The 72,089-nt window shown below is 41.1% G+C and overlaps 1 protein-coding gene across 1 annotated transcript; it reads left to right on the top strand.

The window, feature by feature from the left end:
• The first annotated feature begins 21,733 nt into the window (after window positions 1-21,733).
• On the top strand, window positions 21,734-68,845 carry LOC133052800 (enoyl-CoA delta isomerase 2-like). Its single transcript, XM_061137642.1, is given in 5 exon segments — window positions 21,734-21,898; window positions 49,714-49,840; window positions 51,466-51,674; window positions 67,346-67,592; window positions 67,595-68,845. Coding segments are annotated over 5 exon segments (1,566 nt in total). The 3' UTR covers window positions 68,413-68,845.
• The last annotated feature ends 3,244 nt before the right edge of the window (window positions 68,846-72,089 follow it).

Here is a 72,089-nt window from a genome sequence, read left to right as displayed (position 1 = left end):
TCTCCTCAGATTCTACCAAGTTGACTCAGACTATACCTTCATGAATTCATTTATTCAGTCACCTAACCGGCATTTACTTAGTATATGGGCTTCCCTGGTGGCTCAGGTGGTAAAGAATCCTCTTGCAATGTAGGAGACCTGGGTTCAATCCCTGGGTCAGGAAGATCCCTTGGAGAAGGGAATGGCAATCCACTCCAGTATTCTTGCCTGGAGAATCCCATGGATAGAGGAGCCTTGTGGGCTACAGTCCATGGGGTTGCAAAGAGTCAGACACAACTGAACGACGACACTTTCACTTTTCCTTTACCGTGTACAGCACACCATACTGAGCACCATAAAATTCAACTTGGATACTGTGAATTCAATGTCAGTAAAACATTTCACAGGTCACACAACTGCAGAATATGGAAAGATCCAACATAAGCTCCTTTCCTAAGGTTCTAGGGGAAGGGAAGTAGCATACAAAGGCCACTCCTTGTACAGCTCCCTATGACAGGCATACATTACTGGAAGGCTAGATTTGTTAGAGTCTCAGCCACACCTAGGAAAACTTGTCAGCCAAAAGCAAAACCCAAATTAGTTCGAGTGCAGCTTTTTAAAAGTATATTAAAAGTACCACCCCCATGGATGCTTCAAAATGTACATTTATGAATCCTATGAATTCACATCTATGAGTTGACATTCTGCCTAAAATAAGGCAGCTAACAAGTGGTGCCTCCTGAAAAATTAGATATCACAAGTGTAAAGAGCTATCAGGGCAGGACACCACTGTTTCAGAAACCAATCAATTAAAAATGTATTAGTTTCCTCAGCAACTCTTGGGTCACTCCCCTCAACATCCTCCTCGTTAACAGAAATAGAGGAATGCAGAGTTTATTCAATCAACAAAAATTCCTTCATGTCTATTCTGTATCATTATTAACTGTCCTGGTGCTGGAACACAGAGATGAACAAGACAGACACATACATTGAATATTTCAGAAAATTACTCACAGGGGTGAGGAATGCTGGAAGGAAGAGATAGTCCAAAAATATGCAACTCTACAGTTAAGAAAAAAATTTTATGACCAGGACCATGCTCCTATTTTAGCAGACAGGGAAGCAGTATCACATACTCATCTTGGATAATAAGTTCTAGAGTCTACTTGAGTTCAAATTCCAAGTATACCATTTAGAAATTGTAAGACCTTGGGTTGTGTAAATTCTCTAAGCCCCAGTTTCCTCGTTTAGAAATATAGACCGCTTTAGGGTGCCCTTGAGATAATTAGGTGAGATATATAAAGCATATACCGCCTGGGAATTCCCTGGTGGTTCAGTGGTTAGGACTCCATGCTCTCACTGCCAAGGGCCTGGGTTCAGTTCCTGGTCAGGGAACTAAGATCCCACAAGCCACATGGTGCAGCCAAAAACAAAACAAAACAAGAACAAATTGGTGAAAAAACAAACAACAAAGCCTACTGCCTCCCATACAATGAATGCATAGTAAATGTTATCTGTAATTTTACTAACTATGAATCATTCCAAGTAATAATAAAATGCTTCCATTCCTTGAGGATACACTAACATTATGAAAAAAAAATACCTCAGTTTATATTTTTCCATGTATTTATTCAGCCACTTATTTACATCTTTGACATCTTTTTTTGCCAACAGCAAGGAGAATATAGAACGCCAATGCTTTCTTTATATGTCTTACTTGCTATACTTAGATTTTGCTCACTCCAGATATGTGAAAGCATAAGCTTTTTCATTCCAAATCCCATTTCTGTTTTCCTTCCCCCTTTTTCTCAAGGGCATCACGGATCAACATATGGCCTCAACCCTCAAAATAAAGTCAACTCTTCTCATAGGTATAACAGCAGTCAGAGAGACATACCAGAGCTTTCAACACAAGAATGAGATCTCAATGTGAGCACTTGGTCTCTGTTTTTGGAATGGTTTGGGTAACCATTTTATAAAGGGAATATTTAGCCCTTAAAAAATTCACTATACCCCAGGCAGAAAAGTGATCCTCCAATATATGGACCCAGATTTCATCCACCTGTTTAAAAAAAAAAAGTCATTACAAAGCCCATAGCAATTATTCACCTTAGGAGAAAAGGCAGAGGTGTGTCATTCTTTCATTTCTTTTTTTTTCCATGTCAGTGAATAATAATGGTAATTACTCCCTCCATCCTCAGTTCTTTATCCTTTGGTTTTAAATACTGCTGGAGTTGTTCCTAAAACACAAAATCTCTTGCATAACTTAAGGATCTCACATAACTCAATAAATGCTTATGGTTTCAGCTTCTCAAGATTATTTTTAACTTGAAATTCATTTCCAGGTTCAAACTCTATATATATGTGCACAAGCACACATGCAGATATGTTTATGTTACCAGGTAGCATAAGGAGGTAGTGTGAAAAAAAAAGCATGGGTTCCCATTCAAACCAGTTAGGGCTCACATACCAGGTCTGCCATCTACTAACTATGTTAAGCAGGCATTTATCTTCAATGATCCTCAAATTCCTCACCTATGCATTGGGTTCATAACAATGAATAAATGAGATAAAATCTACAGAATGCTTGGCACCATAACAGGGGGGTCCATAAATACCAGCAACCATTCAATATCATGGTAATCCAAGTCTATGCCCTGACCAGTAACATTGAAGAAGCTGAAGTTGAACAGTTCTATGAAGACCTACAAGGCCTTCTAGAACTAACACCCCAACAAGATGTCCTTTTCATTATAGGAGACTGGAATGCAAAAGAAGGAAGTCAAGAAACACTTGGAGTAACAGGCAAATTTGGCCTTAGAGTATGGAATGAAGCAGGGCAAAAGCTAATAGAGTTTTGCCAAGAGAACGTGCTGGTCATAGCAAACACCTTCTTCCAACAACACAAGAGAAGACTCTACAGGTGGACATCATCAGACGGCCAACACTAAAATCAGACTGATTATATTTTTTGCAGCCAAACATGGAGAAGCTCTATACAATCAGCAAAACAAGACCAGGAGCTGCCTGTGGCTCAGATCATGAACTCCTTACTGCCAAATTCAGAATTAAATTGAAGAAAGTAGGGAAAACCAACAGACCATTCAGGTATGACCTAAATCAAACCCCTTAAGATTATATAGTGGAAGTGAGAAATAAATTCAAGGTATTAGATCTGACAGAGTGTTGGATAAACTATGGACAGAGGTTCTTAACATTGTACAGGAGGCAGTGGTCAAAACCATTCCCAAGATAAAGAAATGCAAAAAGGCAAAATGGTTATCTGAGGAGGCCTTACAAATATCTGAGAAAAGAAAAGCAAAAGGCAAAGGAGAAAAGGAAAGATATATCCATCTGAATTCAGAGCTCCAAAGAATAGCAAGGAGAGATAAGAAAGGCTTCATAATTGATCATTGCAAAGAAATAGAGGAAAACAACAAAATGGGGAAGACTATAGAGATCTCTTCAAGAAAATGAGAGATATCAAGGGAACATTTCATGCAAAGATGGGCACAATAAAGGACAGAAATGGTATGGACCTAACAGAAGCAGAAGATATTAAAAAGAGGTGGCAAGAAAACACAGAACTATACAAAAGAGATCTTAATGACCCAGAAAATCATGATGGTGTGATCATTCACCTAGAGACAGATATCCTGGAGTGTGAAGTCAAGTGGGCCTTAGGAAGGATGACTATGAACAAAGCTAGTGGAGGTGATGGAATTCCAGTTGAGCTATTTCAAATCCTGAAAGATGATGCTGTGAAAGTGCTGTACTCAATATGCCAGCAAATTTGGAAAACTCAGCAGTGGCCACAGTACTGGAAAAGGTCAGTTTTCATTCCAGGCCCAAAGAAAGGCAATGCCAAAAAATGCTCAAGCTACCGCACAATTGCACTCATCTCACATGCTAGTAAAGTAATGCTCAAAATTCTCCATGCCAGGCTTCAGCAATACGTGAACCATGAACTTCCAGATGTTCATGCGGGTTTTAGGAAAGGCAGAGGAACCAGAGGTCAAATTGCCAACATCCACTGGATCATCGAAAAAGCAAGAGAATTCCAGAAAAACAAGTATTTCTGCTTTATTGACTATGCCAAAGCCTTTGACTGTGGCAATCACAATAAACTGTGGAAAATTCTGAAAGAGATGGGAATACCAGACCATGTGACCTGTCTCTTGAGAAACCTGTATGCAGGTCAGGAAGCAACAGTTAGAACTAGATATGGGACACCAGACTGGTTCGAAGTCGGGAAAGGAGTATGTCAAGGCTGTATACTGTCATCCTGCTTATTTAACTTATATGCAGAGTACATCATGAGAAACGCTGGGCTGGAGGAAGCACAAGCTGGAATCAAGATTGCCGGGAGAAGTATCAATAACCTCAGACATGCAGATGACAACACCCTTATGGCAGAAAGTGAAGAAGAAATAAAGAGCTTCTTGATGAAAGTGAAAGAGGAGAGTGAAAAAGTTGGCTTAAAGCTCAACATTCAGAAAACTAAGATCATGGAATCCGGTCCCATCACTTCATGGCAGATAGATGGGGAAACAGTGGAAACAGTGGCTGACTTTATTTTTCTGGGCTCCAAAATCACTGCAGATGGTGACTACAACCATGAAATTAAAAGACACTTACTCCTTGGAAGGATAGTCATGACCAACCTAGACAGCATATTAAAAAGCAGAGACATTACTTTGCCAACAAAGATCTGTCTAGTTAAGGCTATGGTTTATCCAGTAGTCATTAATGGATGTGAGAGTTGGACTCTAAAGAAAGCTGAGCACCAAAGAATTCATGTTTTTGAACTGTGGTGTTGGAGAAGACTCTTGGGAGTCCCTTGGACTGCAAGGAGATCCAACCAGTCCATCCTAAAGGAGATCAGTCTTGAGTGTTCATTGGAAGGACTGATGCTGAAGCTGAAACTCCAATATTTTGGCCACCTCATGTGAAGAACTGACTCATTTGAAAAGACTCTGATGCTGGGAAAGATTGAGGGCAGGAGGAGAAGGGGACGACAGAGAATGAGATGGTTGGATGGCATCACCGACTTAATGGACATGATTTTGTGTAAACTCCAGGAGTTGGTGATGGACAGGGAGGCCTGGCGTGCTGTGGTCCATGGGGTCGCAAAGAGTTGGACACGACTGAATGACTGAACTGAATTGAACTGAATAAATACCAGTGGTCTCTTTTGGATGTGTATAGGAAAGGAGTCACATGAAAGTTAAATTTCCAGGGGCTGCACAATTCTTTGTGTAGAAACAGTTGTTGTTGTTCAGTTGCTCAGTTGTGTCCAACTCTTTGTGACCCCATGAACTGCAGAATGCCAGGTTTCCCTGTCCTGGAGTTTGCTCAAACTCATGTCCATTGAGTCAGTGATGCCATCCAACCATCCTTTCCTCTGTCATCCCCTTCCCCTCCCGCCTTCAATCTTTCCTAGCATCAGGGTCTTTTCTAATGAGTCTGCTCTTCATGTCAGGTGGCCAAAGTATCGGTGCTTCAGCTTCAGCATCAGTCCTGCCAATGAATATCCAAGGTTGATTTTCTTTAGGATTGACTAGTTGGATCTCCTTGCGGTAGAAACTCATCCCACTGGTTCAGTCCCCTCACCTGCATCAGGACACCTTGCTCTCAGAAGTCTCTCCACTTATTTCTGAGAATTCATGGAAATCTTTTATATGTGTTCACAAAATTTTCTCCCACCTCAGCATTGGTTTCGCAGTCCCCAAGTCTTGTGAAGCCAAAAACAGGCCTCTCTTCACCATTTCTCTCACCATTTCCCCCAGATTCAGTGCTCTCCATGAGAGCATCATTTTCCATGCCAGAGAAGCAGCTTTTGCTTCCCCTCAAAGCTGTGGAACATGAGGTATTTGAGTAGAACTGGTTCACTTTGAGTCCTTACTCTGATGCACCACACTGCTCTCTGGGCATTCATGAGGGGAAAACCTCCCAGCTCCAGGCTGCATTTTGTCACCTGGCCCCTTAGAAGCACCATTTGCTTCCTGAGTATTACAGGAAGCCTTATGAGGAAACCTTTCTTAGTTCCTGCCAGAAGCCCCTTTGCTCATGGGCCTCACACCTCCTAGCTGACCATAAGCTGGGGTGCATGCCATGTTTTTCTCCTGAGTTGCATGCCCTGTGTATTCTGCCTGTATCTTCTTAGGCTTTACTGATGGCCAAACAGCTGCATCACTTTGCCTGAGGCCTTCTTCAGTAGCCTGCCTGCCCTGTTTGTAGGCAGGCTTCTTGGGTACAGTCCCTGGGCATTGATTGACAAGAATAGGTGTGGTTAACTTCAGAGCCTGTGTTCTACTTAGGCTTCGAGAGTTCCCTGATACAAGGAAACTCCAGTTAACCACAGTGGTAACTGCCTTGATAAGACATTATTCATTCAGTGGGTCTTTTCTTACTGTCTCACTTCCTCAGTCCTTTATTAGAGCTTGTTAGGGTTATCTCCCCCATAAAACTACTTGCACTCAAATCCTTGTCTTCAAGTCTACCTCTGGAGGTTCCTAAATTAAGATGCTTCCTCATGTCCTGGTCTTTCCGGACATAAAGAGCACACATCTCCTCACAGACCTGCATTCCCCAGGCAAAATCAACACATACCAGTAAATACTTGAATAACCACTTATGTACCAGTTTCTTAGACATGGCCAAGGTCTGAATCCAGATCAGCTCCAACTGGGTCTTCCGCTACAAATATAAGAGGAGGAGGTAATGTGATCATGGAGGTGGAGACTATAGTGTGATGTAGCCATAAGTTAAGGAATGCCAGAGCCACCAGAAGCTGGAAGAGCTACAGCACAGATTCTTACCTAGAGCCTTCTGAGAGAGTGCAGCCTGCTGACACCTTAATTTCAGACTTCTGGCCTCCAGAATTGTGAGAGAGCAACATTATGCTATTTTAAGCCACCACATGTGTGGTAATTTGTTATGGCATACCTAGAAGACTAATACAGGCCCAACATTCATTTGTCCACTCATTTTGCCAACATTTGATAAGCACCTGTTATGTGCCAGGCACTGCTACACAAGAAGATAAGAGTCTCTCTCTGCCTTCTAGAAGTTTATAATTAAGTTCAGGGCCTTGTGTATGCCTGGATCATATGGGCATCCTACATTGAACCTAGCTAGACCTACTGGCCATTTTGCTGCCCCGTCCACTGAGTAATTATGTGCAAGTTAAGACTGCTAGGCTACCACTAACCTCTGAATACCTACATGTCTCTAGTACAGGGGATCATAAGGTCATGAAACTTGAGAGGTGATAGAACTCTTGAAGATCATTTGATTCAAACTCTCCCCACCACCCAGTATAGAAATCCACTCTTCAGAGTTACTGGTAAGGGGTCATTCAGCCTCTTTTTGAGCATATCCCCAGTGATAAAAAGCATTTCCCTATTATACTAAATCCCTCTTCATGTATGGGCAACTTTCACTGCAGGGTTCTCAATGTCACTGAGCCATAATTTGCCCATTATGGCTTCCATCCAATTATTAAACTTCTATCCTTAAGGCCCATAAAAATAGGTCTAATTCTTCTTTCATATAACAAGCCTTCAAATTATTGAAAACACCTGACATTTTCCCTCAGCTATCTTCTGTTACCTGGCAACTAGCCCAGTTTAACTTACCATTCCTCAGGTGAAGCGGTTTCTAAACTTTTCACCATATTGTATTCCTTCTCTAAATACAGTATCATTTATCCATACAATTTAAAATACAGCACAGAATATACTGTTTATATGTAACTCAATCAGAGGAGAATGGGACCATTACCTCCTTTGTTCTGGGCTTAATCCACACACCCTAAGACTGCATTCATATTATAAAAAATTATGTTATGTGATTGATTCATTCTGACCTTGGCAGCTGAAACCTAAGTGTTTCACTGAATTTCCATTAAACCTGGTTTCTCTTATGTGCCTCTATCCTTGATTTTGGAATCTATGTGAAATATTTTATATTTACTTCTGGAAATTGGCCTTTTTTCAGCTAATTTTTTCAAGCTGTTTAAATATCTTTCAATTCTGATTTCTCATCCAGAATATCAACTTGCTTAGGCTGACTCGCATTCTCATGCTCGCCCACCCTATTCCTGGAACTTAACACTATGTCTTCAGGCTCCTCTGGTTTAAACCTTTTCTTTTTGAACTCTTAGAACTTGTTCACATACTCCTATAAGGCATTACTCTTAGCCCTTGACTCTTGTCAAGTCATGACAACTAATTTCTGGGTCAGAGCTCAAATCTCTAAAACTTCTTCCAGCTATAATCTTTTATTCATGTTAGAAACTGACAGATACTCAAAATTATTGCAGTTGATAGGGTGCATGTAGGTGTAGGGGGTAGCTAGCACCTTATGAAACCCAGGAAGACAATCAATGTTTTATAAATGGCATCAAGGCAACATATTAGGGAAGACCCTGGGGAACTACAGCATCTTTAAGAAGGTTCACAGCAAGGTTTTGGCAGCCCTTTTGGATTCTATTCTCTGGGCTGCAGATATGAACCTGAAGAATCCAGAAGTGGCTCTCATAGGCCTGTGGATCATTTCCAAAGTGCTGGGGGCATCATCACCTGACATTATCAAAACTAACTCAGTAAGAGGGGCCCAGAGTCCACTAAGGTTGTTGAAAGTGAAAGTGTTATTTGCCCAGTTGTGCCTCTGCAACTCCAGGGACTGTAGCCTTCTAGGCTTCTCTGTCCATGGGAATCTCCAGGGAAAAATATCAGAGTGGGTCACCATTTCCTTCTCCAGGGGATCTTCCCGACCCAGGCTCGAACCCAGGTCTCCTGCATTGGCAGGCAGGTTTCCTACCATCTGAGCCACCAGGGAAGGTTGGTGGGGCATAACAAATATTATCTTATCAATACCTTGCAGTTGTTCTTTTTTATTTCTCTCCCTTTCTGCTTTTTGTTATTTTTTTAATTGAAGTATAGTTACTTTACAATCTTGTGTTAGTTGCTGCTGTAGTTGTTCTTTTTTGAACTCAAAGGAATGTCAGTAAGAGAGGTAAAAGGATGAGGTAGGAAGATGTGATGTGCTTGGGGGAAAAATCTGATTTCAATATCACCTTTCTGATTATTTTTCTTCATTTTTCTGACAAAATTCAGTGGGGTAATTGGTGGTGGTGAAGATGTGGTGTAAGAAAAATAAAAGGAAAAGTACTATTTCATTCAGTTCAGTTACTCAGTCATATCTGACTCTTTGTGACTCCACGGACTGCAACACGCCAGGCTTTTCTGCCCATCACCAACTCCTGGAGCTTACTCAAACTCATGTCCATCGAGTCAGTGATGCCATCCAACCATCTCATTCTCTGTTGTCCCCTTCTCCTCCTGTCTTCAATCTTTCCCAGAATCAGGGTCTTTTCCAGTGAGTCAGTTCTTTGCATCAGGTGGCCAAAGTATTGGAGTTTCAGCTTCAGCATCAGTCCTTCCAATGAACACCCAGGACTGATTTCCTTTACAATTGACTGGTTTGATTTCCTTGCAGTCCAAGAGACTCTCAAGAGTCTTCTCCAACATCACAGTTCAAAAGCATCAATTCCTCGGTGCTCAGCTTTCTTTATAGTCCAACTCTAACATCCATACATGACTACTGGAAAAACCATAGCTTTGACTAGATGGACCTTTGTTGGCAAAGTAATGTCTCTGCTTTTTAATATGTTGTCTAGGTTGGTCATAGCTTTTCTTCCAAGGAGCAAGCGTCTTTTAGTTTCATGGTTTCAGTCAGCATCTGCAGTGATTTTGGAGCCCAAGAAAATAAAATCTGTCAGTTTCTATTGTTTCCCCATCTATTTGCCATCAAATGATGGGACTGGATGCCATGATCTTAGTTTTTTGAGTGTTGAGCCTGCTCTTTCACTTTCCTCTTTCACTTTCATCAAGAAGCTCTTTAGTTCTTCTTCACTTTCTGCCATAAGGGTGATATCATCTACATATCTGAGGTTATTGATTTTTAGTACTATTTATAGTATATAAATATATGTAAAGTACTATTTAGAAGTTGTTATTATTTTACAAGTGTTCATAGTCCCTATGATATTGAGATGCCAGCCATATTTAAAAGTATTTATGACAAATGATGGGTTAGAAGGGATAAAATTAATAAAAATTAAGTAAGTACCATCAATCCAAAGTCTCCAATGATACTTTATACCTACACTGTACATTACATCTCTCAAAGCATTTTTCATGCATTAACACCTCATGACAACTGTGTAGAACTGCCATTATTATCTCTGCTGCGAGATGAGACTGGTGAGGTCAAGAGACTTGCCTAAGTTCATAAAAGTAGTGAGCAAAGGTAGAACTGAGAATTGAACTGTTATATTTCAAGGAGTATTCTTTACACTATAGTACAGCCCCTGAAAGAAGAACAAACAAATCACTTCTAGCATAGTAATCCTAAAAAACTGTAAGTATTTTTAGATTTCATACAGGAGTGGAGATACCCTTCTTTTATGTACAGATGGAAATAATGTAATCACTCTGCAACTCCCCTATCTCAGTCTATCTTAATTAGTTCACAAAGATCTTTCTAACTACTCCAATTTAATGATTTAACAAATGTTTATACTTGTAAGACATAAGGTGCTATGCTGACAAAGTGGAAATTACAGAGTTATCTTGGCTCTCAAAAATATGATCATCTAGTAGAGAAGACAGGTGTCTTAGTTATCTATTGCTGCATAACAAACCAACCCAAAACATAACAGTTTAAGAAAACAACAGCCATTTCCTATTGCTCATGATTCTATCAGTTGGCTAGGATCAGCGAGGCAGCCACTTCTCCTCCACTCAAACTAAAACGAAAATGTATAAAAATTTGTTGTGCTGCAATATGGATGAACCTTGAAAACATTCTGCCTAGTGAAAAAAGTCAGACACAAAGGGACAAATATTTAATAATCCCATGTATCTGAGTTACCTGAAAAAGGCAAATTCATAGAAATAGAAAATAGAGTAGAGGTGAGGAGGGACTGGAGGAAGATGATGAAAAAGTTCTGGAAAAGGATAGTGGTGGTTATATAACATTGTGAATGTACTTAACGCCACTAAATTTCACACTTAAAAATCATTAAAATTGTTACTTTTATGTTATGTATGGGTGCATGTGTGCATGCTCAGTCACTTAAGTCGTGTCCAAAACTTTGTGACCCCCATGGACTATAGCCTACCAGGCTCCTCTGTCCATGGGGTTCTGCAGGCAAGAATACTGGAGTGGGTTGCCATGCCCTCCTCCAGGGGGGTCTTTCCAACCCAGGGATTGAACCCGTGTCTCCTGCATTGCAGGCAGATTATTTATCACTGAGCCAACAGGGAAGACTTATGTATATTGTACTACAAATTTAAAATGTGTAAAAAATATGCAGGATGCTGATAAAACAGTGCTTAAATGGAAATTTACAGTACAGCATTAAATGAAAATGCTAGAAAAGAAGAAATATCTAAAATCACTAATGTAAGCTTAGACTTTGGGAAACTAGAGAAGGAAAAGCAAATTAAACCTAAAGCAAGCAGAAGAAAGAAAGTAATAAAAATTAGAGCAGTCAAAGAAATTGAAAAGAGAACTCAATAAAAGCAAAACTCATATCTTTGAAAAGAGCAATAAAATTGATAAACCTTTAGCCAAGGGCTTCCCTGCCTGCAATGCAGGAGACCTGGGTTCAATCCCTGGATAAGGAAGATCTCCTGGAGAAGGGAATGGCCATCCACTTCATTAACTCTTGCCTGGAGAATTGCATGGATAGAGGAGCCTGGTGGGCTACTGTCCATGGAATCTCAAATAATTGGACATAACTAAGTGCTTAACACTTACTTAGCCAGCATAACTAAGAAAATAAAAAAGAAGACACAAATGACCAATATCAGGAATAAAAGAGGGAGATCACAGCCAATCATATGAAAAAGTTACTATGAGAATAGATGGGCATACCAGACCACCTGACCTGCCTCTTGAGAAACCTGTATGCAGGTCAGGAAGTGACAGTTAGAACTGGACATGGATAAATTCATGGCTGATTCATGCCAATGTATGGCAAAAACCACTGCAATATTGTAAAGTAATTAGCCTCCAACTAATAAAAATGATTGGAAATAAAAAAGAACTGGACATGGAACAACAGACTGGTTCCAAATAGGAAAAGGAGTACGTCAAGGCTGTGTTTTGTCACCCTGCTTATTTAACTTATATGCAGAGTACATCACGAGAAATGCTGGGCTGGAGGAAGCACAAGCTGGAATCAAGATTGCCGGGAGAAATATCAATAACCTCACATATGCAGATGACACCACCCTTACGGCAGAAAGTGAAGAAGAACTAAAGAGCTTCTTGATGAAAGTGAAAGAGGAGAGTGAAAAAGTTGGCTTAAAGCTCAACATTCAGAAAACTAAGATCATGGAATCCGGTCCCATCACTTCATGGCAGATAGATGGGGAAACAGTGGAAACAGTGGCTGACTTTATTTTTCTGGGCTCCAAAATCACTGCAGATGGTGATTGCAGCCCTGAAATTAAAAGATGCTTACTCCTTGGAAGGAAAGTTATGACCAACCTAGACAGCATATTAAAAAGCAGAGACATTACTTTGCCAACAAAGGTCTGTCTAGTCAAGGCTATGGTTTTTCCAGTGGTCATGCATGGATGTGAGAGTTGGACTGTGAAGAAAGCTGAGCGCTGAAGAAGTGATGCTTTTGAACTGTGGTGTTGGAGAAGACTCTTGAGACTTCCTTGGACTGCAAGGAGATCCAATCAGTCCAACCTAAAGGAGATCAGTCCTGAGTGTTCATTGGAAGGACTGATGCTGAAGCTGAGACGCCAATACTTTGGCCACCTGATGTGAAGAGCTGACTCATTGGAAAAGACCCTGATTCTGGAAAAGATTGAGGGCAGGAGGAGAAGGGGACGACAGAGGATGAGATGGTTGGATGGCATCATCGACTCAATGGACATGGGTTTGGGTGGATTCTGGGAGTTGGTGATGGACAGGGAGGCCTGGCATGCTGCAGTTCGTGGGGTCTCAAAGAGTCGGACACGACTGAGCGACTGAACTGAACTGAACTGATAAACATCTCTATGACCATAAATTGAACAGCTTAGATGAAAGACAGAAACTACCAAATATATTCAAGGACAGAGAGATAAACTGAATAGCCAAGTATTGAAGAAATTGAGGTGATAGTTTAAAACCTTCCCCCACAGAAGAACTCCTGGCCCAGATGATTTCATTGGTGAATTGTACCAAACACTTAGGAAGAAAAAAAAAGCAATATCAATACTGCACAATCTCTTATAGAAAATGCAAGAGGAAGGAACATTTCCCAACTCATTTTATGAGGTTAGCATTATCCCAATCAAAACCAAACTATAAAGACCAATATCTCTCACAAACATAGATGCAAAAATCCTTTAAAAGTTAGCAAATAGAGTTCAGTCGTGTATATAAAAAGGATATCAAGTTCAAGTGGGGTTCATACCAGCAATACAAGGTCAGTTGAATATTCAAAAATCAAAATTTAAAATGTTTAGACATATGAAAAGACTAAGGAAACCCATATGATCATATTGATCAGTTTAGTTCAGTTCAGTCGCTCAGTCATGTCCGACTGTGTGACCCCATGAATCGCAGCACGCCAGGCCGCCCTGTTCATCACCAACTCCCGGAGTTTACTCAAACTCATGCCCATCGAGTCAGTGATGCCATCCAGCCATCTCATCCTCTGTCATCCCCTTCTCCTCCTGCCCCCAATCCCTCCCAGCATCAGGGTCTTTTTCAATGGTTCAACTCTTCGCATGAGGTGGCCAAAGTATTGGCATTTCAGCTTCAGCATCAGTCCTTCCAATGAACACCCAGGACTGATCTCCTTTAGGTTGGACTAGTTGGATCTCCTTGCAGTCCAAGGGACTCTCAAGAGTCTTCTTCAACACCACAGTTCAAAAGTATCAATTCTTCAGCGCTCAGCTTTCCTCACAGTCCAACTCTCACATCCATACATGACCACTGGAAAAACATAGCCTTGAACAGACGGACCTTTGTTGGCAAAGTAATGTCTCTGCTTTTTAATATGCTATCTAGGTTGGTCATAACTTTCCTTCCAAGGAGTAAGCGTCTTAATTTCATGGCTGCAATCACCATCTGCAGTGATAAATGCAGAAAAACTTTCAACAAAATTCAATATCCATTTATGATAAAACCTTTCAGTAAACCAAGAATAGAAGGGACCATCCTTAACCAAATAAAAGCTCTCTACAAAAAAACCTGAAGCTAACATTGCAATTAATGGTGACAGATTGAATGCTTTCTCCTTGAAAACAGTAACAAGGCAAGGATACATTTTCTCACACCTCTTAATGAAAACTGTATTGAAATTACTAGTTTGTGCATTGAGGCAAGGAAAAACAATAGAAAGCATACAGATTAGAAAGGAAGAAATAAAACGGTCTTTATTCCCAGATGACATGATTGTAAGTATATGCAGAAAACTCTAACCTACAAAAACAGCTATCATAAAAACGGTTAATAAGCAATTATGGGGGCTTCCCTGGCAGTCCAGCGGTTAAGAATCTGCCTTGCAATGCAGGGGACACAGGTTCAATTCCTGGTTTAGGAAGATCTCACATGCTGCAGAGCAACTGAGTCAGTGTGCTGCAACTACTGAAGCCCTCATGTCTGTGCTCTACAATAAAAGAAGCCACCACAATAAGTCCTCACACTGCAACTAGAGAGTAACACCTGCTCACTGCAACTAGAGAAAGCCCACGGACAGCAATGAAGACCCAGCACAGCCAATAAATAAATAAAGTATTTTTTTAAAAATAAGCACTTATGAACATTCTTGAAACAAATGGAAAACAAACAGTTTCAGCAAAGAAATAGAAAATGTAAAGAAGAAACTAGTGGAAATTTCACAACTGAAAAATATATTGACCAAAATTTAAAACTCTTCATAAGGGTTCAACAGCAAAATGGAGATGACAGAGGAAATAATCACCGAAAATTAAGATATATCAAAAGAAATTACCCAATCTGAATGACAGAGAGAAAAACAGATTGGAAAAATGTGAAAATAACAAGAAATCTAAGATTCATGTCATCTGAGTCTCAGAAGAATAAAAAAAGAGAATATGGGGCTGCAAACGAATCAAAGAAATAATGGCTGAAAGTTTCCCAAATCTGGTGAAAAAGAAACCTACAGATTTAAGAAGGTGAGAAAAACCCAAGTATATAACTCATATCCATACCCAGATATATTAAAATAGAATTTCTGAAAACTAAAGATAATGAACATATCTGCTAAAAATCTTTTTTAGATTGGAAATTCAGAGAAATTTACTTAACTTTCTTTCTTTTGGAAAGTAAAGGACAATAAACAGAACCAGGATGCAAGGTATAGACCCATGTTCATTCTTATTTGGTACAAATTAAGGTATTTATTTTTGTTTATTTTCAATACTAAAACAGCATTTGGTTTGGTTATTTATATCTTGCCTTACTCAAAGGAACCTGAGTCAGTTCACAAAAACAAATAAATTCAAATATTTAACCCAGCTATTTGGTTTGATTAAATCTGGAAAGATCTCCAACACTGGTATGGCAGGTAGCACAATGGCCCCCCCAAAGATGTCTACAACCTAATTACCTGGAAGCTGTGAGTACTTTTTGTTACAAGGTAAAAGGAATTTAAGCTTGTAGATGGGCTTAGGGTTGCTAATCACTCAACCTTAAGATAGGGAGATTATCCTGGGTTATCTGGGTGTGCCCAATGTAATCACAAGGGTCCTTACAGGCAAAAAAGGGGGCAGAAGAGATTAGAGTGATGGAAACAGAGGACTCAACCTGCTGTAGCTGGCTTTGAAAATGGAGGAAAGAGAGCATGAGGCAAGGAATGTGGATGGCCCATGAAGCTGGGAAAAGCAAGGAAATGGATTCTTTCCTAGAGCCTCCAGAAGGAATGCAGCCCTATGGATACCTTGATTTTAGCCCAATGAGACCCATATTAGACATCAGACTTCCACATTCATAAGATAATAAATGTGTGGGTCACCATGCCCTTCTGCGTTGGGAAGGTCCCCTGGAGGGCATGGCAACCCACTCCAGTATTCTTGCCTGGCAAATCCCCATGGACAGAGGAGCCTGGCAGGCTACAGTCCATGGGGTCATCAAGAGATGGGCATAACTGAGCAAGTAAGCACTAGTGAAAGTGTTAGTTGCTCATTTGTGTCTGACTCTTGGTGACCCTGTGGACTGTAGCCCACCAGGTTCCTCTGTCCATGGGGATTCTCCAGGCAAGATTAACAGACTGGGTAGCCATTCCTTTTTCCAGAGGATCTTCCCATCCCAGGGATGGAACCCAGGTCTCATGCATTACAGGCAAATTCTTTACCGTCTGAGCCACCAGGGAAGCCCTGTAAGGCACTATGTCTATAGTAACTTGTTACAGTTACAGCAGCCATAGAAAACTACTACAGGTGGGAAAATGTTTTTTCTAAGCACACATGTGAGGTGAATAGAAATTTAAATCAGTTTTACAGATAGCTGTTTGCCCTTTATGAACAAATGTTACTAGTATCTTATTTCCTTTTCTTGTGACCTGACAATATGGACACACATTCATTTGCAAGCATAATTTGGACCATCTTTTCTTTTAGGTTAAACTTTTAGGAAGATAAAGACTTTCAGGAGCATTCTTCTACAATTAGTTAATAGATTTGGGTGGCATTCTCAAAGATCATCCAGTTTTAGATATGGAAATCGATGTTGTAGAAAACATTAAGAAAATAAAATTATTGTTAATAGATGACTATCTTATTGCTGATGGGAATACCTTTAGACATTCTAAACTAGAACCCCAGTGAAAATTACATGACTGTTTATTTGTTTGACTTAGATTTTACCTCTGGAAAACTTTTCTAGAGACATTTGCAAAAAGAAAGAAAAGGACTTAATTGTTTACCGAAAGGGACTTTGGTCTGATTTAGAGCTTAATACCCTCCCATTTTATACAGACAGAGACATAGACTTCTACAGAAAAAAAAAAAAAGTTTACAAATTTCTGAAGAATTGAAATTGACTTAAAATATACAAGGAGATACTATAGATTCTCAAGAATCTGCTGGGATGGTGAGTCATGTAATTCAAAATAGCTGATAAGCCTATAATTTTTAATATGTGAAATATGCTATATGCATATATGAAGCATTCTTGCAAAAAAATCAAGTTTGAATATGATCAAGTCTAGTTCAAATAACATTTTACAGCAAATTCAGAAGACAGGAGAGCATGTCATGTTAAATGACAAATCAATTGCAAGAAGAGACAGACTTGTAGATTTAAATGTACCTAGAAGCCAAATAAACAATATGTGGACCTTGTTTGGATCATGATTTAAAAAATAATTTATCTGTGGCTGATACATGTTGATATTTGGCAGAAAACAACAAAATTTTGTAAAGCAATTATCCTTCAATTAAAAATAAATTTAAAAAATGAATAATTTATGCTATTTATGAGAAAATTGGAAATTTGAACACAATGGATACTTGATGACATTAAGAAATTTTTGTTACTTTTCTTTAAAAATAAAAGTCTGGTAATGGTCTCATAGCTATATTTTTGTAAAGTCCTTACCATTCAGAGGTACATGCTGAAATAGTGATGGATAACATGACATTTGAGATTTCCTTCAAAAAATATGAGGAGAGAAGTGGATGGGGGCACAGATGAAGCGAGATTGGCCATGAATAGACAGTTGTTGAAGCTGGGTGATAGGTAGGGAGGTTTCATTATATTATTATGTCTGCTTATTTTTATGTTTGAAATTCTCACAATAAAATACATACTAAATATATATATATATATATATGATGTTTTACACACCCAATTTTCTTTACTTTATTAAAGTATAGTTGATTTACAGTGTTGTGTTAGTTTCAGGTATACAGCAAAGTGCTTCTTTTCTGTGTTTTCCCATATAGGTTATTACAAAATATTAGATATAGTTCCCTGTGCTATACAGTAGGACCTTGTTGTTTATTTTATATACAGTAGTGCATATCTGTTAATCCCAAACTCCTGATTTATCCCTTCCCTCCCTTTCCCCTTTAGTAACCATAAGAACACATCCAATTTTTATTTCTTATCACCATTCACTAGACTAATATTTAAATGGGATCAAGTCTCAGGAAAGTAGATTGTTGCTATGACTTTTGAGAGGTGTTATGAGGAAAGGCCAGAGAAGGCACCCAGAACACAGGAGCCAAGGGGACCCGCTCAAGCTGCAACTCACGGTCCCCAGAGGAGAGGGAAAACATTTGGGAATTGAGAGGCTGAATGAAAGGTGTTTCCTAATATCTTCTGCTGGCAATAAAAGGGATTTTCTTGCTCCCTTTTTAAAATCTCGCGATAAGGACAGAGAATGGACACCCAGAGAAAAGAAGCCAAGCCTTCCTCCCTGCCCTTACCTCTCCGCCATGGCTCACACTTTACAGCAGTGAGTTCTCACACTTAGTGCATCAGAATCACCTGCAGAGCTTGTTGAAACCCACTGGGTCCCAACCCCAGGGTTTCTGACTCAATAGTTCTGGATGGGACCCAAGAATTTTCATTTCTGACAAGTTCCTAGGTGCTGCTGCTCCTGCTGGTCCCACATCCCGCTTATAAGAACTGCTGCTCTTCAAGAGAACTGATGGAAGTCACCAGGAGGTCCCAAGCTCAGGTAATGTGAGGCTGTGAGGCTTGAGCTTGGGGCCCATGAGGGCTGATATGGGATCCAAGTCTCAGGATGGTTAGTGAACCATCAGCAAAGTGAAGTGAAATAGAAACCGCTGGATGTCACTTTTCATATGTTATCACAAAGTAATGCTTGAAATTGGTGAGTTGTGCTTTTTTTTAAGTTGAGGATAATAAACATTTCTTGAGCATCTGTTATGTCAGTCTCTGTTTTAGGTTCTTTAAATAATCTAATCTTTGTTTTTTTAGTCTTTTTAAAATTTTTTATTGAATTATAGTTGATTTACAACATTGCGTTAATTTCTGCTGTACAGCAAAGTGACTCTGTTATACACATATATACATTCTTTTTCATATTCTTTTCCATTCTGGTTTATCACAGGATATTGAATATAGTTCCCTGTGATATACAGTAGGACCTTGTTGTTTATCCATCCTATATATAATAGTTGGCATCTGCTAATCCCAAACTCCCAATCCTTCCTTCCTCAACTAATCTAATTGTAATGTTCACAGCAACACCTTTGGGCATGTGTGCGTGCTACGTCACTTCAGTCATGTTTCACTCTTTGCAACCCTATGGACTATATACCCTTCCAGGCTCCTCTATCCATGGGGTTCTCCAGGCAAGAATACTGGAGTGGGTTGCCATTTCCTTCTCCAGAGGATCTTCCTGACCCAGGGATCAAACCCGTGTTTCTTACATCTCCTGAACTGGCAGGCAGGTTCTTTACCACTAGTGCCACCTGGGAAGCCCAACACCTTTGTAAGGTAGTGTTATTACACCAGATTGCAGAAGAAGAAACTTGTTAGTTAATAAATTGTGAGATTAGCTGAACTACAACAAATGACAACAACCAATACTACACTACTCAGGTGGTAAGAATCCTTACAGGAGATGAGAGCATTGGGTTACACAAGTCTAGTATACTGTTAATATTTCCAGGAGACTCTGGGTGGGGGTGTGGTGCTATGGTCAAGGGACCTGAGGTTTTCTAAAACAGAGCCAAAATCAGGATCAAGATCACTAACATGGCACTGGATGATTTGTGATTTGCATAAAAAATAGCCAAAATCGGAGATACTGCAGTGAGGCCTTGGGCCCAGTGGTTAAAGGGAACACTGTCCAGGAACTGAATGCTTTCTCAGGTTTCTCTGACTATTTGCTGCAAATTTCACAAGGATGCAAGGAGAAGTGAGTCTCTTTTTAGCATGTTGGTTGCTGAAGAAATCTGATGAATTCTGTCAGTGGCCTCTAGCTAGGTAAATCCCAATAAAACCCTGTGTCAGGGAACTAAGATCCTGCATACCACATGGCTTGACCAAAAATTATTAAAAAGCCTGTGTATTTTATGTTGCAACCAACAGGAGCACAAATCACACTTTTATTGTGATACTAAGGAAGAAAAGCAAAGGTCCACCATTTCAAACTGCAGTCTTCATTTTCCTAGTTATTCATTGGCATGAATCAATTTAGAACTCATTCCTTAGCAGATTAAAAGGTTACATTGGTTCTCCAAGCAACTAGTTTCTACATGTTCTAACAGAGCTTTTGGGATTTGGTTTGGTTTGGTTATTACTTTGATTCAAATAATGTAATAGCCATGCTTGGCCTGAGAGAAAGATGCAAGAATATGCAAACCTTTCTAATCTGGGAAAGCAACTGCCATAAAGAACATGAGAGAAAAATATCAATAAAAAAAAAATCAAAGCTCAGCATTGCCCAAGCAAGGGAAATACAGGAGGTTGAAAATGCTCCTTTGCATGTGAATATGGGCAATGTTTTCTAACTCTGCAAAAGACACAGTCGTTGACATTTTTCAACCACAACAACCTGCTTTGACTTTGAAGGGTTTCATGACTCTTCAGTGAAGCTGATGTTCCTTGGGGTTTGTCCTCCCCACTCCAACAAGCATCTTCTCTCCAGGCTGAGGTTGAAGTCAAGGCATGGGTGCACCAGCTGCAGTGCCCGCACCTGGGGATGGTGCTTGGAGGCCATCCCTCATCCCGGTCCACCCCTTGCCTCTGGCTCCAGGCCTCTCTAAGGATTTGCTCTGTCTCCAATTCTCAGTGCTTATTAACTGTGATGTCTCTCTCTCTCCTGCTCAAAAGAAAACTTCTAACTTGATTAGGTTGAACCATTTTGTAGGTAAAAGGTGATTAAATATCAGCCACTGCATATGGTTCAGCCTCATAGAATGGAACAGTCCAACTTCAGTTATATATGAGAAAGAGCTTTTAAGAGGAGAAAGTTAGAAATATCAAGCAGCTACCCCCACCCCAAGAAGAGGGCTTTGGGAGATTTTAGGGTAGAAGGGAAGGTTCCAGGTCACCAATGACACGAACCCATAGCATTTTTATCTTAAATACAGAAAATTCCCTGACTCAGCCATTCCACAGTTGTGACTGCCCCTTTTCAAAAAGTAATCGTGACCCCAAAGGATAAAAGTCCCTGCCAGTTTTTCTTTCTATGGGTGGAGTGAGCAGCACCAACTGCCGCTAGGAAAATTCTCAAGTTGTCACATGCATTTTGGTCTCTGGCCTCTAGGAAGAAAGGTAGCCTGAAGGGTCTGATGCTGTGTGCCCTCTGAGCCTGGAAATTAGTCAATAAATTGTTCACAACCAGAAGCAAAGAGCAATGCTTTTCCTGCAGGTTCTGCCACTTTATCGCTTGAGTGTAGGCAAAGCTGTGGGGTTACCATGGCAAAGGTAATGGACAGTCATGTTGAAAGTCAATTATAAAAATTTGGTGTAATGTGAGGACTCTGACCACAATGACTAGCGTGAGGCTCTGCCCCTGCATCCTTCCAAGCATCTAATTCAGGCCTGTGTGAGTGAGGAAGTGGACTCTTCTTACTCACATTTTTTGTCGTTGTTGAAAAGCTAGAAATTAGAAATGGCTCCAGGATAGTCACAGATTTCTAGCTTTCACTTAAAAGAGAGAGAGAGAGAAAAGAAAGAAATTGCAGTCTCAAAAATACATTGCTGCTGCACTGCCAAGAAGGGAGCTGAAATGACAAAAGATTTCAGGCCTGAGAGCACATGTGCCCCCTGCAGGGAGCTCGTTCTTGACCTGAGCAGCCCACCCTCTGGAAGTTGCCCTGGCAATGCTGAGAGAAGGCAGCAGGGGAAAGCCTCAAATCCCGGGTCCATTAACACCCCAAAGCCTCTGGATGAAGTAACCGAGCCATAGACTGACACACGTGAGAGATGCTGCTGCTTTGAGGCCTTAGAAACAGAAAATCATTGTTGCCCCAACATCAGAGAAAGATCAACAAACACCATTGTCTCCCTGCATCCCTGGACTTCGTTATATCCAAGACTTGACATGGTTTGGCTGCCTTTTCTGCAGCTGACATTTTTTTCAAATTATTATTCTAATAGAAAAGAATATGTGTGAGCGCTTAGTTGCTTCAGTTGTGTCTGACTCTTTGCAACCCTACGGACTGTAGCCCACCAGACTCCTCTGTCCATGGGATTCTCTAGGCAAGAAAATTGGAGTAAATAGCCATGCCCTCCTCCAGGGGATCCTCCTGATGCAGGGATTGAACTAGGGTCTCCTGCATTGCCAGCAGATTCTTTACCACTGAGCCACCAGGGAAGCCCAAAAAATAGTGTGTGTGTATATATATATATATATATATATATATATATGTATATATATAGATATATATATATATATATAATGGAATTATATATATATATATATAATGGAATCACTTTGCTGTATACCAGAAACTAACACAACATTGTGAATAAACTATACTTCAGTAAAATATATAAATAAATTCAAAGTGTTATTCTCTTAGCAGATATAGTTTACTAAGAGATTACGTAAATGGTCTGTGCCTCAGTTTTCTCATCTGCAAAATGGAGATCCCTCATAGGATGGTTTTGAAGCTTCAGTGAGTTAATAAATGCAAAGTGTTTAGAACAGTTTCTGGGCCATAGTTAGCATTTAATTTTAGGTATTATTGTCATAGTATTATTTAGTTATTACTATTATAAATGCTACCACTTCAATAACATATCAGGTATAATTGAAAGTCAATTATAAAAACTCAGTGTAATTTGAGGACTCTGACCCAGGATACACCACAGTGACTGGTGTGAGGCTGTCTAGTGACTGGTCCTGGATAAGATGAGATTCTCTGACCCAGAGGGGCTGCAAGTCTGGCAAGAGAGAGGCAGAGGCAAAAACAATGAATAGCAATATCTATTGTGTGATGTCTGCTGAACCAAAGGTATCCAGAGTAATCTAGGCAAGTAGGAGGAGAGGAAGATGCAGGGATTGGGGCCACAGATGACCTGGGTATGTGCTCACTGAACCTGATAAGAAGAGTATGCAAAGGTCAGGAGAGCCTAACAGGGCCCCATGAAAGGGTATGAACAGTCTTTTGTTATCAGGTTGTCAATCTTCCCTGAGCTAGAGATGCACAAATTTAATCCACTCTGCCAAACACTTGTAAACAAAGGGCAAAGGATCAGTAGGGGACCCATGGGGTCTGACCAAAACCATCCACCTCAGTAAAGGGTACAGTGTGCCTCACTAGGGAATACAATCAGAAGGAACTAACCTGTGAGTCTTCAAATGAACTTTGATGATTTACCCCTCACCCCAAATTTCCATGAATCTGACGGTTTCGCAGACAGGAAGTATTCAGCTGTTGCTGTCAAAACATCATGGGATTGGAGGTGGGACTTGCACAGTGGCTGTATAAAGAGTCCAGCAATGCTCTCCCCAGAAAGACAGTGATAAAACTGGGGTAACTGTTAAAAACAACAGTAAATTGAGAGGCACAGTAAAATCTACTGAATCTCAGTGAGAACAATGGGAACATTTGAGCCAGGGGCTGCTCCCACCCCAACCTGTTCTGTATTAGGGAAAATCTATGCTGTATGGGTGGAGAAGGCAATGGCACCCCACTCCAGTACTCTTGCCTGGAAAATCCCATGGACGGAGGAGCCTGGTAGGCTGCAGTCCATGGGGTTGCGAAGAGTCAGACATGACTGAGTGACTTCACTTTCACTTTTCACTTTTATGCATGGGAGAAGGAAATGGCAACCCATTCCAGTGTTTTTGCCTAGAGAATCCCAGGGATGGGGTCGCAAAGAGTCGGACACGACTGAAGTGACTTAGCAGCATGCTGTATGGGCATTCCCTGGTGGCTCAGACCATAGAGTCTGCCTGCAATGCAGGACACCTGGGTTCGATCCCTGGGTCAGGAAGATCCCCTGGAGAAGGAAATGAAAACCCACTCCAGTATTCTTGCCTGGAAAATCCCACAGATGGAGGAGCCTGGCAGGCTACATACCATGGGGTTGCAAAGAGTTGGACACAACTGAGTGACTTCACTTTCACTTCACTTTCATGCAGCCCATGAAGACCACCAGCTCCCATCCTCCTTTAGCTCTGGTTCCACAGTATGGAGGTTCCATTTTAGGTGGGGTGGTTTGTGGCCAGTGGCTCTCCTCTCCACATCCCCACTATGGCTCCAGATCTGTAGCACAAAGGGTTGACTCTGGGAGGGAAAAGCAACTCAGGAAAAACAGTAGCTTATATATGTCCCTATGGCTCCAACTCTCCTTGGGGTAAGGGGGAGAGCTGAGGGCATGGAAAACTGTGAAGACCGGTAGATCTGAGGCTGTGCCTAAGAGGGATGACTTAATTTTGACACAGAGGAACTCAGAGAACACAGAGGAACTTTATGCCCAGGAGTATTATTAAAAACATTAGAGATTATACTGTCTAAAAATTAGAGAAGACCAACAGCTACATGATACTAGTACAGACAAACAAAATGACAGACCAGACAGAAATTCAGTAGGGTGATCCAGGAAAAAGATAGGCAAAGAGTGACCTGCTAAAATCATATTCATGCCTGGTGCTCCTGAAAACCGCATGCATACGCAGGACTGGCCCTCTTAGGAGCATCCAGAAAGGGTACTTGTGAACTTCCAGTCCCTGAATGAATGTGAAAAGTAACGGTGTTAGTAGCTCAGTCGTGTCTGACCCTTTGCCACCCCATTGACTATAACCGGTGAGGCTCCACTGTCCATGGGATTCTCCAGGCAAGAATACAGGAGAGGGTTGCCATTTCCTTCTCCAGGGGATCTTCCAAACCCAGGGATCAAATCCAGGTCTCCTGCACTGCAGGCAGATTCTTAACCATCTGAGCCACTAGGGACTGAATGTGGAACATAATTCTAAAGTCTCCAAACTTTGAAAACAGTCCTCAAGCCATACACACATTGAACAGCAAATGGTGGAAGGTTTATTGGCTCAGGGGGCATAAGCTCAATCTCTGGTCAATCACTGACCAAGAAGCTCTGCTGACCATGGATGACCTCCAGGATGCCAGGCTTAAAATAAGAATAAGGAAAAAAATGAGCAGTTACATCACAAGCTGCACACTGCAAGAGAAATAGATTTTACAGAAGTTGTCCAGGCAAGTCACTAAACAAATAAGCAAACAAACAACATAAAATGAGCAACAAGAACAAGAAGAGGGAGGGCAGGAGGGAAGTGGACCAGCATAATCACAATCCAGAGTTAATATAACATACTCTATAAAATGTCCAATTTTCACCAGAATGGTAGAATAGTCCCACAAAAAAGCTGGAAACTGTAACCCATGCACAAGGCAAACCAGGCAATAGAATTTGCCACTGAGGGGGAAAAGATGTTAGACTTAGTAGAAAAATACTTCAAAGTAGCTATTATAAATATGTCCAAAGACCAAAGGAAAACATGTTTAAAAAATAAAGATATGGTGACAGGGTTCCTGAAATAAAGAATAGCAATAAAAAGATACACATTTTTTAAAAGAACCAAAGAGAAAGTATACCATTGAAAAGTACAATAACTGAAACGAACAAGTTACTAAAGGAGCTCAACAGTTGATGTGAGCCGGAAGAAGAGAGAATCAGAGAGATTAAAGATACATCAAAAGAGATTATGTAATCTGAAGAAGAAAAAGAAGAAATAATGAAGAAAATGTACAATCTCAGAGACAGCAGAGACTCCGTTAAGCACACAAACATACGAATAATGGGCTGGGAAGAAAGGAGAGGGACAAAAGGGCAGATATAATATTTAGAGGAATAATGGCTGAAAGCTTTCCAAATTTTATGAAAAACTCCTAATTTTCAATGCTGAAATTCAATCAAGAAAATCAATATATACCAAAGAATTGAAAGCAGGCTCTCAAAGAGATAATGGTAAACCCATGTTCATAGCAGCATTATTCAAAATAGCTAACACATGGAAGCAACCCAGTGTCCACTGATAAATAAGTGGGTAAGCAAAATGTGGTATATCTATACAATAGAGTATTATTCAGCTTTAAAAAGGAGTGAAATTCTAACATATGCTGTAACAGAGATGAACGTCGAAGACAGTATGCTAAGTGAAATGTCAGTCACAAAAAGACAAATACCGTTGATTCTACTTACATGAGATACTTGAAGTGTCTCACATTTTAAGTGCTTTGAGTAATCAAAATCATAGAGACAAAAAGGAGAATAGTGGGGCTTCACTGGTGGCTCGGTGGTAAAGAATCTGCCTGCCAGTGCAGGAGGCATGAGTTCGATCCCTGGTCCCAGAGGATTCCACATGCAGTGGAGCAACTAAGGCCATGTGCCACAACTGCTGGGCCTGTGTTCTAGAGCCCAGGAGCCTCAACTACTGAAGCCCGTACTCCACAATAAGAGAAACCACTGCAGTGAGAAGCCCAAGTATCACAACTACAGAATAGCCCCTGCTCACTGCAACTAGAGGAAAGCCCATGCAGCAACAAAGACCCAGCACAGGCAAAAATAAATAAAGTTGGTTTTTTTTTTGTAAGTAGACTAGTGGTTTCAAGGGCCTGGGGGCAGGGGAACTGGGCAGTTATTTTAAAAAATACAGACTTTCCGTTTTACAAGATGAGAAAAGTTCTGGAAATTGATGGTGGTGATGGTTGCACAACATTAATACCACTGAAATGTACACTTTAAAATGTTTTAAGATGAGAAATTTTATGTCCTATGTATTTATTGCAATAAGAAAATGTGAAAGATTCATGAAACAGAGGCTTTGCCACAGATTTCTTAGGAGAGGGTGTATGACACAAAAATTCCATGCCTGCGCCATGTGACAAACAACTCCTTAATGCCTGAGCTGGCTGCTCTGGGGGCCAACTCACTGGAGAACTTTGTGGGTCATTTTCCCACAGCTTTACCCATTTGCTACTCATAAGAAGTAGAAAGGGTAGTAATTACGAGCCACACCATGATTGGTACCGCATGCTTCTGGAAGTTAAGTGACTTGTCTGCAATGAACTAAGACCTGAACCAGGGACCAGCAGGCCAGTTCCACTCTACACACCATGCTCAGCCCATTCTCCAAGCATCACCATGGGCGACACAGAGAGGCCCTCCAAAATGACTGTCTACACCAAGGTCTGCAAACTTCAGCTCTTTGTGATCCCATAGACTGTAGCCCACCGGGCTTCTCTGTCCATGGGATTCTCCAGGCAAGCATACTGGAGTGGTGCCCTCCTCTAGGGGATCTTCCCAACCCAGGAATCAAACCCAGGTCTCCTGCATTGCCGGCAGATTCTTTACCATCTGAGTCACCAGGGAAGCCCTAAACTTTTTCTATAAAGGGTCAAATATTAAAGAGTGTAGGCACTGTGGGCCATACAGTCTCTGTCACAGCTACTGTGAAATTGTAGCAGGAAAGCAGCCATAATATGTGAGGACATGGGAGTGGGTGTGAGCCAATAAAACTTTATTTATAATTGGTGCAGACATGATGGAAAACAGTATGGAGGTTTCTTAAAAAGCTAAAAATAGAGTTGCCATATGATCTAGCAACCTCACTCCTGGGCACACACTGTATCCAGAAAAGACAAAAACTCTAATTCAAAAAGATACATGCATCACAATGTTCATGGCAGCACTACTCACAATAGCCAAGACATGGAAGCAATCTACATGTCCATTGACAGAGGAACAGAAAAGAAGATGTGGTATATACATGTATACAGGTATGCTTACATATACATACACACACACACACACACACACACACACACACACACATATACACAGACACAATGGAATAGTACTCACTCATAAAATAATGAAATAATGCTATTTGCAGCAACACAGGTGGACCTCGAATTTATCATACTAAGTGAAGTAAATCAGAAAGAGAAAGACAATTACTATGTGCTATCATTTATGTGTGGAATATAAAATATAATACAAATGAACTTATTTAAAAAACAGAACAGACTCACAAACATAGTAAACAAACTTATGGTTACCAAAGGGGAAAAGGGGTGGGGAAAGATAAATTAGGAGTTTGGGATTAGCAGATACACAAGACTGTATGTAAAATAAATAAACAACAAGGTCCTACTGTATAGCACAGGTAACTATATTAAATATGCAGTTCAGTTCAGTTCAGTTTCTCAATTGTGTCTGACTCTTTGTGACCCCATGGTGGAGCATGCCAGGCTTCCCTGTCTATCACCAATTCCTAGAGCCTGATCAAACTCATGACCATCGAGTCAGTGATGACATCCAATAATTCTTCTGCCTTCAATCTTTCTCAGTATCAGGGGCTTTTCCAATGAGTCAGCTCTTTGCATTAAGTGGCAAAAGTATTGGAGCTTCAGCTTCAGTATCAGTCCTTCCAATGAGTATACAGGACTGATTTCCTTTAGGATTGACTGGTTTGATCTCCTTGCAGTCCAAGGGACTTGCAAGAGTCTTCGCCAACATCACAGTTCAAAGCATCAACTCTTTGGCAGTCAGCTTTCTTTATGGTCCAACTCTCACATCCATACATGACTACTGGAAAAACCATAACTTTGACTATATGGAGCTTTGTTGGCAAAGTAATGTCTCTGCTTTTTAATATGTTGTCTAGGTTTGTCATAGCTTTTCTTCCAAGGAGCAAGTGTCTTTTAATTTCATGGTTGCAGTCACCATCCACAGTGATTTTGGAGCCCAAGAAAATAAAGTCTGTCACTGTTTCCCTCGTTTCTCCATTTATTCACCATGAAGTGAAGGGGCCAGATGCCATGATCTTCGTTTTTTGAATGTTGAGTTTTAAGTCAGTTTTTTCACTCCTTTTTCACTTTCATCAAGAAGCTCCTTGATTCCTCTTCATTTTCTGCCGTAAGGGTGGTGTCATCTGCATATGTGAGGTTATTGATATTTCTCCCCGCAATCTTGATTCTAGATTGTGCTTCATCCAGTCTGGCATTTCACATGATGTACTCTGCATATAAATGAAATAAGCAAGGTGACAATATACAGTCTTGACATAATCCTTTCCTAGTTTGGAACCAGTCCGTTGTTCCATGTCCAGTTCTAACTGTTGCTTCTTAACCTGAATACAGAATTCTCAGGAGGCAGGTCAGGTGGTCTGGTATTCCCATCTCTTGAAGAATTTTTCAGTTTGTTCTGATCTACACAGTCAAAGGCTTTAGTGTAGTCAATGAAGCAGAAGTAGATATTTTTCTGGAATGCTCTTGCTTTTTCTATGATCCAACAGATGTTGACAATTTGATCTCTGGTTCCTCTACCTTTCCTAAATCCAGCTTGAACATCTGGAAGTTCACGGTTCATGTACTGTTAAAGTCTGGTTTGGAGAATTTTGAGCACTAAGTGAATGAGACGAGTGCAATTGGGCATTAGCTTCAACATTCTTTGGCATTACCTTTCTTTGGGATTGGAATGAAAACTGACCTTTTCCAGTCCTGTGGCCACTGCTGAGTTTTTCAAATTTGCTGGCATATTGACTGTAGCACTTTAACAGCATCATCCTGTAAGATTTGAAATAGCTCAGCTGGAGTTCCATCACATACCCTAGCTTTGTTCGTAGCGATGCTTCCTAAGGCCCACTTGACTTCACACTCCAGGATGTCTGGCTCTAGGTGAGTGATCACACCATCATGGTTTTCTGGGTCATTAAGATCTCTTTTGTATAGTTCTGTGTATTCTTGCCACCTCTTCTTAATATCTTCTGCTTCTGTTAGGTCCATACCATTTCTGTCCTTTATTGTGCCCATCTTTGCATGAAATGTTCCCTTGATATCTCTCATTTTCTTGAAGAGATCTCTACAGTGTTTCCCATTTTGTTGTTTTCCTCTATTTCTTTGCAATCATCACTTAGGAAGGCTTTCTTATCTCTCCTTGCTATTCTTTGGAGCTCTGAATTCAGATGGATATATCTTTCCTTTTCTCCTTTACCTTTTGCTCCTCTTCTTTTCTCAGATATTTGTAAGGCCTCCTCAGATAACCATTTTGCCTTTTTGCATTTCTTTATCTTGGGGATGGTTTTGATCACTGCCTCCTGTATAATGTTAAGAACCTCTGTCTATCAGATCTAATACCTTGAATTTATTTGTCACTTTCACTGTATAATCATAAGGGATTTTATTTAGGTCATACCTGAATGGTCTATTGGTTTTCCCTACTTTCTTCAATTTAAGTCTGAATTTGGCAGTAAAGAGTTCATGATCTTAGCCACAGTCAGCTCCTGGCCTTGTTTTTGCTGACTGTATAGAGCACCATCTTCAGTTGCAAATATATTCAATCTCACTTCAGTATTGACCGTCTGGTGATGTCCATGTGTAGATTCATCTATTGTGTTGTTGGAATTAATTAAGTATCCTGTAATAAACCATAATTGAAAAGAATATGTAAAAGAATATATATTTGTGTGTATATATATACATATAATATATATAACTGAATCATTTTATCACTTTGCTATACACCAGAAACTAACACAACAGTGTAAATCAACTATATTCCAATTTTTTTTAAATGTAAGGAGAAAAAAAAAAAACTTTATTCATGGAAACAGGTGGCAGATTGGATTTGGCCCCTACCAGCCCAGTCTGCCTATCTTGGGTCTGCACGCTTGCAATGGAGGCAGTCCCACTAGGACCCTCACCACTGAAGAGTCAGCTCTTTGATGCAAAATCTCTTGACTGTGAAATTGTCTCAGGGTTACCTTAGGCATAAGTAACACCTGGCTGCTCGTGGAACCCGCCTTATGCTGCTCAAGGCATCTACTGTTCTCCTTGTCCCCGATCATTTCCTCTGTTATGCTCCCTGCCCCACTTGTAAACCAGCTCTCTTAGCTCCCCGAGGAAGACTGCTCTCTGATTCTCTAGGATTTCACTTCAGTCCCCACCCTCCTTCCCACTGTTTCTCTGCTCCCTCAAAGTACAAAATCACCCTCCAGTCCTTTTCTGATTTGCCTCTGATCAGCCACAATGCTCCTCTCCCAAGCGCTCACCACAACTCTTCTATCTGAGTAAAATGGCATGCCCCTGGAGTCTCAGTTTCTTTTGTTTAAATGTTATGTGAATCATTTCTCAAATTTTTAGTGAATAACTTTGACATGTAACATTGTACGAATCAAAGGTGTACATGTATATATTGTAATATATTTGCTCATATATTGATATTTATCACATTATATAATTACAGTACAATATTTCTGTTTACACTTATTATACTGTGTATTAGATTTCTATGGTTCATTTACTACTCTCTACAAGTTTATATCCTTTTTTTCAGGTTGTTTTTCTTTTTGTTTTTGTTTTTTTTAGTTTATACCCTTAAACACCATCACTCTGATGCCCCTGCCCCCATTCTCTGGTAACAGCCATTCTACTGTTTTTTATAGGTTTCACTTTTTTTTGTTTGTTTAAAGTTAATTTATATTCTTCATAGGAATATCAATAAAAGACCTCAAACGTATCTATATCTATACATGTACAAGAACCATCAAAAATTATTCACAGAACAAAAATAAATCTTCTTTTAGAACAAACCCAGATAATGAAATGCTGATATGGATCTCACATATGGAACAATCTAAGTGCTACTAGCACAAAAATATGGCTTTAAAAATAAAATAAAATCTTGGGTTTTGTTTCTCTAACGTGTATTTCTCTTTCTTGAAATAAAAAATAAATTATTTAGAGCTATCATTGTAAAATAGTCATGTGTTTTAACACACTCTTATTAAGGCCCTGGAGATGAAGAACAAAGTCAAATTTAGAAGGTAAGTTCCTTACAGGTATGATTCAGGTTAATATACTGCTGTCTGCTTGAGTTAATGTAATGAGGGAATGTCTAAGCACCAGTCAAAATTTAACCTTTACTATTTCAAATTATCTGCAGGATAGTGGTCATTCAGTCAATTAGTATTTAATCTTTTGGTGAACTGGGAATTGAAATTTTCCCTTGGGAGTGTTGAAATGACATAAAAATGATATTTATTCTTAAGTTTTTGTACATCCCACGCAAATGATTGAGGCCTCCTAAAACACAGTTTCTGTGAAAATCTTTTTACAATATATAAATCTGGTTTTAAGGTTCAAACTAAAACATTTCCTCCTTTCGAAGACAATGGGTTGCTTTTCTGGGCGCCTGATGTCCTCAGCTAGCGATCAGAAGTTGTTTTGTGAAGTTTACTCTGCATTGAATTGTTCTTTTGATGAATTTGTAGGGGAGAAAGTGGTCTTGCCGTCCTATTCCTCCGCCATCTTGGCTCCTCCCCCTATAGGTTTCACTTTTTTAGATTTCACATTCAAGTGATGTCATACAGTACTTGTCTTTTTCTGTCTGACTTTTGCTTAGCTTAGTGAGCTCAAGGTTCATCCAGGTTGTCACAAATGGGAGGATGTCCTCTTTCACTCTGAAACCTCAAATATCTTTCAACAGCTTCCCTTTCTCTCTATTTTGGCTCTAATCAGATCACTGAATTCCATAGAGATGGTGATCTATTATCAACTTTTTCATGGAAGGAGAATTTTTTAAAGCTTCATTCATTCTGTCATTTCATCTTCTCAGCAAATATTGATTGAGTCCTTGCTATGGGATGAACAAGACAAGACTAGCCCTGGCCTCTTTGAAATTAGCAGTCCAGTTTGGGAAACAGGTCAATTGGCAATCAGAACAGAGAAGATCCTGGGGGAAAGCACAGGAGAAGTGCCTAATCCCATTTCTTAATCTGTTTGGCTCTGCACAGAGTAGGATAAAACAATATAATCACTGATCTGGGGCAAAGCATCTGGCTTCATCAGTAGGCTTTTTAACAGGAAGAAAAGTACTGCTGCTTCCAATACTGGGCCTATCTTTTTGAGTCTGCAGGAGTATTCTTGGACACATGGCAGGTTTGTACTCCTTTGCAAGTTTTGCCAGCTCTGGTTGCCACCTAACAGCACACACATCAGAAAGGCATAGAGGTCCAGGGGCCTTCCAGGTTCCCTGCATAGCCAGTCCAATTGTTGGCTTTAGCCTTTCATAAATGAGGGAGATACATGCCCAGCCCTTAGATTGTGGATCTCAGCATATTAAGTTAAAGGTCTGTAGAAGCTGCCCACAGGCTATTAATTGAAGCACATGCAAAGAAAATAATACATTAGAAAACTTTTTGTTATGTAGGTGGGCTACCATGGTAACAACCAATTTCTCCCAGATCTGGGCAATTTTAAATTCAAAGTGGATTGAAAAATCCATTTGTATTTACAGGATTTAAAGCTTCAAGAAGGGTCACAAGGTGGTAGGTGCTACAGATCAACCACAAAGATAATATTGGTGTCCGCTTCTGGGAAATGTGGGTCTCATTGATTCTACCTTACTTGGCACATCAGGCAGCCCTCCAGCCATTTCTCATAACAGAAAGAAAACAAAGCAAATCCAGGCCTCTTTACATATGCAGTGAAAGCTGCTTCTCCACAAAAACTTTTGTTCAGAGTCCAGGGCTCCCCCCAGTGCTTGAATCTACTGTGTGGGCTCTGGCAATGAGTCCTATGTCATCAATGGTTGATGGACCTCATGGGAAGAGTGCTTGCTTGCCAATTAGGCTAGAATCCTGGAATGGGGGGAGGGAGTGGTAACTACTGGGTCTTTAAAAAGTTTTTTGTATTTTTTTTAATCCTTGTCATAAGTGTATTAAGATTTTAGTGGATAGAGCAGTCATAAAATATTCTTAAGCCCCAATATTGTGAATCAGGGATATACAGAAATGGGAAAAAAAAAAGTACAGGGTCTTCAAACCAGACAGAGAGAGACAAATAACTGATGATATCGCTTAAATGTAGAATCTTAAAAAATTATAAAAATGAACTTATCTATAAATCTGAAACAGACTCACAGACATAGAAAGCAAACTTATAGAAACCAAAGGGGAAAAGAGGGAGAAGGATAAATTAGGAGTCTGGGATTAACATATACACATTACTATATATAAAACAGGGACCTGCTATATAAGCACAGGGAACTATACTCAGATGAATTAGTTCAGTCGCTCCATCGTGTCCGACTTTTTATGACCCCATGGACTGCAGCAAGCCAGGCCTCACTGTCCATCACCAACTTCCGGAGTGTACTCAAACTCATGTCCATTGAGTCGGTGATGCCATCCAACCATCTCATCCTCTGTCATCCCCTTCTCCTCCTGCCTTCAATCTTGCCCAGCATCAGAGTCTTTTCAAATGAGTCAGTTCTTCACATCATGCGGTGGCCAAAGTATTGGAGTTTCAGCTTCAGCATCAGTCCTTCCAATGAATATTCAGGACTGATTTCCTTTAGGTTGGACTGGTTAGACCTCCTAGCTGTCCAAGGGACTCTCAAGAGTCTTCTTCAATACCACAGTTCAAAAGCATCAATTTTTCAGCACTCAGCTTTCTTTATAGTCCAACTCTCACATCCATACATGACCACTGGAAAAACCATAGCTTTGACTAGACAGACCTTTGTTGGTAAAGTAATGTCTCTGCTTTTTAATATGCTGTCTAGGTTGGTTATAACTTTTCTTCCAAGGAGCAAGCATCTTAATTTCATGGCTGCAGTGATTTTGGAGGCCCCCAAAATAAAGTCTGTCACTCTTTCCATTGTTTCCCCATTTATCCACCATGAAGTGACAGGATCAGATGCCATGATCTTAGTTTCCTGAATGTTGAGTTTTAAGCCAACTTTTTCACTCTCTTCTTTCACTTTCATCAAGAGCCTCTTTAGTTCTTCTTCAATTTCTGCCATAAATGTGGTGTCATCTGCATGTCTGAGGTTATTGATATTTCTCCCAGCAATCTTGATTCCAGCTTGTGCTTCATCTAGCCCAGTGTTTCTCATGATGTACTCTGCATATAAGTTAAATAAGCAGGGTGACAATATACAGCCTTGACATATTCCTTTTCCTATTTGGAACCAGTCTGTTGTTCCATGTCCAGTTCTAACTGTTTCTTCTTAAACTGCGTACAGATTTCTCAAGAGACAGGTCATGTGGTCTGGTATTCCCATCTCTTGAAGAATTTTCCACAGTTTGTTGTGGTCCACACAATCAAAGGCTTTGGCATAGTCAATAAAGCAGAGGTAGATGTTTCTCTGGAACTCCCTTGCTTTTTCAATGATCCAACAGATGTTGGCAATTTGATCTCTGGTTCCTCTGCCTTTTATAAATCCAGCTTGAATATCTGCAAGTTCACGGTTCACATATTGCTGAAGCCTGGCTTGGAGAATTTTGAGCATTATCTTGTTTCATGTGAGATGAGTGCAATTGTGTGGTAGTTTGAGCATTCTTTGGCATTACCTTTCTTTGGGATTGGAATGAAAACTGACCTTTTCCAATCCTGTGGCCACTGTTGAGTTTTCCAAATTTGCTGGCATATTAAGTCAGCACTTTCACAGCATCATCTTTTAGGATTTGAAATAGCTCAACTGGAATTCCATCACCTCCACTAGCTTTGTTCATAGTGATGCTTCTTCCTAAGACCCACTTGACTTCACATTCCAGGATGTCTGGCTCTAGGTGAGTGATCATGGTATCATGATTATCTGGGTCGTGAAGATTTTTTTTGTATAGTTCTTCTGTGTATTCTTGCCATATTTTAATATCTTCTGCTTCTGTTAGGTCCATACTGTTTCTGTCTTTTATTGTGCCCATCTTTGCATGAAATGTTCCCTTGGTATCTCTAATTTTCTTGAAGAGATCTCTAGTCTTTCCCATTCTATTGTTTTCCTCTATTTCTTTGCACTGATCACTTAGGAACGCTTTCTTATCTCTCCTTGCTGTTCTTTGGAACTCTGCGTTCAAATGGGTATATATTTCCTTTTCTCCTTTGCCTTTCATTTCTCTTCTTTTCACAGCTATTTGTAAGGCCTCCTCAGAAAACCATTTTGCCTTTTGGCATTTCTTTTTCTTGGGGATGGTCTTGATCCCCATCTCCTGTACAATGTCACAAACCTCCGTCCATAGTTCTTCAGGCACGCTGTCAGATCTAATCCCTTGAATCTATTTGTCACTTCCACTGTATAATCATAAGTGATTTGATTTAGGTCATGCCTGGATAGTCTATCAGTTTTCCCTACTTTCTTCAATTTAAGTCTGAATTTTGCAATAAGGAGTTCATGATCTGAGCTACAGTCAGCTCCTGGTCTTGTTTTGCTGACTGTATAGAGCTTCTCCATCTTTGGCTGCAAAGAATTTTATCAGTCCAATTACAGTGTTGACCATAAGGTGATGTCCATGTGTAGTCTTCTCTTGTGTTGTTGGAAGAGGGTGTTTACTATGACCCATGCGTTCTCTTGGCAAAACTCTATTAGCCTTTGCCCTGCTTCATTCTGTACTCCAAGGCCAAATTTGCCTGTTACTCCAGGTGTTTCTTGACTTCTTACTTTTGCATTCCAGTCCCCTATAATGAGAAGGTCATGTTTTTTGGGTGTTAGTTCTAGAAGGTCTTGTAGGTCCTCATAGAACCATTCAACTTCAGCTTCTTCAGCGTTACTGTTTGGGGCATAGGCTTGGATTACTGTTATATTGAATGGCTTTCCTTGGAAATGAACAGAGATCATTCTGTCATTTTTGAGATTGCATCGAAGTACTGCATTTCGGAATCTTTTGTTGACTATAATGGTTACTCCATTTCTTCTAAGGGATTCTTGCCCACAGTAGTAGATATAATGGTCATCTGAGTTAAATTCATCCATTCTAGTCCATTTTAGTTTGCTGATTCCTAAAATGTTGATGTTTACTCTTGCCATCTCGTGTTTGACCACTTCCATTTCCCTTGATGCATGGACCTAACAGCTAACCTAACAGCTAACATAGGACCAGGTTCCTATGCAGTAGTGTTCTTTACAGCATCGGACTTTACTTCCATCACACATCACATCCACAACTGGGTGTTGTTTTTGCTTTGGCTCCATCTCTTTATTCTTTCTGGAGGAGAACTCTCTGTCCTAGGGAGTTCACCATTCATTGTCCTGTCTTTTTTGCCTTTTCATACTGTTAATGGGGTTCTCAAGGCAAGAATAATGGTTTGTCATTCCTTTCTCCAGTGGACCACTTTCAGAACTCTCCACCATGACCCGTCCGTCTTGGGTGGCCCTACATGGCATGGCTCATAGTTTCATTGAATTAGACAAGGCTGTGGTCCATGTGATCAGATTGGTTAGTTTTCTGAGACTGTGGTTTTCAGTCTGCCTGCCCTCTGATGGAGAAGGATAAGAGGCTTATGGAAGCTTCCTGATGGGAGAGACTGACTATGGAGGAAACTGGGTCTTGTTCTGATGGGCGGGGACATGCTCAGTAAATGTTTAATACAATTTTCTGTTGATACGTGAGGCTGTGTTCCCTCCTTATTATTTCACCTGAGGCCAAACTATGCTTGAGGTAATGAAGATAGTGGCTTCAGTTCAGTTCAGTTCAGTTGCTCAGTCATGTCTGACTCTTTGCGACCCCATGAATCACAGCACGCCAGGCCTCCTTGTCCATCACAAATTCCAGGAGTTTACTCAAACCCATGTCCATTGAGTCAGTGATGCCATTCAGCCATCTCATCCTCTGTCATCCCCTTCTCCTCCTGTGCCCAGTCCCTCCCAGCATCAGGGTCTTCTAATGAGTCAACTCTTCTCATGAGGTGGCCAAAGTACTGGAGTTTCAGCTTCAGCATCAGTCCTTCCAATGAACACCCAGGACATATATCCCTTAGGATGGACTGGTTGGATCTCCTTGCAGTCCAAGGGACTCTCAAGAGTCTTCACCAACACCAGAGTTCAAAAAGATCAATTTTCCGGTGCTCAGCTTTCTTCACAGTCCAACTCTCACATCCATACATGACCACTGGAAAAACCATAGCCTTGACCAGATGGACCTCTGTTGGCAAAGTAATGCCTCTGCTTTTTAATATGCTATCTAGGTTGGTCATAACTTTCCTTCCAAGGAGTAAGTGTCTTTTAATTTCATGGCTGCAATCACCATCTGCAGTGATTTTGGAGCCCCCAGAAAACAAAGTCTGACACTGCTTCCACTGTTTCCCCATGTATTTGCCCTGAAGTGATGGGACCAGATGCCATGATCTTAGTTTTTGAATGTTGAGCTTTAAGCCAACTTTTTCACTCTCCTCTTTCACTTTCATCAACAGGCTTTTTCAGATCTGGTTTCCTCGGTGTGTATGCCCAGGAGTGGGATTGCTGGGTCATATGGCAGTTCTATTTCCAGTTTTTTAAAGAATCTCCACACTGTTCTCCATAGTGGCTATACTAGTTTGCATTCCCACCAACAATGTAAGAGGGTTCCCTTTTTTCCACACCCTCTCCAGCATTTTAGTTCCTCTTCACTTTCTGCCATAAGGGTGATGTCATCTGCATATCTAAGGTTATTGATATTTCTCCCAGCAATCTTGATTCCAGCTTGTGCTTCTTCCAGCCCAGCGTTTCTCATGATGTACTCTGCATATAAGTTAAATATGCAGGGTGACAACATACAGCCTTGACGTACTCCTTTTCCTATTTGGAACCAGTCTGTTGGTCCATGTCCAGTTCTAACTGTTGCTTCCTGACCTGCATATAGGTTTTTCAAGAGGTCGGTCAGGTGGTCTGGTGTTCCCATCTCTTTAAGAATTTTCCACAGTTTATTGTGATCCATACAGTCAAAGGCTTTGGCATAGTCAATAAAGCAGAAATAGATGCTTTTCTGGAACTCTCTTGCTTTTTCAATGATCCAGCAGATGTTGGCAATTTGATCTCTGGTTCCTCTGCCTTTTCTAAAACCAGCTTGAACATCTGGAAGTTCACAGTTCATGTAAGTCCCATGCATGGACTGCTACACTCTGTATCCCCAACCCTGCGGCAGGTCACTGCTGACCCACGCCTCTGCCAGAGACTCCTGGATACTCACGGGCAAGTCTGGGTCTGTTTCTTGTGGGGTCACTGCTCCTTTCTCCTGGGTCCTGGTGCCCAGAAGGTTCTGTTTGTGCCTTTCAAGAGCCTGTTCCCCGAGTCCTGTGTAAATTCTGGTGGCTCTATGGTGGGGTTAATGGCGACCTCCTCCAATAGGGCTTATGCCATACCCAGGTCTAGTGCACCCAGAGCCCCTGCCCCTGCAGCAGTCCACTGCTGACCTGTACCTCCTCTGTAGACAGTCCAACACAGTTCTATCTCAGTCTCTGTGGGGTCTCTGGGTCCTGGTGCACACAAGGTATGTTTGAGCCCTTTGAGCATCTCTGGAAGTTATGGGGTTTGATTCTCAATGCGATTTTGCCCCTCCTACCATCTTGCTAGGGCTTCTCCTTTGCCCTTGGATGTGGGGTATCTCCTCAAAATCTCTCCAGCTCCACACATCTGCCACTCCAGTGCCATGCAGCTGCTGCTCCAGTGCCTACCGTCTTCTGGGGCTTCTCTGCCATTGAATGTGGGGTATCTCCTCACAGTCACTCCAGCACTGAGCAGTATACTCAGTATCTCGTAATAACCTATAAAGGAAAAGAATCTGAAACAGACTAGATGTATATATATATATATGTATATATATCTGAATCACTTGGCCATATGCCATATGCCTGAAACTAACACAACATTGTAAATCAACTATAATTCAATTTTTTAAAAACATATAGGGTCTTCAAATAATCATAGACTATTTGCTTAAATGTCACATACTTGATTGTTATGAGTTGTGGATACCAAGTTTTGCTTCACTCTTAGAATAGTACAAAGATTCTGGAATCAGGCCGGGACTCATCTGCTACTGCTTGTGTGACTTGGGACAGGCTGCTTGGCTTTTTTTCACTTTTAGTTTCCTCATCTGCACCTACTCCGTAGGGTTGTGAGGATTAAATGGAGCTAAGCACACAGAACCGGGCACACTGGCTAAGACGCAACCCAATGTACCTTGAAATGGAATGGTCAGTATAAATCTAGAGGTCTATGAGAGAAAAGAGGAGTCTTAGATACCCTTGAAAGGTCACTCACAAGCCTTGCTGTGACCTCAATTGTGGGGAGATGGGAGAAAGGTGGGACCAGAAAGCACCAGTGGAAGAAGCAGAGAGGGAGTTGGGCAGAGCAGCAGGGAAACAACTCGCCATTAGACTGTAAGCATCAGAACAGTGGAAACCAGGAATGCTTTATGTCTGTGTCACCTGAATAGGCTGAGTACTTGAGCACACTAGGTGATCAGTGTCTGTGAAACTGACTAGAAATCATTGAACTGAAAGGATCTGGAAGCTTCCCAGAACTGGAGTCAATGCAAAGGGAAAACAGAACAATTCTGTTGCCAGAGCATCAGCCTGATGCTGGGAACACTGAGTCACAATCACAGGTGTTGTTGGGGTCATTTGTGAGGTGAGTCACCAGTAATATCTTAATAATAATAAAGTATGGAGCTTTCTGAATGATGTGTTGCTTCACAGATTAGAACAGATTCAAGGTTATCACTATAGCAATTATGTAGTCCAATATGCTTTGTTGAGTGCATTCGCTTGTGGGGGCACTGCACACATGTACATGCTGATGGCAGAATAGGTCAAGGTAAACAAGAAAAAACAAAAACAAATGAGAGCTACTGACTCAGACTGGAGGCGAGGTTGGCCTGATTTGATTTTTATTGTGAACCAGAGAAAATCAATCCCTTTCTTCCCTTTCTCCCCTCAGGATCCAGGGTAGGTGATGCTGCCTTTACAGAAAATATCAGAGAAGTGACATTTGAAAGTTTCATTTTAAAAACATAAAAACTGAAACCATGTCATTCAAGTGGCTTAGCATGTTAGACATTATAAACGCTTTCATATAAATCATTACTTAGAGGATCAACTTGGCTGAAGTGGTTGAAGGCTGACTATGACAGTAAACAGTGTAAACATTGCAAGTGTCACTCAGTCATGTCCGACTCTTTGAGACCCCATGGACTGTAGCCCATCAGGCTCCTCTGTCCATGTGATTCTCCAGGGAACAATACTAGAGTTGGTTGCCATGCCCTCCTCCAGGGGATCTTCCCAACCCAGGGATCAAACCCAGGTCTCCTGCATTGCAGGCAGACTCTTTACCATCTGAACCACCAGGGACATTGTCTAAATGGGATCTGAGAGATGAGGTCTTTATTCATGGAATACGTACCAACTTTGTGTTAGGGATTTCATGATCCACATCTTTTCAACAACTCATCCCACATCCAGACACATTTCCAAAAATGGAAGGGAGGGAGGGAAGGACGAAGGAGAGAAGGAAGGGGAATGTTTTTCTTTTGTTTGTCTTGACAAGCAAGCAATATGGAGGGCAGTGGTATATCTTTTGGGTTCCAGTTTGGCCTCCAGTCTCACAAAGCAGCTAAAAGGAGAGTGGCTTAGTTAGAGGCTTATCATGGAGACCTGAAATTCACAATCCAGATCGCATCTCTATCATAAGGCTATCTCCCTGTTCTCCCCATTGAGACTCCTATGGGCCACGCTGGCCCAACACCAGCCCCAGCAGAGGCTGGTTCCAAATCCCCTGCCACCATCAGGGGATTGCCACTATCACACCTAGACATGTTCTATGACTTCAAAGAATGACATTTACAATTGGCTCCTCTGCTTTGCTATGTAATTATGCAAACTATACATTTATGGGTAAAAGGAAATGTGCCTCCATATACAATCACTGATTTAGGGAGATATAGCTGAAATCTTGATTCCTAGTTTAGTGAATATAATTTATTCTGATACCTTTATCCCATAACAGAAGGGTAAACATCTTGAGGTCATTGATCATCTCTCATTGCTTTTTTTTACAATGCTGTGGCCAATGCTAGGCATGTAATAATAACTGGTATTAACTCAATATGTCAGCATATTTGGAAAACTCAGCAGTGGCCACAGGACTAGAAAAGGTCAGTTTTCATTCTAATCTCAAAGAAGGGCAATGACAAAGAATGTTGAAACTACCATACAATTGCCCTCATTTCACATGCTAGCAAGGTAATGCTCAAAATCCTTCAAGCTAGGCTTCAACAGTACATGAACTAAGGACCAATACTTTGGCCACCTGATGCGAATAACTAACTCATTGGAAAAGACCCTGATGCTCGGAAAGATTGAAGGAAGGAGGAGAAGGGGAGGACAGAGGATGAGATAGTTGGATGGCATCACTGACTCAATGGACATGAGTTTGAGCAAGTTCTGGGAGTTGGTGATGGACAGGGAAGCCTGGTGTGCTGCAGTCCATGGGGTCACAAAGAGTCGGCCATGACTGAGTGACTGAACTGAACTGAACAAAGAACTTCTAGATATACAAGCACGATTTAGAAAAGGCAGAGGAACCAGAGATCAAATTGCCAACATTCGCTGGATCATAGAAAAAGCAAGAGTTTCAGTGGAATTCCTGGAAAACATCTACTTCTGCTTGACTATGCCAAATCCTTTGACTGTGTTGATCACAACAAACTGTGGAAAATTCTTAAAGAGATGGGAATACCAGACCACCTTGCCTGTCTCCTGAGAAACCTGTATACAGGTCAAGAAGCAACAGTTAGAACCAGATATGGGACAGCTGACTGGCTCAGAATTGGGAAAAGAGTACATCAAGACTGTATATTGTCACCTTGCTTATTTAACTTATAATGCAGAGCATATCATGGGAAATGCCAGGCTGGATGAATCACAAGCTGAAATCAAGATTGCCAGGAGAAATATCAACAACCTCAGATATGCAGATGATACCACTCTAATGGTAGATAAAGAAGAGGAACTAAAGAGCTTCTTGATGAGGGTGAAAGAGGAGAGTGAAAAAGCTGGCTTTAAAACTCAACATAAAAAAACTAAGATCATGGCATCTGGTCACTTCACTTCATTGCAAATAGAAGGGAAAAAGTGGAAGCAGTGACAGATTTTATTTTCTTGGGCTCCAAAATCACTGTGGATGGTAACTGCAGCCATGAAATTAAAAGATGCTAGCTCCTTAGAAGGAAAGCTATGATAAACCTAGAATGCATATTTAAAAAGCAGAGACATCACTCTGCTGACAAAGGTCCATCTAGTCAAAGCTATGGTTTTTCCAGTAGTCATGTACAGATGTGAGTTGGACCATAAGGAAGCCTGAGTACCAAAGAACTGACGTTTTTGAACTGTGGCTCTGGAGAAGTTTCTTGAGAGTCCCTTGGACAGCAAGGTCATCAAACTAGTCAATCTGAAAGGAAATCAACCTTAAATATTCACTGGAAGGACTGATACTTAAGCTGAAGCTCCAATGCTTTGGCCACCTGATGTGAACAGTTGACTCATTGGAAAAGACCCTGATTCTGGGACAGACTGAAGGCAAAAGGAGAAGGGGGCAGCAGAGGATGAGATGGTTAGATGGCATCACCGACTCAGGAGAATTTGAGCAAACTCCAGGAGATAGCGGAAGACAAGGAGCCTGGCATGCTGCAGTCCATGGGATTGCAAAGAGTCAGACATGACTTAGCAACTGAACAGCAAACAACCACAAAAACTAACTCAAAAGAGTTAGCTATAGGAATATTGGCCCTGTTTGACTTTATTTACTTCTTATTGATAAGTTTTTGTTGCAATTATTGTTATTGTTCTTTTAAGGTTATTTCTGTGTCTAAACACTATCCTTTAATGAGGATACCCAGAAATGAAATGTTAGAAAGGCTACTCAGTAAAAAATAAATAAATAAGCAAGTAAAATCCAGGGAGGCTGTATTTAACACTGCTGTACTGTACACTTAAAAATGGTTAAGATGGTAAACTGTGTTATGTGTTTTTTTACCTCAATAAAAAATAATCCCAGGCAGGTTGAACCCATAAGTGTCACTTCTTGCACGTGCTACAGGGTGGCACAGGGCACTGTTCACAAGGGGCAATTATGCAGCCATAACCCTCTTATCCAGTAATATATTTACAATGAATCCTTTGTAGCAGTAGATCAAAGAACGGCTTTTATTGACCCATATCCATATTTACTGTACAGCAAATGAGCACAAACACACACCCAGAGACCAGCTTCAGTTTCCTCTTACCACACCAGCTCTCTAAAGAGAAATAAATTTTCTGTCCTAAAACAGCTTTGCAAAGAGGAACTTCTAAAAAGCAAGCATCTGTCACTGAGGTTAACAGGACTCAACTTGAAAAATGACCCTTTGGCTCATGAGAAACACAACTCTCTCCAAAACTGCTAGGAGTGAGGAGGGGTGGGAGTGGGGAGACAAACAGTGGGAGTATGGAGAACATGATGAATGAAGCAAACAGAAAGACACATATATGTGTGTATGTGTAGCCCTGTGCACAAAACGTCCATTATTTGCATGCTTTCATTTCCAAAGGTCCAGATAATGTTAGGTAAAAGTGTAACTTATGACTCAGTCAGGGCAATTCTTTTGCTGTGATAAATCAACCTCGGCTAAGTCAACTAGGGTGGGGGTGACAAAAAAAAGAGATGATAAGCAGCAAACACATTTGTTCAGTGGGAAGACAGAATAAGGTAGCTCTCACTTTGAAGAACTGAGTTCAGAGGTTTCAAAGGGCACACAGGAAACGCTCCAACAGCAAAAACTGTGCCCTGAGCGTCATTCCAGCAAACTCTCAACCCTCCTCACAGCTTTATCTGATCGCCTGATTCTCTATCTCCAGATCCAAGACACCCACAAAGAAAAAGGACTTTGTGATAAAATCAAGAGCTCAGGGCTTGCTTCGATCACCTTTCTGGTCACTGCAGACCAGGCCATGTTGAGATGAGATTGTCAGATGGTCAGAATCTGGTAGATTCTCTTGAGTTATTGGAATCTTGATGTTTTGTTGGTTTCTGGTTCTCAAAGTACTTACATATTCAGTGACTGTTTTCGTCACAGATATAACAAGTTGACTACCAGAAAGGAAAAGGACATAGAGCTCTGAACCAGGCCTGTAAAACATTACAAATTCATCTCTGGCTCTCAAAAATATCTACAAGGTAGTATTTTGGTGACAATGAATATGTACTGAGCCTTGGGTACCCCTTGGGCCAAAGGAGGAGAAAATCAGTCATTTAGGGAAAATCAGGCATTTAGCAAAATATATTTTGCTTTTTTTTTGGGAGGTGCTTTTTTTTTAAGACACCAATTGAAGAGCTATAAATTAAATTTGGAAGATCAAATTGTGAATGCTACTATTTCCCCAACACCAAATAGTATCCACAAAACAGAGAGGTGGAATTGAATGGAAAGTCTTCATGGAAGAAAAGCAATATTCTTTTCTTTCTGCTACTCTGTGCTTCCCCCTGGAGGAGAAAATGGCAACCCACTTCAGTATTCTGTCTGGGAAAATCCCATGGACAGAGGAGCCTGACAGGCTACAGTCCATGGGGTCACAGTCAGACACGACTGAGCACACACACACCCAGGTACTCTGTGGTTCACCCTCATTGTGTGGGTTTTGGGGCCCATGGTTAGAAGAGAGTGTATACATTGAGAATAACAGCAAAATGGTTAGCATCAAAGACATTTTGTGGGAAAAGAGAATATATTAAATGTATATCAGCTTTGAGAATCAACTACTACAAGTTAACATGGAAAGGTTTCACAGAAAATTGTTTCTGTCAGGGGAGATGATGCCCAAGCTTTCAAACATCCTGGCTGTATAAGTCTTGAGGGGAAATCAATGTAGACACCACAGATAATTCACAGGAAGTAGTTTGTAACCATAATTGGATATTTTCATGAATGTTTTCTTAAGAAAAACCATAGAAAATTAAGTTAGTCATAGAATAGCTGGATACTCTGATAAACATATACCCTTCAGAAATGTTCCCAATATAAGACCTTGCTGCTCTCCATATATCTCTTTAGCCTTTGAAAAATACCTCTTCTTTACAACTTATTTGTTAGGCATTGCAAAACTCAAAATACACACTTTTGGTAAGAGGCCACTGACCATAAAGAGAGAAAAAAGTTTTTTTATAACAATGTGGTGGTTTATCATGTGCTACACAGAACCAGGGGGCTTCCCATGTGGCTCAGATGGTAAAGCATCTGCCTTCAGTGCAGGAGACACAAAAAGCTGGGTTTGATCCCTGGGTGGAGAAGATCCCCTGGAGGAGGAAACGGTAACTCACTCTAGTATTCTTGCCTTGAGAATCCCAGGCTACAGTTCCATGGGGGCTGCAAAGAGTCAGACACAACTGAGCAACTAACACTTTTACTTTCACACAGAACCAGAGTGAATCTCCTTTTTTTGATTTACAGAATTAAATTGCAAACATAAAATTCAAACAATTCAAACAACAGCCCCCTTGATGATTCCTCTCTTTGCTATTCTCTGCTTGGTTTCACTGGGAGACTAGCCTAGTGCCTCCCTCTGGTACCTCAGGAGTCCTTAGGTCTCTGTTATTAGCTCTGAAGGCATGGAATGGAGAAGCCATTTTCTTTCATTGACCATGACTTTATAGTCAGTGGTCTATAGTCACTCTCTCTAAGCAGGCTCATGTGGGAGAAAGGAAACATGAATTTTCCAGAATAATGGGAAAGTCTGAATCCAGGGAATTTTCCTGGACTGCTGGGACTCAATAAGGCAACACTCAAAGGTACAAAGCAGCAGTCCTCAGGGAAACAAACTTTAAACACATGGCCACGTGGATCTTACTTGCTTGTCTTCCAGAATACGTAACATGTTAGAGGAGCCTCTATGGAGATCTCTAATTGATACTCAGCCAGCACAATGTTAAACCACATGTTTAATAGAAATAGGGGGAAAGAAATCCAATAACTCATTTCCTAAGCAATCAAACAAAGTCAAGCAAAAGAATACTAATGGTGGTATAGCTGAGGAAAAACTTCCTCTACCCTCTTATGTTCAGTTCTTGGGGACTGTGAATTAAATAACAAATGTCAGATTAACAGAAGAACGGGCATGTTTCTTTATTGATGGCAATATTTTTATGTGCACAGGGGCTTCACAGAAAAGAAGTGAAACCAAAAGGCAATTAGAACTTTTAACAAAGGGCAATAAATTGTGGAGATGTAATTAAACAAAGGAAAAGGGATCTGGGCTTCTAGGGGTAGTAAATTGTGGGAAGGTGAGTAGGAAATGTATGGTAGATAAGGGTTGTTCAGCAGAATTTGTTATGTAGATTCAAATTGTTCTCTGATAAGAGTCTTGTCCTCTTCCTGGTATGGGAGAGGAGGATATCTTTACAAAGAAGTTTATATCCCTTTTACCATATGAAATGAAATTTATGCCCCGCTTTTAGGCAGAAAGGGAGAGTTATTCCTGTATCTGCTGCTTCTCAATTGCCTTGAGCTCAAAATAATCTTTATGTCAAAATGGCATATTTTAGAGTAGCATGTTCTAGGGTAGCATCCTCTTCATTGTTGATTATATCTATGCCTGCAAGGCAATCAATTTCATCTTTCCTTTGCAGATAGCAGAGAACAACAGGACATAGGAACCAATAAGAAATTCCCAGGGCTTTGCAGCACAGGAGTGGGTCCATATCACATTGTTCCTTTCTCCATCTTCTTTTCTCCCTCAGTCTCTTTTCAGAATGTAAGATATTAGACTTTGACTCTTTCTTCATCCCATTTCAACATGTAGCTTTGGGGCAATAGGGGCAGCTGTGGTCTACGGGTAATTCTTGATCAAGGACCCTCTTTTTCATGCCCTTCCTGGAATGCTTCCTCCTTGGCTCCCATCCCTGCTTTGGGCTCCCCCAGGCCTCTTGAGTCTTCTACTCAAATGAGGGAAGTTGGCCTCATCTACCACAGCCTCTGGATTCTCTAGGCTATGCTAGAATTCACTTCCTTATTTCAGTGATACAAGTATTTTAAAGCCCTGAAAAACATTTTGATACCTTCTCACTGAAGGGGATCAAAATATGATACCCAAATTATGCCACTTTGGCATGTGCTAAGTGGCTTCAGTTGTGTCTGACTCTTTGCAACTCCATGGACTATAGTCCACCAGGCTCCTCTGTCCATGGGATTCTCCAGGCAAGAATACTGGAGTGGGTTGCCATTTCCTTCTCCAGAGGATCTTCCCGACCCAGGGATCGAACCCATGTCTCCTGCATCTCCTGTATTGGCAGGTGGATTATTTACCACTAGCGCTACCTGGGAAGGCACAAGGATTATTTTGAACTTAAGGCAATTGAGAAGGCAATTCCCATACCAGGAAGAGGATAATAACACATCACTGAGACAGAGAAGGTAAGAGCATGAGTCTGCATAAACAAACCTATTAAGTAGCTTTTGTCTGTCATTAATTTCCCCCACACATTTCCTAGTCACCTTCCCACAATTTATTGCCCCTGAAAGCCCACCCCCTTTCCTTTATCTAGTCACCTCTCCACAATTTATTACCCTTTGTTAAAATGGTATATAAGCACTCAAATCCAAAAACGTTTTGGGATTTCAATTCTTTTCTGTGAAGCTACCATGAATGTAAAAACATTAACAGTTTAATTCACAGGTCCTAGCTATAGAACAGAAGAGGATAGGGTAAAATCTTTCTCCCCTAAATTACTATCTGTCTTACTGTCTGTCCAGTTGATAAATATGTTTTGACTGACAGACTGCCAGGAGAGTCTACATGTACCAGAGCCTGTGACAGGTAAGAGCTTTCAGCTCAGAGGCAGCTGTGCCATGCTCATATAATAGAGCTTGACAGAAAGTCTTAATGACTAGTCGCAAACGGAAAGTGCAAAGGGGCACAGCTTCTCTTTAGAGAGCTCTAAGATACCATCAATCTCTGTCCCAGCCCAGGGTAAAAAGTGCCTCAAGCACTGAGTGGGGAATGCAGGGGCAAAATGGGTAATGAGTCAGAAAGGAATGTCTGCTAACCCACACTCACATACCTGCATGCCAATGTGAAGAGAGCCCTGCATAAATTCCTTTACACATATTAGGGTCTCACACATACTTCTGAGGGCAATTTTTTCATGTGAGAATCTGCCCTGTGTTTTGCTGAACAGTAGGTAGGTCTTTTGGTATTTGCAAAAATAGTAGGTATTTTTTGGTAAAAAAGTAGGTAAAAGCAAAACAGTAGGTGTTTGCTTTTGGATGGAGCTCCGCAGAAGTATGCTGTCACTGTGACAACTTTTTTTCTCTCATACTTTCTTGGTATCATCGGCCTTGGCTTTCTTCACTAGATAATAGAGTGAAATTCATGCAGTGGCCTCAGAATCACTGCCCCAGAGGAAAATAGGCAGAGAGGGTAGTCAATCAAGGCCTGGCCTAGTGGCTTTGATGTTTTTAATTGCTGATCTTTAAATACATGAGCCTAGAACAATGTTTCCCAAATTTGAAAACAGATGCTTTTTAGAGTCAATTTCTCATGCAACAATATAAAAATAAGACATTAAATCCAGGAATGAGAAATAATTCTCCAATATGGCTTTGGTTTGAATCTCCACCTCTTCATTTAGAGGCAGGTTTAGGGAAAAGAGCTCCATCCAAAGAACCCACATTTCCATCTATTACTTTAGATATCAGGTCAGAGTTAGTACTTTCAGAAAGCTTGACAGATCTCTTTGATGCAGCGAGGGGTAGGGGAGTGGGGCAGGGAGGAAAACATACTTTCTAAGCAGTAAAATCCAAGATATCCCATGATTCAATGGGTCACTTTGGAGACTCTCAGCAAAATAAGCTCAGAATGGCCACCAGTATTAAGGCATCTGTTGGTCAAAAAAGTTGCAGAGCAAGTGGGTTCTCTGTCCCAAGTTCCCATTTTCTTCGTGGTTTCTCTTTAGTGTAAGAAGTGCGACAGAGAGCAAGATGACATGGGCAAGGCAGCATCTTCATCATCGTTCTTACCTTGTCAAGGAACAAACCAACGAGGATTCTATTCATCTTTATGTAACAAAGGAATAAAGGAAGGTAGAAAATTGTGGAAGATGGAAATCAACTTTGGCCAAAGGTTCTCAAGCTCACCTCACTCTTTGGTTTAAAAAAGGTATGTATACGACTTTTTCGTTTTTTTCTTTTTTTGTGGCGGGGGTGGGGGGGCGGGCACAAAAGCAGGACAGGGGTTAAGAAGTAAGCAGATAGAGGGGATACTTCTTTTAAGGTAATATGTAGAAAGCAAAATTTCATGCCTTTTAGAGAAAATTCATACTTCAGTGGAAAACTTTACTTTCTACAGCTCTTGCTTCCTGTGCATGCTAAGTCGCTTCAGTCATGTCTGACTCTTTGAGACCCTATGGACTCTGGCCAGCCAGGCTCCTCTGTCCATGAGATTCTCCATGCAAGAATACTGGAGTGGGTTGTCATCCTCCAGGGGATCTTCCTGGCCCAGGGATCTAACCCATGTCTCTTACGGCTCCTGCACTGGCAGGTGGGTTCTTTACCACTAGCGCCACCTGGGAAGCCCCCTAGCTTCCTACAGGAGCTATTTTATAACTCTGTAAGTTGTAGGGAAGGGATCAGTCAGTTTAGTCGCTCAGTCATGTCCGACTCTTTACAACTCCATGGACTGCAGCACGCCAGGCTTCCCTGTCCATCACCAACTCCCGGAGCTTGCTCAAACTCATGTCCATTGAGTCAGTGATGTCATCCAACCATCTCATCCTCTGTTATCTCCTTCTCCTCCTGCCTTCAATCTTTCCCAGCATCAGAGTCTTTTCCAATGAGTCAGTTCTTCCCACTGGGTGGCCAAAGTATTGGAGTTTCAGCTTCAGCATCAGTCCTTCCAATGAATATTCAGGACTGATTTCCTTTACGATGGACTGGTTGGATCTCCTTGCAGTCCAAGGGACTCTCAAGAACTCAAGAGTCTTCTCCAAAACCACAGTTCAAAAGTATCAATTCTTCGATGCTCAGCTTTCTTTATAGTCCAACTCTCACATCCATACATGACTACTGGAAAACCATAGCTGTAATTTCTGTCCTGTCTGGTTCAACTGGCTTCCTTGGGTCGGGGTGGGGAGGGGGAGGGTTACATCCATTTGTAATGAATTTGTAATTCATTTCAACATTCTTTACTCCCTATAAATCTGGGCTGCTTTTTAAAATCAGTTATAACACATGCCTGGTTCCCTCAGTTATTACAAGTAAAATCTTTAACACATTTATTTTTATGTCTATATGAGGGTGTCATGATTTTACCTTTCTTGTTACAAATTTTCTTGTAACACGCTTGTAAGACTTCTTCCTTGGGGAGCAGCAGAAGGAAACATGCTGGAGGCCTTCAGGCTGCAGGAAGCTAGTACTAGGTCATCTGATCTACAGATAAGGGGAGCAAACTAGCTCTTCTCAGGGGACAGACCCTTTCTCCTCTCAAATCTTTCAGGTTAATACCACCATCCAGTATTCTTGCCTGGGAAATCCCATGGACAGGGGAGCCTGGTGGGCTACAGTCCATGGGGTCGCAAAGAGTTGGACACAACTGAGTACACATGCACTCACAAGACCACCATCCACAACATGCATTTGGTCACCTTTTGGGAGAAGGCATCCTTCCCATTTTCGAAGGCATTACTTCCGGCTTGTCTCTCCACTTGCAGGTTTCCCACACTCTCCATTTGCAGATCTCTGCGTGGGAGAGCTGCAGTTTCACCCAGTGGGCAGGGTTGGGTTTCTGTTAGCTGGCCTGCAACCCCCTGTGCTCTGCCAACACACAATGATCAGTAGCATTCCTGAAATTCCTGACATAGCAGAGAAGCCAGGCTTGGTCCTGCGAACGCCCTTGAACTGTGGTTCTGAACCTAATGGGGTATTTATCTTTTATTCACAGCCAGAGGTTAGGACCTATTTATGTAAATCCTCCACCAAGGGTCAATTCATCTTGACCCCCTGGTTTTCATTTCTCTAATTGTCACAGGTATTTTTTAGACCCCTTGGAAACTCTTCATTCAGTGAAAAGCTGCAGGGTCAGTAAGAATTCGGTTACAAAGGGAAGGGGTGGAGGGCTGGAAGAGTTGAGGAGGCTTCCTCTGAAGTGTTCTAAGAAGATTTCAGAGGCCACCCAGTTGACAAAGTAAAAACAGCAATGACCTTATGCACCCTGTTTTATTCACAGAAAGTATGCTTTCTTGAAATGGTATCTTCACCTAAGAAGTTGCTTAAAGCACACATTGTCCAATTTCAGTTTCCTAGAGCACGTATTGTCCAGTCTCAGTGGTGGTAAGGGGTTAGGAAGCGAGCTATTAGAATGGAGGGCCTCTGGGCGGGCACTGGCTCTGCAGACAATTGTTCCCAATTAATGGACCCCAGCACCCTACCAGCTTTGCATTTTAAAAGGGGGCCCCAGAATAGTGAGAAAATACTTGATTCTTAAGAACTGACCCAGGTTACAGGGATTTCAGGCCACATGGGAAGCCTGCAGGGGAGATATTTAGAGGTCAGCAGATCTTTGGGGGGGCCCTCAAAGCATTCTTGATTGAGAGCCTTGTGCTCCAACTTCTAACTCCCAGGAATGAAGATTTGAGGGAAGGAATCATGTGGAAACCAGCCCAACTGTTTTAACATCCCTGGAGAATTTCTCTTTTCACTAACTGGATCTTCATCTTCTATACCTTAAGCCTGTTGAGGTTTTTTTTTTTTTTTCATTTTCAATCAAGAGGTGGTGGAGAGAATCTAATCTTAAAAAACACTTTTTTCATTATTTTCTGTCAACATTTTATTATGCAAAAAGTCAAATGTACAAGAAAGTTGAAGAAATAGTACTGTGACCATCCCATATACTCACACTATTTAAATTCAACAGATACCTTTTGGTATATTTGCTTTATCTATATACACAGTATATATACATATTTGTTTTATGTTTGTATATACTTTTTTTGCTGATCTATTTAAAAGTAAATTGGAGACCTAAATGTAAGTCTAAATACTATTACATTCTTAGAGCAGAACCTAGGCAGAGCACTCTGACATAAATCATAGCAATATTTTTTGGGATTCACCTCCTAGAATAATGAAAATAAAACCAAAAATAAACAAATGGGACGTAACTAAACTTAAAGACTTTTGCACAGCAAAGGAAACCATCAACAAAATGAAAAGACAGCTCACAGAATGGGAGAAAATATTTGGGAGAAATATTTGGGAGAAAATGATGTGACTGATAAGGGATTAATCTCCAATATATGCAAACAATTCATGCAACTCATTATTAAAAAATAGACAACCCAATTAAAAAATGGGTGGGAGACCTAAAAAGACATTTCTCCAAAGAAGATATACAGATGACCAAAAAGCACAGGGAAAGACGCTCACCATTGCTAATTATTAGAGAAATGCAAATCACAACTACAGTATCAACTCACACCAGTGAGAATGACTATCATCAGAAAGTATACAAACAATAAATGCTGGAGAGGATGTGGAGAAAAGGGAACCTTCCTATGCTGTTGGTGGGAATGTAAATTGGTGCAGCCACTATGGAGAACAGTATGGAGATTCCTTAAAAAACTGATAATAGAGCTACCATATGACCCCTGCAATCCCATTCCTGGGCATAAATCTGGAGAAAAACATGATCCAATAAGATACATGCACCCTAATGTTCATCGCAGCACTGCTTACAATAGCCAAGACAGGGAAGCAACCTAGATGCCCACCAAGAAAGGAACGGATAAAGAAGATGTGGTATATAGATACAATGGAATATTATTCAGCCATTAAAAAGAATGAAATAGTGCCATTTGAGCCACACAGATGAACCTAGAGATTATCATACTAAGTAAGTCAGAGAAAGACTACCATATGATATCACTTATATATAGAATCTATTGAAAAAATGATACAAATGAGCTTATTTGCAAAACAGAAACAGACTTACAGACTTCAAAAACAAACTTAGGTTACCAAAGGGGAAAGGTGGAAAGAGAAATAAATTAGGAGTTGGAATTAACATATACACACTACTATACATAAAACAGATAATCGACAAGGATCTACTGTACAGCACAGGAAACTCTACTCAGTATTCTGTAATAATCTATATAGAAAAATAATCTGAAAAAGGATGGATGTATGTATATGTATAACCAAATCACTTCTCTGTACACTGAAACTAACACAAAATTGTAAATCAACTACAGTTCAATATAATATAAAAATTAAATTTAAAAAATTCCTAAAAGATTGCATTATAAAAATTAAAAATAAAAGTAAATTGGAGGGAGCTTCCCTGGTGAGTCAGTGGTAAAGAATCCACCTGCCAACGGAGGAGACACTGGTTCAATCCCTGATCTGGAAAGCTCCCACATGCCTCAGAGCAACTAAGCTCATATGCCACAACAATTGAGCCTGAGCTCTAGAGCCTGGGAGCCACAACTACTGAACCCACAAGCCTCAGCTTCTGAAGCCTGCATGCCTAGAGCCTGTGCTCCACAATAAGAGAAGCCACCACAATGAGAAGCTCACACCCAACTAGAGAGGAGCCTCCCACTTGCCACAACCAGAGAAGGCCTGTGCAGCAGCAACAACCCAGCACAGCCAAAAATAAATCAATAAATAAAATTATTTTTTAAAAAGTGTATTGGAGATATCATGACACTTTACTCCAAACACCAGCCTGTATATCTTAATATAAGTTTATTCTCATATATAACTATCATATCATGAACACCTGTAAGGAAATTACCAGTAATTCCGTAATATCACGTAACTCTTAGGTTAGAAAGAAAGAAAGAAAGAAAGTGAAGTCACTCAGTTGTGTCCAACTCTTTGTAACCTCATGGACTGTAGCCTGTTAGGCTCCTCCATCCATGGGATTTTCCAGGCAAGAATACTAGAGTGGATTGCCATTTCCTTCTCCAGGGGGTCTTCCCGACCCAGGGATCAAACCCAGGTCTCCCACATTGCAGGCAGACTCTTTACTGTCTGAGCCACCAGGGAATCCCTTAGAAACTTTTAGAATATCCAGTCCATATTCAAATCACCCCGATTTCCACCCTAATGTCATAACAATTTCTTTTTTAAACCAGAATGGTTTCTTTAGTCTTTTGGAATAGTCCCTCTACTTCTTTTTTTAGATGACATTATCTTTTTGAAGAGACTTTATAGGAAGTCTCACTTTCTGGACTTGTCTGATTATTTCCTTGTGGAGGTATTTAACTTGTTCTTCTCTCTCCCAGATTTCCTGTTTTTATGGGTTGAATTGTGTCTGTTCCCTGAAATCATATGTTGAAGCTAAAGGGGTGCAGAATATGTCACTTTAAAATCTGCCTCTTTGAATATGGATTATTTTGCCTGATTATTTTTAAGAAACAGCAGTCATAGCAAAAGCTCTGAAAACTGAGTAGAAGTTACTCTTTGTAAGGAACATTTACATTTATAAGGGAGGTCTCCATTTGTAAGGGTGTCTCCCTTACAGGGAGGGAGGATGAGTAAGGAAGAAAGGATGAATAAATCTCTACAAACTCTTATCAATGGAGATGAAAGTGAAAAGTGTTAGTCTCTCAGTTGTGTCTGACTCTTATGGCCCCATGGCTCATCTGTCCATGGAATTCTCCAGGCAAGAATACTGGAGTGGGTAGCCATTCCCTTCTCCAGGGTATCTTCCTGACCCAGGGATCAAATCCAGGTCTCCTGCATTGTAGGCAGACTCTTCGCCATCTGAGCCACCAGGGAAGCCTGGTGAAACTCTTATCAATGGAGATGGCATAGACTTAAATCTTTTTAACAACCATACCATTTTTTTAAACTTCATTCTCCTTGTGCTTTTCCTGGTAGCCTGCCATAACTGGGTCCCCAATTCTCCCATCTGTCTTTTGCCTTTAGCTGGAAATGGTATTTAAGGTGGTGACTTGAGCCATTTGAGGGGATTACTCAGTTTTCCTGAGTGTCTCCCATATATATAGGCAGTATGCATGTGTGTACATGCTATGTTGCTTAGTCATGTCTGACTCTTTGAGACCCTATGGACTGTAGCCCACCAGCTCCTCTATCCATGGGATTGTCCAGGCAAGGATACTGGAGTGGGTTGCCATGTGCTCCTCCAGGGGATCTTCCTGACCTAGGGATCGAACCCACATCTCTTATGTGTCCTGCATCGGCAGGTGGGTTCTTTACCACTAGCGCCACTTGGGAAGCCCATATAAGCAGTATACGTGTTCTTAAACTTCTGCTTGTTTTTTTCTCCTGTTAATCTGTCTTTTTGTTATGCAGAGGTCTCAACCAAGAACCTAGAAAGGTAGAGGGAAAATTATTTTTCCTCCTTTACAAAGCCCAACCCACAGTACTTTAGAATATGACATTATTTAGAAATAGGGTCATTGTGGTCATAATTAGTTAAGATGAGGCCATACTGGAGTAGCATGGGTCCCTAATCCAAAATGACTGGTATCCTTATAAAAGGAGAAATGCAGAGACAGACATGCACACAGGGAAAGCACCAAGTGAACATGAAGGTATGGATCAAGGTGATGCTTCTACATGTCAAGGAAGATGACAGACTGCCAACAAACCATCTGAAGCTAGGACAGAGTCATGAAACACATCCTCACAGCCCTCAGAAGGAACCAACCTTGCCCACACCTTAGTTTCATACTTCAGGCTCCAGAACTGTGAGATAATAAATTTCTGTTCTTTGAGGCACTCAGTTTGTTGTACTTTGTGACGGCAACCTGGCAAACAAATATACCTATAACTGGATGTTAGCTCTAGAGACTTGATCAGATTCAGGTTGAAAATTTTGGCAAGAATACTACCTAGGTGACACTGTGCCCCTCATCTGTTGTTCAGTTGCTCAGTCATGTCCAATTCTTTGAGACTCCATGGACTAGAGCATGCCAGGCTTCCCTTTCCTTCACTATCTCCCAGAATTTGCTCAAAGTCATGTCCGTTGAGTTGGTGATGTCATTCAACTATCTCATCCTCTGTCAACCCCTTCTCCTTTTGCCCTCAATCTATCTCAGCATCAGGGTCTTTTCCAATGAGTTGGCTCTTCACATCAAGTAGCCAAAGTATTGGAGCTTCAGCATCAGTCCTTCCAATGAATATCTGGGATTGATTTCCTTTAGGATTGACTGGTTTGAACTCCTTATAGTCCAAGGGTCTCTTGATTCTTCTCCAGCACCACAGTTCAAAAGCATCAATTCTTTGGTTCTCAGCCTTCATTATGGTCCAACTCTCACATCCATACATGACTAGTGGAGAAACCATAGCTTTGTCTATACAGATCTTTGTCAGCAAAGTGATGTCTCTGCCCTAAATACTGCATCACATCATGTTATAGTGTGTAACCTCAGTCTACTCAGATCGTAGAAAAAGCAAGAGAATTCCAGAAAAACACCTACTTCTGCCTCATTGACTACGCTAAAGCCTTTGACTGTGTGGATCACAACAAATTGTGGGAAATTCTTAGAGATGGGAATGCCAGACCATCTTACCTGCCTCCTGAGAAACCTGTATGCAGGTCAAGAAGCAACAGTTAGAACCAGACATGGAACAATGGACTGGTTCAAAATTGGGAAAGAAGTACATCAAGGCTATATATTGTCACCTGCTTATATGCAGAGTACATCATGTGAATTGCCAGGCTGGATGAAGCCCAAGCTGGAATCAAGATTGCTGGGAGAAACATCAATAAGCTCAGATATGCAGGCGACACTCCCTAATGGCAGAAAGCGAAGAGGAACTAAAGAGTGTGATGAACGTGAAAGAAGAGAGTGAAAAAGCTGTTAAAACTCAACATTCAAAAAACTAAGATCATGGTATCTGGTCCCATCACTTCATGGCAAATAGATGGGGGAAAAAATAGAAACAGTGACAGACTGTATTTTCCTGGGCTCCAAAATCACTGTGGATGGTGACTGCAGTTATGGAATTAAAAGACGCTTGCTTCTTGGAAAAAAAGCTATGACAAGCCTGAACAACATATTAAAAAAGCAGAGACAGTGCTTCCTTTTATTAGGGAATGGTAGAGAAGGAAATGGCAACCCACTCCAGTATTCTGGCCTGGAGAATTCCATGTACAGAGAAGACTGGTGGGCTACAGTCCTTGGGGTTGCAAAGAATCAGACATGACAGAGCGGCTAACATTTTCACTTTCATTTAGAAGCCAAGATCTGGTTTCAATGTAAGCTTATTGCTATTGAGATGATGTCGCTTCTACCTAGACTAGAGCAGTGAACAGGGCTATGAAGTAGAAGGGTCAGCTTCATGGGCAAGCTACCAGTACAGTCACAGAAGCACTCATGCCTAGGAGGACTGTGTGCTTGGAATTTAATTCTGTCATCACTGTCTTGAAATTAGTTGCAATTTTATCTTTATAATATTTGTATTTGGTCAGTTCAGTTCAGTTCAGTTGCTCAGTCGTGTCCGACTCTTTGCGACCCCATGAATCGTAGCACGCCAGGCCTCCCTGTCCATCACCAACTCCCGGAGTTTACCCAAACTCATGCCCATTGAGTCAGTGATGCCATCCAGCCATCTCATCCTCTGTCATCCCCTTCTCCTCCTGCCCACAATCCCTCCCAGCATCAGGGTCTTTTCCAATGAGTCAACTCTTCAAATGAGGTGGCCAAAGTATTGGAGTTTCAGCCTCGGCATCAGTCCTTCCAGTGAACACCCAGGACTGATCTCCTTTAGGATGGACTGGTTGGATCTCCTTGCAGTCCAAGGGACTCTCAAGAGTCTTCTCCAACACCACAGTTGAAAAGCATCAATTTTTTGGCGCCAGCTTTCTTCACAGTCCAACTCTCACATCCATGCATGACCACTGGAAAAACCATAGCCTTGACCAGACGGACCTTTGTTGGCAAAGTAACGTCTCTGCTTTTTAATATGCTATCTGTGTTGGTCATAGTTTTCCTTCCAAGGAGTAAGCGTCTTTTAATTTCATGGCTGCAATCACCATCTGCAGTGATTTTGGAGCCCCCCGAAATAAAGTCTGACACTGTTTCCACTGTCTCCCCATCTATTTCCCATGAAGTGATGGGACCAGATGCCATGATCTTAGTTTTCTGAATGTTGAGCATTAAGCTAACTTTTTCACTCTCCTCTTTCACTTTCATCAAGAGGCTTTTTAGTTCCTCTTCACTTTCTGCCATAAGGATTGTGTCATCTGAGGTTATTGATATTTCTCCCAGCAATCTTGATTCCAGCTTGTGCTTCCTCCAGCCCAGTGTTTCTCATGATGTACTCTGCATATAAATTAAATAAGCAGGGTGACAATATACAGCCTTGACGTACTCCTTTTCCTATTTGGAACCAGTCTGTTGTTCCATGTCCAGTTTTAACTGTTGCTTCCTGACCTGCATACAGGTTTCTCAAGAGGCAGGTCAGGTGGTCTGGTAGTCCCATCTCTTTCAGAATTTTCCACAGTTTATTTGGTCAGTGGAGTCCAAATGATAATGGAGCCTGCACCAGGGGCTTGGAGACTTACTTCATGCTTGGCTCCCCAGGACAGGTTTCCAGGGGTCTCACTCCTGCCTCCTGGTGCCTTGGGCCCTACCCAGCCTCCCAGTCTTCAACCCTTCCCAGCAACCACCACTGCCCTCTGTCCTCAATGAGAACCTGGGTGTGAGTACAGGGAAGGTCAGGGGTGAGTGCAGGGAAGGTTGCGGGTGAGTGCATTTGCCCCACAATATCTTTGGACAAGGCACGGTGGACAACCCCAGGTTGGCAATGCCTCATCACATTCAGCAGGTGACCAGGCGAGGACAGGCTCTCCCCTACCACCAATCCAGTCCCTAGTGTACTCCAGCACTAAGGTTCCACTATGCTTGGAAGGCTCCCATTAGCTGTTGGCTTGGGGTTGCAGGCCCATGGGAAGGAGAAATGTCTGGATTGACTTCTTTGCCCCTGGCCCAGTCAGTGGAGTCCAGTGTGATGTTTTTACATCCCATTTGTCAAACCCCATTGTCACAAGACAGGGCCCCTGGTGGCCTGGGAGCATCTGCATTTGTCTCCTATGCATCTCTTAAGCATCCTGTTCAAAGGGATGCCTTCTTTTTTTCCTTCCCACTTCCTGAATCTGGTTTGTGTGAGCCTCTTCTGGCCAGCTCAAGACAGTCTCCAAGACAAATAAAAAAATACCAATTGTGATATTTTAGCTATTCCACTTGCAGATCAAATGCTTTTACATTTGTTTTAAAACTGACATCACACAATACAAAGACAAAAGTTAAAATTCATTTTAAAACAATTTAAAATTTTAATTTTCCTTACCTAGAACAAGATTAAATAGCAAAGAAAAAACACCATGACTAGTTGAGTGAGTAATAGACTGTGAGAGAAAGGAAAAGGCTTTATGTTTTATCTTTGACAGCACTTCATTCCTGCTTCTTGAACAGGTAGCCTCACATTTTCATTTTGTACTGGGCCACACAAATTATGTACCTGGTCCTGAAATATATATATGTATATGTGTATACACATATATATATATATATACACACACACACACACAATTTATGTGTAAGATAATATGTGTATTATATATATAATATATATTAATCATGATATCTTATTGATATGTATGTTATATTGATACATTAGTCATGAGGTCATATTAATATTTTCCATTCAAATTTAACATTATAAGGTTTTTCCAAAAGTTATTTTATAACATGTGTTTATTTTCTATGGTACTGAAGATTTTGGTTCTGAATGTAATAACATAGTTACTTACTTGTTTTATCTATAATACAAACATATGTTTCAAAACTTCAATATCAATGTTATCACTAACAATTAAACTACAATGTAACATGTAAGATTCTTGTCACTTCTTTTTGACTTCAGTATAGTCTAAGTTTGATGTTCATAAGTTATTTGAAATAATTCTTGTCTCTGTGTGATTCTGTTACCTTTGACATATGGTCAGGTTTATTTTTTTCTTTCCAATTTGAGACTTTGCTTTGCTTTCTTTTTTATATTGCTGTTTTTTTGAATGTTAAACATTTAAATATTTCAAAAGTCAAACTATCTAAAAAGACATAGTCAGAGAAATTTCTCTCCAGTTCCTATTTTCTTCTCCTCAGCCCCGCTCCAAGCTCTCTACAGGGAACTATTACTATTAGGTGCTGATTCCCTGGTGATTCAGTTGGTAAAGAATCTGCTTGCAATGCAGGAGACCCAGGTTCGATCCCCGGGTCAGGAAGTTCCTCTGGAGAAGGAAATGGCAACCCACTCCAGTATTCTCTCCTGGAGGATTCCATGGACAGAGGAGCCTGGTGGGCCTAGTCCATGGGGTCACAGAGTCAGACATGACTGAGTGACTAACACTTTTCACAACACAGTCTTCCAGTATTTGGGGCAGGGGGAAAGCAAATATATATACATATTCTTATTTTCCTCCTTTCATATACAAAAGATAAAACACTATATACATGCTCTGTACATCTTTTTAGCAAAATAGCTTCCATATTAGAACATAGACATCCTCTCATTCTTTTTATACAACTGTATAATACTTCATTATGAGGTATTCATTATGAGGCTTCACCAATGGCTCATAAAGAATCTGCCTGCAATGTAGGACAAACAGTAGATGTGGGTTTGATCCCTGGGTCTGGAAGATCCACTGGAGAAGAAAATGGCAACCCACTCCAGTAGTCTTGCCTTAAAAATCCTATGGACAGAGGAGCCTGGCGGGCTACAGTCCAAAGGGTCACAAAGAGTCAGACATGACTGAGCACAAACACACGAGGCTAAATCTTCATTTATTCCATAGATCCTCTAAAGGTGGACATTTCAGAGTTCTAGTTTTCATTATTAAACATAATGCCACACTAAATAACCTTGTACATTTAGTATTTCACAATTATAGAGGGATACTTATCAGGTAAATCCTTAGCAGGGAGACTGCTAGGTCACAGGGTAAGTGTAATTTTGTTAGATAATCCAAATTCCCCTCCTCAGGGATTATACCATGTTGCACTCCCATCAGTAACATATGACAGTACTTGTTTCTTCATAGCCCTGTCAACAGTGTTGTTTTGTCAAACTTGGGGATTTTAGTTAATGTGATTTTGGTAAAATGGTAGCAATGTAGTTGTAACTGGCATACCTATTATTATGAGTGAAAGTAAGCATCTTTTCAAATCTTCATTTACATTTCTCTGTGAATCCTGCCACTTACCAATTTTTTTTTCTATCAGAATTTTAGACTTTGTCATCTTCATTGTTAAGATCTCTTTATTTACTAGCGAAATTAATCCTTTGTCTGTCATATATTTTCTCCAGGTTCATCCTTTTACATTTGATTTTGTGTTTTCATTTTAAGAAAATTTATTCATCTTTTATTGATTGATTCTAAGTTTTGAGTCATAGTTAAAAAGTTTTTTTATACTTTGGCCACCTGATGCGAAGAACTGACTCATTGGAAAAGACCCTGATGCTGGAAAAGACTGAAGGTGGGAGAAGAAGGGGACAACGGAGGATGAGATGGTTGGATGGCATCACTGACTCAATAGATATGAGTTTGAGCAAGCTCTGGGAGTTAGTGATGGACAGGGAAACCTGGTATGCTACAGTCCATGGGGTTGGACATGAGTCAGCAACTGAACAGACTGACTGACTCTCGTGTTAAAAAGAAATAACAAGGAACTTCTGATTTGGGCTAAGATGGAGTGCTCCATTCCTCCCAGGGCCTTCCCCTTACAACTAAGAAACCCTGGATATAACACAACAAACAAGCACAGGAAGACTCTGAAAGGCGAAAAGAAGTCAGACTTCCTAGGCACCTCAAACATGACAACACAAGGGAGGTCCTTGGGTTTCCTTATTGCCTCCCTTATATCCCAGACAAGGCCCTGCAGAAACCTCCAACGAAGAACTGCCAATGGGCATGAGCAAAAGAAAAAGCTTTCAGAAAAGCTTGATACCTAGTTGAAGAATCAGGAAAAGGACCACATAACAACAGAAAACCTTTTTGGCAAAACCGGCACTACTCCAACCAACCAACAGAAAAAAAGCACCTCTCCCTGTGTGGGATGTTTCAAGCCCCACTTAGAAGCAGGTGGTGTTCCAATTAACTTGCAGGGAGACTGACAGAGCTAAGCAGAGAGCTGAGCTTCAATCCTTGCAGAAGGAAGCAGGCAGTGCTTGGGTTCCCCCAGAGGGCAGAGTTAGAAGATCCAGCAGTGAGCTGAGCATGCACCCCACTGGGTCATAAAAGGGACTTCATGAAGCCGAGAGAAATGAAGCTAGTCAGTACTCTGATGTCCCTCCATGCCAAGTGGAGACATGTGCTAAGTATCCACCCCAACCTGGCATCAAGGACACTGGACAAGACAGTGCTAGTCAGGTCTAGTCAGTGCTCCACTATCCATTGTTCTCATGTTTCTTGTGTCAGCATGGTGCAGTAGGAAGCTGAATCTCCATAGCAACCCAGTAGCAACAAGACTGAATTATGTAATGTGAAACAGGGCCAGTAGGCACTGCTTTTCTCCCCTACTCACCCCATCAGCAGGTCCCAGTGGAGAGGTGGGCCTCCAGCACCATCCAGGATTAACAATGAGGCTGAATGAGGTGGTAACAGGTGAGTTAATCCAAACTTCGCTTCCTAGTATCAGTGGGGTCAGGAGATGAACTTCCATCCCTACCAGGCATCAACAATGCAGAAGGAGCTGTTGAGAGGTGGAGTTTGTTGGCATTCCACTTTCCCGTTCCTCTCCCTTTGTGTCTGAAGGGCTCAGCACAAAGTCAAGCTACTGCCCCCACCCTGTAGCAAAAAAGCAGTGAGCCAACTCTGGGCTTTGCCCCTCACTAATGTCAGTGGGGACCAGTGGAAGTAAGCCCATATCCACACTAGAAGGCAGTGAGATGTCATGTGTCAGTGCCCTGTTTTCACAGGGAAGGTGTCATGGAGCTGGGGGTGGGAGGGATGCCAAACTTCCAGCTCACATATTTGTTAAGATGGCACTAGGAGTCACTGCTTACTGTTGCTGGGGTAGAATCATTGGGGACCAGAGGGAAGCTGAACTTATACACCACTCAGCCCTCCTGCTACAACTCAACCAGGGGGCTGCCTGTTTAAAAAGAAAAAAAAATAATAGGATCCAGAGTCTACTGATATGATATCCAAAATGTTCAGGATACAATAAAAAAGTCACTCATCATACCAAGAACCAGGAAAATCACAACATGAATGAGAGAAGACCATCAACAGACACCAAGAAGGCAATGAATCAGATGATGGAATGATCTGACAAGAATTTTAAAGCAACCATCATAAAAATGCTTCAACAGTCAATTCCAAGTTCTCTTCAAACAAATGAAAAAGTCTAGAAAATCTCAGCAAAGAAATAGAAGTTATATGAGAGAACCAAATAGAGATTATAGAACTGAAAAATACAATGATAAAAAGAGTGATGACAGAAGAAAATCTGTGAATTTGAGGACACATCAATAGAACTTTCCCAATCTGAAAAACAAGTGAAAAAAAAATGAACCGTCTCAGGGACTAATGGAGTAACAGAAGATCTAACATCTGTATCTTGGGATAGCAGGAAAGAGAGAGAGAATGGAACTGAAAATGTTTTTGAGGAAGTAATGGCTGAAAACTTCCCAAATGTGGTGAATTCAAGAAGAATCAAGAAACTGAGTGAACCTCACACAGAATAAACCTAACAAAATCCATGTCAAGGCACAAAATTTCTGAAAAATTTTGAAAACTGAAAAGAAACAACAAAACGTGAAAGCAGCCAGAGAGAAACAACACATTATTTATTGTGGAATACCAATTTGAATTACAGGGTATTTCTCAAAAGAAACCATGGAGGCCAGCAGGAAATAGCACAACATTTTTCAAATACTGAAAGAAAAGATCTGTCAGTTGTGAACTCTATATCAAGTCAAAATATCATTCAAGAATTAAGAGGAAGTAAAAGCATTCTTTGTCAAAGGAAACTAAGAGAATTTGTTACTAGCAAACCTACCCTTGAAGAATGGCTAAAGGAGTTTTTCTAACTAGCAAAGATGATAACAGAAGGTTTGAAACTTCAAAAAGAAAAGAAGAATATCAGAATGGGTAAAAACAAGAAATTAGAAATAGAAGAGCAAAATAAACCCAAGGGAAGCACAGGAAGGGAAATAATAAAGAAAGATAAGAGCAGAAATCAATGAAATTAAAAATAGGAACACAAGACAGAAAATCAATGAAACAGAAAGTTCTTAAGAAATCGATAAAAACTGATAAACTTTTAGCAAGACTGACAAAGATGAAGAAAGAGAGAAGACCCATATCATCAATAAAGGAAATAAAACATCAGATATCATTTCAGATCCTGAAGCCATTAAAAGGACAATAAAGGAATACTATGAACTATACTCTTATAAATTTGAAAACTTAGAAGTGGACCAGTTCCTCCAAATCCACAAACTATCATACTCAACCTCAACAAAATAGGTAACCTAAATAGTCCTATAAGCACTGAAAAAAAAATGAATTTGTGATTATTAATGAAAAGCTCCTGAACAGTTTCACTGGAAAATTCTACCATACATTTAAAGAAGAATTAATGTCAATTTTCCACAACCGCTACGAGAAAATAGCAGCAATGGGAACACCTTCCAACTTATTTTGTAATACTAACATTAGTCAGATACCAAACCAAAGACAGTACAGAAAATAAAAAACTATAAAACAATATCTCCCATGAACTTAAATACACACAACCCTCAATAAAATATTAGCAAATCTAATCCAGCAATATGTAAAAGTTTACACACCATTACCAAGTGGGATTCTATAAAAAATTATACACCATTACCAAGTGGGATTTATTCTAAGTATGAAAGACTGGCTCAACATTTGAATATCAGTATAGCTATAATAAAAAATAAGAAAAACACCTAATGTTTGCAAAGATGTGGAAAAATTGGATCACTCATACATAGCCAGTGGGAATGGGAAATTGTACAGCCACTCTCATAACGAGTACAGCACTTTCTTAGAAAACTAAACACGGCTTAGCATACAACCCAGAAATTGCACTATTTGGCATAAATACACAAATGTTCATATAAGCTTTATTAATAATGAACTGAACTGAACTGAATAATAGCCTAAAACTGAAAATAACCCAAATGTCCTTCAGTTGGGGAATGGTTAGACACAGACATACTGTGGTACATCCATACCAATGGAATACCTCTTAGCAAGAAAAAGGAACAGACTATTGACAATACAGCAACAGTTTGGATGGATCTTAAGGGAATTAGGGCTTCCCTGATGGCTCAAACAGTAAAGTATCCGCCTGCAAGGCAGGAGACCTGGGTTCAATCCCTGGGTGGAGAAGATCCCCTGGAGAAGGGCATAGCAACCCACTCCAGTATTCTTGCCTGGAAAATCCCATGGACAGAGGAGCCTGGCGGGCTACAGTCCATGGGGTCACCAAGAGTCGGACACGACTGAGAAACTAACACTTTCACTTTCAAAGGAATTAGTCTGAGAGAGAGAAAAAAATCAATCCCCAAATCTCACATACCACATGACTCTATCCATGTAACATTCTTAAAAGTACAAAATTATAGAAATGGAGAGATGTAGTTGCCATAGGACAGGGATAAGAGAGGAGAGTGTGACTATAAAAGACAACATGAGGGATCCCTGCTGTGATGTAACCATTCTGTATCTTGATTGTATTAATGTCAATATACTAGTTGTGATATTCTACTAGAGGTATGTCAGTCTGCTCAGGCCTCCACAAGAAAATACCATGGACTGGGTGGCTTAAGCAACAGACATTTATTTCTCATGGTTCTGAATGCTATGAAGCCCAAAATTAAAGTCCTGACAGATTCAGTTTCTTGTAAGGGCCCTCTTCCTGGCTTGTAAATGGCCATTTTCTTGCTGTATCTGCAGATGGCACAAGAGAGAGAACTCTGATGTCTCTCTTCTTGTAAGAATATTAACACCATCGTGGGGGCCTCACGCTCATAACATCACCTGAACCTAATTAACTCAAAGGCCCTACTTCCAGATACTATCATATTAGGGGTTAGGGCTTCAACATTTGAATTCTGGGTGAGACTCATTCAGTCCATAAAAAGATTTTTAAATTAGTGTGATAAAATATACATAGCTTGAAGTTTGCCACTTTCAATGGTACCAATCAGTGGTATTAAGCATATTCACAATGTGTTATAACCATCACCACAATCAATTTCCAAAACTTTTCCATCAGTCAAAACAAAACCTCTCCCAGCAGTCCCGCCCTTGTCCTTGGGTGGCCATGGCGGGGTTGGCAGGCCAGCTCACCAGGCACTGGTGCTCTGGGCTTCTCCGCAGTGTGTGCTTAAAAAGGACTTACCTGGCCACGCTTGCTGTCCCCACTCTGCTGCTGGCTTTTTAGACTTCTGGAGGTGAGGACTGAGTGTGTCTGCTTAGTGAGCTTCACAGCCTAGCATCCAGGCCAAGTGGATTCCCCCAGTCCCCCGCAGGTCCCAGCCCTTGGGCTGCACGTGGGCAGCCCTGCCATGTGAACCAGCCAGAAGGAATTTAACAACACAGTGAACCAGGTGAAGCTCCTGAAGGAGGATCCGGTCAATGAAGTGAAGCTGAAACTCTACGCACTCTACAAGCAGGCCACTGAAGGACCTTGTAACGTGCACAAACCAGGTATGCTGGACTTTATCAATAAGACCAAATGGGATGCATGGAATGCTCTTGACAGTCTGTCCAAGGAAGCTGCCCAACAGAACTGCGTGGACTTGGTGTCCAGTCTGCTTCCTATGAGCCCCCCAGCTCAGAGGCACCTGCAGCAGACAGGAAGCAACCGGAAAGCGACAGCCTGGTGGTGACCTCCGAAGACAGCACCACCACCATCCGGTTGAACCGTCCAACCAAAAGAAATGCTCTCACCACTCAGATGTATCATGACATCATAGCTGCACTTCAGGCTGCAAGCAAGGATGAGTCAGCCATAACTGTTTTAACAGGCAGCGGGGACTACTACTGCAGCGGGAACGACCTGACCAACTTCACAAATCTGCCCACCGGTGGGCTGGAGATGGCCAGGAGCAGGGAGGTCCTCCTGAGGGATTTTGTCAACTGTTTCATAAATTTCCCGAAGCCTCTGGTGGCCGTGGTCAATGGGCCAGCTGTGGGGATCTCCATCACCATCATTGGGCTGTCTGACGTCATGTATGCGACCGACCGGGCAACCTTTCACACCCCGTTCAGTCACCTGGGCCAGAGTCCAGAAGGCTGTTCCTCTTACACTTTTCCCAAGATAATGGGCTCAAGCAAGGCGGCAGAGATGCTCCTTTTTGGGAAGAAGTTAACGGCCCAGGAAGCGTGTGCCCAAGGACTCGTTACTGAAGTTTTTCCTGACGGCACTTTTCAGAAAGAAGTTTGGGACAGGCTGAAAGCATATTCAAAGCTCCCCCCAAATGCCATGAGAATTTCCAAGCAGATCATCAGAAACGGGGAGAAAGAAAAGTTGCAAGTGGTCAACGCGGAAGAAAGCAGTGTCCTGAGGGAGAGGTGGCTGTCAGACGAGTGCATGAATGCCATGGTGAGCTTCCTGTCCAGAAAGGCGAAGCTCTGATGACCAGCACGGCCCAGCCGGGTGCCTCCAGGGAAGCGTTGTACCGCTGCTCCCGCTTGTCAGTCCCCGAGCCGAATAAACCTCGCTGTGCCTTCTTTCAGTGCTTAAATACCAGTCGCTATGATTGTATTGTGCTGGAGCCTTGACGGAAAACAGATGATGTCAAACGCGCTTGGGGAACTTCCGTTGACTTTTGGCCGGGGGTAGTCTCAGCTCTCTCAACATGAACCGCTGTTGCCAGGTGCACTGGAACATGCTGCCCGGCGCCCTGCTCTGGAACGCGTTCATCGCGTTGCAGGCTGAGACCACATGTTTGAAAACCACCGCGGCGCTCTGCCGCCCTGCACAGGGTCACCGACTGGATTGCCCGAACACCAACAACCTCTGCGAGACCGAGGCAAGGTCTTCGGTGGGTCGTATGTTCTTTCTCAGCCACCTGGAAGGGGGAGTGAGCAGAAAGGAGTAGGACTATCAGAGGGTCAATTAGAATCCTAGTTTCATTCCACCCCTATCATCTGCCAAAAAGACATGGAGAATTAGACCGTTTCCCAGGAATGTGATATTCCGTATCAGTGGTTATTTCCTCATGTATTGTCTCATCTTCATTCTCATTTAAGATGGTCCTTTATAAAAAACACATCTGGGGGGAAAAAAACACGTAAGACCAGAAACTATTAAACTCCTAGAGGAAAACATAGGCAAAACACTCTCTGACATAAACCACAGCAGGATCCTCTATGACCCACCTCCCAGAGTATTGGAAATAAAAGCAAAAATAAATAAATGGGACCTAATTAAAATTAAAAGCTTTTGCACAAGAAAGGAAACTATAAGCAAGGTGAAAAGACAGCCTTCAGAATGGGAGAAAATAATAGCAAACGAAGCAATGGACAAAGAATTAATCTCAAAAATATACAAGCAACACCTGCAGTTCAATTCCAGAAAAATAAAAGACCCAATCAAAAAGTGGACCAAAGAACTAAACAGACATTTCTCCAAAGAAGCCATACAGATGGCTAACAAACACATGAAAAGATGCTCAACATCACTCATTATCAGAGAAATGCAAATCAAAACCACAATGAGGTACCATCTCATGCCAGTCAGAATGGCTGCTATCAAAAAGTCTACAAGCAATAAATGCTGGAGAGGGTGTGGAGAAAAGGGAACCCTCTTACACTGTTGGTAGGAATGCAAACTAGTACAGCCACTATGGAGAACAGTGTGGAGGTTTCTTAAAAAACTGGAAATAGAACTGCCATATGACCCAGCAATCCCACTGCTGGGCATACACACCGAGGAAACCAGAATTGAAAGAGACACGTGTACCCCAGTGTTCATCGCAGCACTGTTTATAATAGCCAGGACATGGAAGCAAGCTAGCTGTCCATTAGCAGATGTATGGATAAGAAAGCAGTGGTACATATACACAATGGAATATTACTCAGCCATTAAAAAGAATTCATTAGAATCAGTTCTAATGAGGTGGATGAAACTGGAGCCTATTATACAGAGTAAAGTAGGCCAGAAAGAAAAACACCAATACAGTATACTAACGCATATATATGGAATTTAGAAAGATGGTAACGATAACCCTGTATGCGAGACAGCATAAGAGACACAGATGTATTGAACAGTCTTTTGGACTCTGATGGAGAGGGCAAGGATGGGATGATATGGGAGAATGGCATTGAAACATGTAAATTAGCATATGTGAAAGAATTGCCAGTCCAGGTTCGATGCATGATACAGGGTGCTCGGGGCTGGTGCACTGGGATGACCCAGAGGGATGGGATGGGGAGGGAGGTGGGAGGGGAGTTCAGGATGGGGAACACATGTACACCCATGGTGGATTCAAGTCAATGTATGGCAAAACCAATACAATGTTGTAAAGTAAAATAAAAAAAAAAAAAAAAACCTCTATAATCATTAAACAATAACTCCCCATTTCCCCTCTCAGCCCTTGGCAAACTCTATTCTATTTTCTGTCTTTATGAATCTGCCTGCTTGTATTATAGTTTTGCAAGATGTTATCATTCAAGGAAACTGGGTAAAGGGTACACAGGATCTCTCTGTATTATTTATTACAACTGTATATGCATCCACAATTATCTAAAAAATCTTAAAAAGAAACTCATTCATGTTTGTCTATTATTTGTATGAGTTTTTAAATTATTATTAAACTCTCTGATCTATTTCCTAGTTAACTTCAATTCCTTGAACTGGTGCTGTATCACACAACCGTGTGACAACCACTTCTTTCCTCTAGTGAAACCTTTCTACATTGGATCAAATAATTTCGATCTTTTCAGCTTCTCATTCCCGCTTTCTACCTCTCAACCGTTTTAGTTACTGTTCCAGAAGACAACATACCTTTCAAGGAAAGAGAGATATTGGAACAGCCACAAAATGAACACATAATAATAAACAACTACAATGACAACAGCAGGAAAATCTACAGTGATTTATTGACTGCTAACAATTTTAGATAATTCCAGTTGTCCCTTGGTATCCACAGGGGATTGGCTCCAGGACACTTCATGGATACCAAAATCCATGGATTCTCAAAATCCTCTAGATTACCTATTATACCTAATACAATGTAAATGCTATGTAATTAGTCGCTGGCATGCAGCAAATTGAAGTTTTGCCTTTTGGAACACTTTGGATTTTTCCCCCAAGTATTTATGATTCAGAATTGGTTGCATCCGTAGATGTGGAACCTGTGGGTATAGAAAGCCAACTGTATATCATTTAATCTTTACATCAACATTGAGGAAAAGTATTATTAATGTGACTTTATTTATGAGGAAATTTAATCTTGGAGAGGTGAAAAAGCAAAATCACACCCTTATTAAAATGATGGAACGGCTATAAGAATGCAGGTACATTTGGCATAGGAGCTTATGAACTTTCCTCTGTGAAGAACTGAACTGAATCCAGGAACTCTTGTTTGAAAAGCAACAGAACATTCAGTTGACCCAGGTCTTTTCTTGTCCCAGGTCCCAGAAACAGACTAGCAGACTATAGTCCTATATTAGTTTGCTAGGGCTATCATAACAAAATGCCACAGGCTGGGTGACTCGACAACAGTAATTAATTTCTTTCATGGTTCTGGAAGCTAGAAGTCCAAGATCAAGGTGTCAGTAGGTTCAGTGTCTCCTGAGAACTCTTTCCTTGGTTTGTAGGTGGCCAGCTTCTTTCCAGTGTTCTCACATGTTCTTTCCTCTGTGCACATACATCCCTGATGTCTCTTTTTGTGTCCAAATTTTCCTCTGACATCAGAATGGATTAGGGACCACCCTAATGGCCTCATTTTAACTTAATCACCTCCGTAAAGGCCCTATCTCCAAATAAAGTCACATTCTGAGCTACTGGGGGTTGGGCTTCAACATAGGGCTTCAGGGGTGGCTCAGTGGTAAAGAACCTGCCTGCAATACAGGAGACCCACCCTCCTCCCTCTCCCTTCCTCCCCTCTCCCCCCTCGATCCCTGGGTCACAAAGATCTCCTGGAGAAGGAAATGGCAACCCACTCCAGTATTCTTGGCCTGGAGAATCCCATGAACAGAGGAACCTGGCAGGTTACAGTCAATGGGGTCACAAAGAGTCGGACACAACTGAGCGATTAATTGGGGCTGCAACATATGAATTTGCTGGGAGGGTCACAAATTCAGCCC

Source organism: Dama dama, chromosome X (assembly GCF_033118175.1).
Source record: "Dama dama isolate Ldn47 chromosome X, ASM3311817v1, whole genome shotgun sequence".
NCBI classification, from domain to species: Eukaryota; Metazoa; Chordata; class Mammalia; order Artiodactyla; family Cervidae; genus Dama; species Dama dama.
Note: the sequence above shows the minus strand (reverse complement) of the source record. Positions and strands in the feature narration are given on the sequence as shown.